The sequence below is a fragment of the Petromyzon marinus genome, chromosome 38 (genome assembly GCF_048934315.1).
Source record: "Petromyzon marinus isolate PM22_M1 ecotype Great Lakes invasive population chromosome 38, UKy_Petmar_22M1.pri1.0, whole genome shotgun sequence".
In the NCBI taxonomy this organism is placed as follows: Eukaryota; Metazoa; Chordata; class Hyperoartia; order Petromyzontiformes; family Petromyzontidae; genus Petromyzon; species Petromyzon marinus.
Genome location: NC_133704.1, coordinates 11,297,804 through 11,368,777, shown reverse-complemented (window position 1 = coordinate 11,368,777; position 70,974 = coordinate 11,297,804). Strand labels below are relative to the sequence as shown.

General features: G+C 47.6%; 4 protein-coding genes across 13 annotated transcripts in view; 1 reads left to right on the top strand and 3 right to left on the bottom strand.

Moving 5' to 3' along the window:
* The window catches only part of TES (testin LIM domain protein), an 18,327-nt gene extending 1,948 nt beyond the window's left edge, over positions 1-16,379 (bottom strand). Inside the window, exons 1-8 of one of the 2 annotated variants that reach the window (XM_076072666.1) lie at positions 16,280-16,379; positions 13,951-14,036; positions 10,484-11,120; positions 5,031-5,152; positions 3,739-4,462; positions 3,227-3,442; positions 2,794-2,952; positions 1-1,526 (exon numbers count right to left, since the gene is read on the bottom strand). The exon at positions 1-1,526 is cut by the window's left edge and continues 1,948 nt beyond it. In XM_076072666.1, the coding sequence (XP_075928781.1) occupies positions 1,335-1,526; positions 2,794-2,952; positions 3,227-3,442; positions 3,739-4,462; positions 5,031-5,152; positions 10,484-11,120; positions 13,951-14,036; positions 16,280-16,300 (2,157 nt within the window). In that variant the 5' untranslated portion in view covers positions 16,301-16,379 and the 3' untranslated portion in view covers positions 1-1,334. Of the gene's footprint in view, positions 1,527-2,793; positions 2,953-3,226; positions 3,443-3,738; positions 4,463-5,030; positions 5,153-10,483; positions 11,121-13,950; positions 14,037-14,563; positions 16,185-16,279 lie in introns of those variants that run through there. The other variant, XM_076072667.1, reaches the window with a different exon arrangement.
* Positions 16,380-19,198: 2,819 nt separating this feature from the next.
* Positions 19,199-43,237, bottom strand: RNF10 (ring finger protein 10). 2 transcript variants are annotated; one of them, XM_032967575.2, is made up of 17 exons: positions 42,861-43,237; positions 39,211-39,401; positions 37,340-37,539; positions 36,824-36,914; positions 34,524-34,708; positions 33,702-33,838; positions 32,147-32,304; positions 31,093-31,233; positions 29,996-30,233; positions 29,292-29,425; positions 28,322-28,439; positions 26,614-26,715; positions 24,825-24,992; positions 22,778-22,878; positions 21,942-21,999; positions 20,709-20,879; positions 19,199-19,522 (listed from the first exon to the last, which is right to left on the bottom strand). In XM_032967575.2, the coding sequence occupies exons 1-17, from the start codon at positions 42,970-42,972 to the stop codon at positions 19,431-19,433; spliced, it is 2,397 nt and encodes a 798-aa protein (XP_032823466.2). In that variant the 5' UTR covers positions 42,973-43,237; the 3' UTR covers positions 19,199-19,430. The 2 variants fall into 2 exon arrangements, with proteins under 2 accessions (XP_032823466.2, XP_032823464.2); XM_032967573.2 differs by having other exon boundaries at positions 39,211-39,410; positions 42,861-43,236.
* A 2,815-nt stretch (positions 43,238-46,052) lies between these two features.
* LOC116950114 (uncharacterized) lies at positions 46,053-59,050 on the top strand. 2 transcript variants are annotated; one of them, XM_032967577.2, is made up of 7 exons: positions 46,053-46,715; positions 49,269-49,491; positions 50,579-50,702; positions 52,099-52,292; positions 53,335-53,399; positions 53,961-54,086; positions 54,652-59,050. In XM_032967577.2, exons 2-7 carry the CDS (start codon positions 49,270-49,272, stop codon positions 54,821-54,823), a joined length of 903 nt encoding a protein of 300 aa, XP_032823468.2. In that variant the 5' UTR covers positions 46,053-46,715; position 49,269; the 3' UTR covers positions 54,824-59,050. The 2 variants fall into 2 exon arrangements, with proteins under 2 accessions (XP_032823468.2, XP_032823467.2); XM_032967576.2 differs by having other exon boundaries at positions 46,175-46,715; positions 53,958-54,086.
* Positions 59,051-61,724: 2,674 nt separating this feature from the next.
* On the bottom strand, positions 61,725-70,631 carry SIRT4 (sirtuin 4). 7 transcript variants are annotated; one of them, XM_076072664.1, is made up of 7 exons: positions 70,526-70,616; positions 69,849-69,958; positions 68,672-68,751; positions 67,709-68,101; positions 66,671-66,784; positions 64,577-64,735; positions 61,725-63,870 (listed from the first exon to the last, which is right to left on the bottom strand). In XM_076072664.1, exons 1-7 carry the CDS (start codon positions 70,585-70,587, stop codon positions 63,712-63,714), a joined length of 1,077 nt encoding a protein of 358 aa, XP_075928779.1. In that variant the 5' UTR covers positions 70,588-70,616; the 3' UTR covers positions 61,725-63,711. The 7 variants fall into 7 exon arrangements, with proteins under 7 accessions (XP_075928779.1, XP_075928780.1, XP_032823469.2 ...); XM_076072665.1 differs by having other exon boundaries at positions 70,451-70,607; XM_032967578.2 differs by lacking the exon at positions 69,849-69,958 and having other exon boundaries at positions 70,526-70,631.
* Positions 70,632-70,974: the final 343 nt, after the last annotated feature.

The window sequence follows — 70,974 nt, the reverse complement described above, 5'->3', positions numbered from 1 at the left end:
TTCGATTTATTTCTTAATGGAAAAAAAGTGTCAGCCTGGCTCCGTGACCATCCGGAACTAAAACGTGAACCCTCAGCGTGTTTTGTAGGCTCCGAAAAAGGGTTACACATCAATAGCCACAGATCCACAGCCAACGCCGCCTCGTTCATGAAAAAAATAAAAACTGATCAGGAACATTCACCCAGAAAACAGAAGAGACTGTTTATCAAATATAACAGTTGCAGCGATGCAATGCCCACACAGAACTTGACTTGGCATTACTTAACATTTTACCCACGAGGGCTAATCCAAAAGCTCACGAAATCATTTTATCACGATAATAGGAAGTTAAATAAATGGCCTGGGGGCTTCTTGCTAATATGTAACCTGGATCATCATCGTTACCACCTCCTCAATTGTGTGAACGCAGTCGTGTGCTTCGGCGGGGCCAGTCGCACTGCAGGTCCCGTCAGTGCGAGTTTGGAATCACGTGATGGGTTAACGCGTGTAGACCGAGCAATGACGTCGACGCAGAATTCCGTGTTCAACTGGGGCAGTCGCTGTGCAGCAAAAGAGACGCCTTTGAAAGGGGAGACCCACATATTAGAAACTATTACGTACAAGACAAAAAAAAGACTGCCTTGTTAGGAAAATATCTACAATAGGTGATGTTACCAGCGAAAGCCCTTCGCCAGAGCACACGAAGAAGATCATTACCCAAAACTTCGCCAATTATATATATTTCATATTAAGCCTACACGGTGTTATTTGACAAATGTTTTTTTTCTGTTAACTCTCCTTGAGCACTACAACTGACATAGTATCACCAATTAATTTGTGATAAAATTATTTTCACAAGCTTTTTGACCACACCTCATACGTAAAAACATCATCCATTTTTTCCCAGCCGCCGCTATGTAATTAGTAATTTACATTGCTGTGATGACTTCAAAGTAATCAACCTACGGTCACCAAGTACTTGAAGTTCTAAAAATTACTATTCAACATATCGTGCATTTTATAACCTTTAACTATTCTTTTTTTTACATTCCCACCACACGGTTAGCGTCATGACAACGCCACGCATGGGGTCACGTCATGCCGCTGCTAAAAGCCTCAAGTACTCGGCAATCGAAAATTGATTACACGTCCCAAAATCGCCAACTTCAGCCACGATTCAAGTGCGGTTTTCTTGGTTGGGCCGCGTGTTGAGCCCCGAAGACGCCCCCAGTCGCGTGCGGCGAAAGCTTGAGCGAAGAAATGCTCAACACGCGGCCCACAGATACGTAAAATCGTCACCCATTATCGATCCAATGCTGAATGAAGGCCTCTCCAAAAAAGCCCTTCCGTGGGGCTCAGCCCACGACCTTGCCACGGCAGTCGGCGGAGCAGAAGATCATGGCCTGGTGCGGCAGGAAGCGCAGTCCGACGAGCGGGATGCCGCAGCAGGAGCACAGGAAGCAGGTGGGATCGGCGTGCCAGCTGAACTCCCCCAGCGTCACGCGCTGAGCCTCCGGCTCGATGCTGCCCTGGCAAGACTGGCATGACTGCCAGGCCGGTGAGAAGTCAGGGGAGAGAAAGAGAGCGAGGATGAGAAATTGACGTTAATGTTGATGCACGAAACTTGCCGGGAAGAGATTCGCACCTTTCCCGAAAACGCATCGCCTCGCTAATCTGTGCCATCGTTGGCGATGGGACAGATCAACGCATTTTCGCCAAAAATCTGGAGAAAAGGAACATTGGCCATCAGTGTCGTGTCGTGAGATAAGGTATCCACCAATTCGTCTCCCTTGCAGAGCAGTGCAACCCTTCATGTTCGAGAACAGCCCATGTAAGTGGATATCGAATAACTCGTGCAGGACTTCAATTGTATGGGTGAGAAAGTGCTGCACCCTAGTCTGTCAGTAGGGGGCAGCCCTTTGCCACACAGCCAAATTGTTCAGAACCAACATTTCACGGGACGCTTTTTCGTGCAGTCATTGGTGACTGAGCCAAGACCAGCAACTAAAAAGACTTAAGAATCAGGTTCAATCACAAGCAGCCGCCTGGATATGAACTCAAGCTCTCAGTGGTGCCAGCCTGGTGATCTGACGTCTGAGCCACCCAGCCACCTCTACGCAAGGGACACAATGTCAGGCAAGGAGTTCAATCCACTGAGCTCGGTTGTCCCCCCTCAAACGGGTTTATAATAATAGCCATGTCAGAGACACTGAAAATTATCAACATTTCATAAACATGCACATCCTATTGTAAACCTATTGACAGATGAAGGCCCTTTTTTCCATTCCACATTGGTCACGGGGAGTTGTTTAACCACATTTCACCACGCTGGTCAACGCGGGTTTTGGTGAAAGGGTCAGACTCGGGACCGCTTCAGATAGCGCTCACCACAGCTTGTTAGCCGTGGCCAGGAATCGCACTGCACTAACCACTACATCGAGTGTGCAGGCGGTGCAACTGCACCAGGGCCCACGGGCCTGAATGGATCAGGCGCAGGGCCACAAAGTGGGGATGAAATGAGGCAGGAGACAGGGATGCCCATTTAATTCCTTGCGCCAGGGGCGCAATGCAAATCGGTCCACATCACAACGGCCAATCACTTGAACCCTCCGATGTGGATTTGTCCAGCTGCACCCCGCGTGTTGTTCGGCACGACGTACCGACGCTTCGCCCCACATGCAAGGGAGCTTTATCCGGCAACTCCGAGCTCACGTGCGGCGAAACGTCGGACATCAAACAACGTGGGCTGAGCCCCCCCCCACCGGCTGCCAGGTGCGGCGGCCGAGCGGCTACGGCGTGCGTGGCGTGGCGTACCCGTGCGTATTTCTTCATGTAGCAGGGCTTGCACACTGGCTTATCTTGCTCCATCACGTAGATCTCTCCGGCAAGAACGCAGTCACACTCGAAGCAGCAGAAGTGCTTGAGGTGCCAGTTCTGCTCCTCCGCCTGCGTGTACTCCTTGGAGAATATCAACTGTGTCCACACAAACAACAAAGACAAAGGTCCCCGCCGTATAGCCTTAAGAGACTGCTGGGGTAAGTGCCGTTAGCGAGCAGCACCTAACGAAGGCCGGCACGGCACACGAGGTGGGGTGGGGTGGCCAGCACTACGCCCGGCCGCCTTTGTCTCCCTCGTGGCGATGTTTACACTGCACCCCTTAGTACCCACGGGATGGGAACTGCTAGGCCACTCTGCGCGCACGCAGTGGGAACACGGCCGCGGAGAGGAACCACGGCGCGGCGGAGACCTCGTCGCAGCCTCCACAGCGGGGCCGCTCCGTGTCGCAGTAGTGGCGGCCGCAGTAGAGCTTCCCGCGCTTCCAGAAGTAGACGAGGTCGACGAGGATCTCATCGCACGCCGAGCAGCAGAAGCAGCCCGGGTGCCACAGGTGTTCCGAGCCTGCGCGCTCCGCAAACACCGCGGGGTCGCCCTGCTGCATCGGCTGCTTGCAGCGGTTGCAGCGCTAGGGAATGGCGGTTGGAGGGGAGGGGAGAGGCAGCAGTGTTCATTTGTCAACACACACACGCAGGGACGACGTCTGGGGAAGCCAAGTCTGTGGGTTTTATCGAGACATTCTCTTCATGCATCTGTGAGGTGTGACATTCACCACAATGGAAAACATAATGAAAATAGTTTTTAACGGAATAATGGATCCTGAACCATGAATCACAAGAATGCAAGGATTGTGGATGGGGTGGGTGAATAATTATTAAATGCCACTCACGGATTATTACATTCGCCAGAGGTGCCACGACTTACATAGTCTCTCTGCGCCTGTGCTGCTCCATCTCCGACTCCTCTTTCACCGGCGGAAGCTTCCCCAGCTGCTTGGGCAAAGGCAGCTGAACCTCCAACCCAACCGGCACCACCGCCGGCACCACCACCAGCACCACCACCAGCACCACCAGCGGCACCAGCACCACCACCACCAGTGGCACTACCAAAACCACCGCTGGCACCAGCACCGCCAGCAACACCAGCACCAGCAATACCACCACCAGTGGCACTACCAAAACCACCGCTGGCACCAGCACCACCAGCACCACCCCTCTGGCTTGACCCTCCACCTGCTGCCTGGTTCCATGAGCCACTCTTCAGGCCTGCGGCTCCCGACTGGCCAGACAAGCCCTCGTTGTTCGCTTGCGATTGGTCAGCAGCGCCGGCTCCGGGCTTCCTCCCCGCGATGAAGAGAGACGCCGTGACCCTCTTGCGGGACGGGCTGTCGGCCGCTCCTCCGGCGAGCTCGCCACCGACCGGCGGTGCAGAGGTATGACCACCGCCGCCGGCGCCACTGCCGTGCGCTGAACTCACAGAGCCTGTGGCCCCTGGGCCCATGCCATGGGTAAAGCCGCCACCGGCACCACCCTGGATGAGCAGCACCTGGTGGGGCAGCATAACATCCCCGACACCCAGCGCCTCCGCCTTGTACTTCTTGACAAACTCCTCCATCTGCTTCACCTCGGCCGCAGAGAGGTCGTGGCACCTGCGCGAGACGCCCGTCGTCAACCTGTTTATTATTTGCCCCAAATGTTATCCTGGCTGTGCTGTCAGCATCACGTCACGTCGAGACGAAGAATCCAACCGGTAGACTCACAGAGCACAGTGCGAACCCGACACATTGAAGAGCGGCCCATGGAGGTGGATACCGCAGAGGTGCCTGCAAGTTCCCTGCAAGTGACCTCTATTGCACACACAATAGGGGGCAGCACTTTCCCATCCGCCCTGCCTCTGAGCGGAACGTCCGTCACATGACCGATATATTTAATTCTCCCAGACGGGAGTGTAGACAAATTAAGTCCAGACAAAACTTAAGCCCGAAGGTTTTGTTGTGCTGTCAACTGTGGCCAAGCTGAGACCGGAGAGATCTATGAAGGAGGTGTGTTGCCGATATTATTTAATTTAGAAACCATCAACTCAATAGACCTGAAAGGCCAGTTTAATCACAGGAGTTTACCCGGATTCGAACCCAGGATCTAAGCGAGTGCAGGCTGTAAACGTGCTTAGCAACATCTGTGGCTGTGATACATCGTCATCGGAAGCGTGAGCCTCACCTGCTGGGGTCCTGGTCGTGCTCTGGGAGCTGCCTGGCCAGCTGCCTGCGCCGATACATGGCGCCCTGGCTGCCCTCGATGGGCTGCTTGTCTCTGGGCAGCAGCTCGATGTAGCGCCGCGCCTGCAGGATGGCAGAAGTGGAGAGGGAGTCGGAGATGTCACGGTGCATATTTGTTCTTTTATTATTTGCGATGTTCACCCAGGAAAGTCTTACTGAGAATCTCAAGATTATAATTATTTTAGGAAAGTCCGACCAGGTTACTAGGAGCCGCTGTTACTAGGAGTATGTATGTTGAACTTCTTTCGCACCGTACGTAGCCAACCGTGCTAATCGGAGGTGCGGTGGGGGGGGGGGGAGTAATCCCAACAGAGTAATTTGCAGGTACATTTGCAGCATTGGGATGTTTTGGCCAATACCAGTTACAATGTGTGTGGGGGGGGGGGGGGGGTTTGGCCATTGGAAGAATCCAGAGCACCCGGAGGAAACCCATGCAGAATAGTTGAGAACATCCAAAACTCCAAACAGAAAAGTGCTCGTGTCGAGCATCGAATCGATGTCCTTCTTGCCGCGAGGCACGAGTTACCACCGCGCCACCCGGCCGTGGCAGCAGCTCGCCTTCACAAGTCCTTGCTCCACCACGCGCCGTGCAAAATGCATCGCACATCTTCCCCTTGTGCGCGTGTCACGAGATGCGATCTCACTCGTATGCTTTGCAGATATGCAGCCCTTTTTGTCGCTCCACTGCCGGTCGAGGAGCCTCCCCATGCCATGCGGGTCGTATGTGTTGAACTTCTTTCCCACCGTACGTAGGCACCCGTGATAACTGGAGGTGCATATGTATGTTGAACTTCTTTCGTACCGTGCGTAGGCAATCGTGCGCATCGAAGGTGCGGAGGAAGGACAACAAACTAAACACAAAAAGCGGCTTATTCTAACATTTTTCAACATTGTTAGTCAGTGGAGAATGGTAAACGTGGGAGCACAGAAAGTACAGCGCAACGGGTTTTGCCGTACTGCCTTCTAATGCCCACCAGGGTGCTGAATTATATATCACAGGTGATGAATTGGGCAATGGCCCTACCCCCTCTCATTTGCTATGGGGAAGGGGCATTGCCAAAAACGTCTCCCCTTACAGTAGACCCTCAGTTAACCTTTTTAATCCGTTCCACGAAAACTACCGTTATCCGAAATAACTGTTAATCAAATGTAGGAATTGCATGTTAAAAGCATTAATCTGTTCCGAGACGATCGGAAGTTGACCTTAATAAGATCCTGCTTTGTTTTGAGGCTACTCCTCTTGCGAATTAACTTTAGGGGCCATTGAAAATAATTCTGCAAGAGAGCCATTTCCACAGCCAAAACATAACGTAAACAGTGGAGGCGAAAATGCTCACAAATGGACGTCGCTGATTGGCTGAGGGCATGGCTCAGCCCTGCTTACGAGCGCTCGGATTGGCCGAAATTGGCGCCCGCGTGCTTAAAGTAAACGTACCGTAAATTAAAATGCGAGTCGAAACCATGGAGTCCTCGGGGGAGGCAAAACGTCAACTGAAAAACCGCGAACCGATGTCTCTGTTAAACCGAGGGACGACTCTATAGATATTTTTCCCTTTCAAGGGGCGTTCTTTACGCAAGGCGCCGAGCCTTTTTTGTTGGTCGCGCTCGTAGGCCACTGTCAACCAAAAACTTTGCGGGCTGAATCCTGCTTTGCCCCCGACGAGGTTGGGCGCATTCCGGGTGACTCTCGTGTGCGCTTTGAAGCGTCAGAGTCCAACCTGAAAACATGGCCGTATTGATCTTTCAGATCACCGCCTCCGGCCATTCCCTTCAGACGGCTCTTTTGAGTTGGTGGTCTCGACAAGGCTGACGGGGGGGGGGGGGGGGGGTTCATGCAACGTGGTGGTCGCATGACGACGTGCATGCAGGGTGCACGGGGGGGGGGGGGGCGGAGTGCCCCTCCTTAACCGGGCGGCGGCGGTGGCGCACGCCCGGAATCCAGCACCGCCGAGGTGAAGGTTGGCGGATCTCACAAATGTTGCGGAACTCCCTCTCCGTGGGCGTCCAGGCGGAGCCATAACCTGGCTTTCCAGGAGAAGGCGGAGCACAGACGAATGTCGTCTGTCCCTTCGGCACGGTTACAGAGGGGCTGTCCCCTCGCACGCGTGGGTTTACTTCGAGTGCTCCGGTTTCCCCCCCCCCCCCCCCACACTTATAAACAATCGTGAATTGCTTGAAAAGCATCTTAATATATAGTACTGCAGAGTTCGGGCAATTTCTGGTGCTGGCTGCCTTCCAGCTCGTCTGTAGTTCCTCAGCGATTGAGAAAGATTTGCATGAACTACGACGCTGTATATAAAACTGAACAATTATTATTATTCCCGCTGGTTGGGAGCAGACACACCTTAGCGTGTATTTGTTCTCAGCCGGCACGTTGCATTCTCGTGTTGTGACGATGGGGGGTTTTGTCGTCATTTTACAGAGACGGGTGGACTCCCAGGTGGGGGGGGGGGGGGGACATCACAGGCCGACAATCACTACGATCTCCATGCTGTTGTTGCTGTGAGGTTAACTTACAATGTGCGGAAGCCTGTACAAGGCCACCCTTAACAAGCGTCAGTGCGGCCATAAATACTGCAGGAGAAATCTTCAGCCGGGCAAATATTTTCAACTGCACGGCCCTTTTTGCCAATTTGCTGGTGGATGAGGGCCTGTTCACAACACAGCGGGGAGCGGTAGTGTAGCAGTTAGCGCGCTGCACTATAAACCTGGCAACCCGGGTTCGATCCCCGCTCACGGCCAACACCACTGACGATTATCTGAACCGGTCCCGGGCCTCCCCTAGGTCGACTCAGCCTCAAATGAGTGCCCAGTGCGGTGTGTAAACATCGCCACTGGGGAGACAAAGGCGGTCGGGCGTGGTGCTGGCCACCTACCCCCTCATGTACCGTTCCGGCCTTCATAGGTGCTCGCTAACAGCACTTGCCCCTACAGTCTGTTAAGGCTATACGGGGGATCTTTGTTCACAACACTGTGCAGGTTGCGGGGGGGGGGGGGGGGGGTTATGTGACCATACTTCACTGTGCTGGTCCGTGCGGGTCAGTGACCGGTGGGGAGCAGATGTGAGACCTCAGAAGTCAAGTCGAATATTGGACGTTGCTGCACCGCCCTCTGCTGCCAACCAAGTAACACATCCAAGCAACTACTCATAGCAATCGTCGCCCCCAACTGCAAAAACTTAGCAGGAACCTTCTGAAAAAGAGTCAAGAGACTCAGGCTATGCGGTGTAAACAAGCGTAGTAGTAATGATATCCATGCTCGGCCACGCTTATCTTCGGAGGTCGTGGGTGATTTGATCGGTTTAAATCCTCTGCTCTCTCTCTTTGCTATGAACAATCGTAGTTTTCTGTAATAATGTGTTAATTTCGATCTGTCTCGATGCGCGTCAGTCATCGCAGTCGAGATTGCTTTCATTTACTCACGGTGAGCACGTACGTCCGGAATGCAGCGCCGTTGTAGAACAGTTCATGCCAGGAGGTGGGAAAAACCTTCTCATTACCGTGGCCCAAATAAGGACTGTTAAATAACCTTTGGCAGGCTACACATTAACGCAGGCCTTGACGTTATCCAGTCATAACAAGGAAAACAGCGGGGGGGGCACACCTTTACTTGGTGCACTAAAATATTACAAACACGGTGTTGCGACGGTGGAAATATTTTCTCCCCAAGTAACCAATTAGTGCGAAAACTGCCGTGGTGCTAACGATTCACACAGCGGACTTGCAATCTGGAGGTCGCCAGTTCGATTTCCATCTGCCGGCTCAGCGGTTGAAACGGTGGAGCAAGTTTCTCAAAACCTTCCCCCGCACCGCTTCTGTCCACCCAGCAGTGTAAATGGCGACACCACAGTTAAAGTCAATCGGCAGGTCGTGGTGTGGTGGTGATATATGTGCATACAGTACTCCTATTCCAAGATGTCTGATCGGCGTGGAAGAGGAGCACCAAATACCCACTCGAGGGGGCTTTCAAGAGACCCTTCTGCCAGCAGTGGCACAAGCAATAAATTACAGGGCTGCACTTTGGCCATCTTTTACCCAATTAGTGCGGCTAAGATGCAGCTTGCAGTGGACGCACAAATATCGTTTGCGAGCCGATCTTAAGTGGTAGGCCTCATGTGGCCGGCGGGCTATGTGAAATAAGGTCCAGCCCATGGGCCATATATGTCCCTCAACTCAACTCCCGGATTACTCGGTGGACCATCATCACCGCTGGATTCGCGAGGCATCGGCGATGTTTTCCCGTTGGGCGTCCCTGTCATCAGCGGGCGGGAATCCGCAGTCGGAAGGTCGTGAGTTAGCATCCCGGTTCAACGGTCAATTCAGCATATCGTGGGGATCACAATTGTACATTTACAGGGCTATTAAATACCCCAGGATCTCAAAGCGCCCTACACCACATCTCATCTCAAACATTCCAATTCTCGGCTGCAGTCAGGACAAGGGGAAAAGCACAAACGGCACGCACCGGCCCGGCAAACAGCACCACCATCACCACCATCACCGCCACCATCACCCGCCTATGGTCATCGTACGGCTAGACTGACCCCGGCCACGAGAATGTGTAATTTCCATCACTGGCTCAAGCCTGCCGACTTAGAGCATCCCGCCCAATCTGTTCTTGCGAGCGATTAAATGATTCGATAATGTAGACGATGGCACGCAGGAGCGGCCCGGAGCAAAGGTTGGCAGCGCTCGGTTCAGCAGAGGAGGGCGTAGCGTTGCCACAGTGAATCTGCCACCTCCGAGCGTAGAGCACTGTATATGACCTCACGAGACCAGAATCACTCGAGGTCCTTTGTTACAGTTTTGCAGTGGCATGTGCCCATATCTGGTTAAAGCAAAACAACCGGATTTCGTGTCATTGGTGATATATTACCCCCACGCTTCAATACACAAACTGCATAAGCAATGGGACTATCCTTAATAATAATAATGATTATTTTATAAGGAAAGTCTTATCGAGTCTCAAGATGATATTTCAAGACAGTTCTTGATCAGTACCATCGGTGTGCTTTGAAAAAGAGGCATTGCCTCCTCTTGTCTAGTTTTGCTTTTCAGGTCGGTGCTCTTGATGAACGTATTGAGTTTCTTGTTGCTATTTGTGCCTGTGCACCACTGCCAATGCAGATCCGCCAAAAAATTCATTAATAAGTGGCTTCATGTGGGAGAAATCCAAGAAAATTCACACATAAGGGGGAGGGGGGGGGTCATACTCACTGCCATCTCCTGGCCACCTCGTTGCCGATTTAATTTTGAAAACGAAATTAGCGACGGAAGAATATTCACCACAAAGTTATTGTTGTTTTTATCTCAAAATCAGACGAAGCCTCGACTAAGACTCCACCCGGTTGTCGTCGACTAAAGACTACACGAGCACCGCCTCCACGATTCTTACCACGGCCCTCTCGAGCCCGGGAGGCGCCCACTCCAGCACCACCGCGCTCCGAACGTCCCCCCCGGCCACCGTGGCGCCCGCCGCGCCGGGGACGCGGCTCGGCACGCCGGCAGCGGGTGGAGCCGTACCCGACCCAGAAAGTTGCACCGAGCCAGGACCTCCAGGAGGGCCACCCACGGAACCGCCAGTTTTAGAATCCCGGCCCGTCGCGGTCTCCGGTGCGGAACCAGGGGCTCGGGGCAATCCAGGTTCTCCACCGGCAGCAGAACCGGAGACCTTTCCATCTCCGGGACCAGCGCCGGCAGACCTGGGCATTCCCGAGCCGGAGCTTGCGAGCGAAGCGGAGTCGAAGCCAGAGTCGAAATTGGAGGAGGAACTGGAGGAAGATCCGATGGAGAGGGAGCTGAAGGAGAGCTGGGCGGAGGGGGAGCGGTCGTCCAAGACGATGCGGTGGTTGTGGCCGCCCACTCTCCGCGGCTGCTGCTCGAGCAGCCGCGTCTCCATGTCAGAGCGGATTCTGTCGGCCACCCCGGCGTAGCGCGAATCCTCAAACAGCCGCCCCACCTTGCGCTGCGCCTCCTCCTCCATCTGGATGTCATGCTCCTCAAGGCCGCACTTGCAGTTGCGGCAGATCTTCCTGCACGACGAAGGGCACAGGACGCTCGGCGTGAGCGGGCGTAAAGCGCGACGATATCAGCGGTGTTGAGGCGTGTGGGCGACGGTTTGGTGGTTTGGTAAGTAATCTCCAGTCTGTGTTTCCGAGGACAGGTAGTCCTCCACGTACGATGGAGATTCGTTACGACGACCCCATCGTAAGTCAAAAATATCGTAAGTCGAAGATGGCCTAGCCTACCCAGGAGTCTTGGTGATAATTTAGCAAAAAGCAATTTACAGTACCGTACTCTATAAACTATACACTGTATGTATTTATTAATTACAATACTGTATTGCAAAGTAAAATGCAAAGTAAAAAAAACAAGGTAAATTCTTAGCCTACCTATATGAACTGAAATTTAATAGAAAGTTTTTCAGGAAACAATCCTATCTGCTATAAAAACTTTTAACATGCATTTTGTCGTATCGCCATCGTAAGATCGAAATATCGTAAGTCGGACCGTCGTAACTCGGGGACTGCCGTAACTCGGGGACTATCTGTATAAATAAAATACGCTGGAGCCCAGCCGCCTATTGGCTTTCCAGATCAATGTTATCCAGCAGCATTTCTTTTGGGCAAACACCTTTAAGTATCTCATCACTTTTTGATTCTCAGCTACTCGAATTTAAAATATCTGATGGTTAATATTTAACAATTGCGGCGGGCACATGCAACTTTTCAGATTGTCAAAACCTTAATGCACTGTCTTGACACATTAATAAAATACACTGTAAGTGCTTCCTTGCTGTGTTTAAAGAAATGCTGCAAGACAAACACTGGCGTGCAAATGGCCCGCTGGTCAATCAAATTAAAGGTTTTATTTTGGCGATAATAGGTGCGTTAACTTTGATCCTTAGATGTGCTTTACAAACATAAAATATATTTCGCAACTTAACTTAATCGTGGACACCCATGCTTTCCTGTTTGAGAAACTGTTATCCAAAACCATAACCAACCACACTAACCACGCAGTAGCGGGAAGCAACAGAATGCTAGTTTCCGATTGGCAACAAATGTTACAATAGAGTTCAAGCGGACGTGTGTGCGTGTCTGCATGCAATTCCATATAGCCTCAATGCGCATCTAGCCTGGCAAAAGCAGTATGGTGACATCGCTGCCACTGGCGATTAAATCGCAGCTGTTGTCGCTCTATGTGCTGAGCGACTTGAACCACAACGCCCGCAGGCTGGAAGGGTCGCAGCGATACAGGAGTTCCCACACAGCGCGATGAACCCAACGCGACCAGCCTTTGATTCCCATCATAGCTGACATCAGCGGTGAGCAATAGCTAAACCGGTCCTGGGCCTCCCCCTAGTCGCACCTCCGATTGGCACGGTTGGCTACGTTCGGTGCGAATGAAGTTCAACGTACACACGCACATCCAGTCCAACTCGGCCTCAAGTGAGTACCCGGTGCCGTACGTAAACACGAGCACTGGGTTGACAAAGGCGGCCAGGCAGGCAGGGGGCTGTCCCAAGCCACCCCCTCGTGTCGTGCTAGCCCTTGTTTGGCACCGGATAAAGGCGCTTACATTTTTTCAAGGTTTAAAGAAGAAATATCTTTACGATTATTTACCGCGTTCCAATGTGGGGAAACCACCGTTGTGTACATAGCTGGGTTGAGTGCGACCCACACCCTCAAGGGGGAGGAGGGGAAGGGGCGGTCGGTGCAGGACCCCGGCGGCGGCGGCGAGCTGAGAGATGGCCTCACAGTTCCGCTCCGCACCAATGTTACGCGTGTCTGCGTTACGTCTCCGACGCCTGCTGATGGACCAGGCCATATAGGGGTCCACGTCCATTGATGGGTACTTGCGCATTCAGGACAGAGCTAATTCAGTCAGCATTGTTGTTATACGAGTCAGTCTTAGTCTGGTCGACGGCAACCGGTGGAGTCTTAGGCAAATCTTAGTCTGTTGATTTCATTGAGTCATTCTCACACATGAGTCAAACTCTCCGAGCTATTAAATGTTGATGTGAGGGGCGGGAAACTCCACCCCCCGCTCCTGCCAATTATATTAAACTAGCTTTACTACCCGGCTTCGCCCGGGACTTGGATTCACGACGCCCGGCCGCCTTTGTCTCCCCAGTTGCGACGTTCACACACCACAGCAGTTACTCGTTTGAGGCTGAGTCGACCTAGGGGAGGCCCAGGACCGGTTAAAATAATCGTCACCGGTGGTGGCCGTGAGCGGGAATCGAACTCGGGTTGCCGGGTTCGTAGCGCAGCGCTCTAGCCACTACACTACAATGCGTTACGCCTCCACGTGCGTGGGTCACATGACAGATTTGACGTCACAGCTCACTTGCCGTGCAAAAACATAAATGCATTATTGAGCTCCCCCCCACCCCCCCAAAAAAGTGTATTTTTATAGTTTTTGCATGGTGTAGTCTGGAAAGTACCCACATGGCAAATTTCAAGTGTATTGCATTGTCCTTGATTGGTCCACACCAAGCCGTCCCTTGGTGTGGACCAATCAGTTTCAAGGACAATGCACTATATATTATCATAGTATGTTATTTGCTTGCATTTTGACTGCAGGTATTGTGGTTAATGCAGACATGAATCCTCGTAAAAAAAGGTTTCAGTTTTGTTGCCAGAAAAAAAGGGGAAAAACCCCTATTATTATGCCGTCTATATTGTTAGGTGAGCCCGTCCGTGAACTCGGGTACATATTTTCAAGAACACATATAGCCGATTAAAATGTTTGGTCATCCTCGGCGAACTGCACTGAAGGAGGCCAAAAGAACAAAGACGGAGGGGGAGTTCGTTGTGCCCCCGTGACGTTGACGATCGTGTGCGGTGAGCACTGCACCTCCAGAAGTGCAGCTCGAAGCCATCACACTTCTCCCGGCACTTGAGGCACGGCGCTCCCGCCCCCAGCTCGTGGGAAATGGTCCCCTGGGCAGAGAGACAGCCCGAGGAATCGGGAGACAAGCGGACAGGTGTGTAAAGGGGAGATGGGGGGGGGAGACAGGGGAAGTGGGGGACAAGGAGACATGGGAAATGGAGAGACAGCGAGATAGGGCATTGAGTCAAGACAGGGAGATAGGAGACAGACAGCACATGGCACCATGAGTCATGTGGGGCGTGGGCGAATAAATCTGTACCGAATCAGCTCGCACACCAGGCCAAACTTCACATCCATATACTTGCTGATAAAAACAGATGTGCAGGCTACACGGGCAATATTACACAGCTACACAAGCTACATCATAGAGATGCACAACATTTCTGTACTCAGCACACCACACCCAATATACCTTCTCGTTATGGCTGTGGCTACTAGTTATGTACCTACTCTAGTCTGCAAGTAATGTGGAGAATAATTGGTGAGAAATTAATACATGGGCTACACTACACACACCCCCATGTTAAGGCTTCCCCACAAACAACTGGCAGACCACCCACCACTCTCCAGCACTCACCAGCACTCTCCTGCAATCACCACAAATCTTCAGCAATCGCCACTCACCACCGCTCACAAATCACCAGAGATTACAGAAGATAAAGTTTAATTGCGCTGCCAGATGGACAAAATACCTTGGTAAAACTGTCAACATCTCTTTGTTTAATCGAGCGATGGAGCAGTGCTCATCTTCGTTGGTGGCCTGAAGTCAGTAGTGGAAATTCCTCATTCCCGTGGCCAGGACCAATTATATCCATAGATGGTCACTGATGACTATGCAAAATGTGTCCTAATTTGAATGACCCTTGGGGAGTTGGAACGGCCAATGTTATTGCATTACGCATGTAAAATAAGTCAACACGATTGTTAATTACACTGCCTTGAAATACAAACATATGATAGGTTAAGTTGCGGGCAAGGCCCTTCTTTACAGCCTGAATTGGAGAATTGCCATTGCCTGAAAAGTTGCCTATTATGTATTTGTCCTTTTAAGGTCACAGTGGTATTGGCAAGTGTGTCGAGTTATTTTTATTTTGTCCTGTGCACCACTACCAACGCAGACGCATCAACAATAATTTATATTACCCATGAATATTGTTCTGAATTTACTAAAAAGTGATTCCGCCTATCATCACTTCGGGATCGATACAATTGGTATCATGTTAGCGAACTCAAATGTGGTTACTCTACTAAGGCACTACATCGCACCCATCACATATCAACATGGTGTTCACCTATCATAACGCATCATTCACCACACAACCACCATCACGCATTAGTCTTCACACAACCACAATCACACATCAACCACCACACAACCACCATCACCCATCATTCACCACACAACCACCATCACCCATTATTCACCACACAACCACCATCAACCCACAATCAAACTTGGACTACACGATGATTCTTCATGTATCAGTGATTTCTTATTCATGCACATTCAATTTAATCTAACAAATGGTACAAATTAGACAAAAATAAGATTGTTTTAAAACTAGATCACTCATCACGTATCACCATAATACAACGTTCAAAATAGCCACAAGTCATCTGTTACCTTCACACAACTTCACGACACTGACCCACCATCCTTCTCACTCATCACCCACATCTTTTTCATACTCCACAAATAACCATCGCACATCGATCACGACACACTACCAACACCATCATCACTAAACACCCATTATGGTCACACATTGTCCATAACCCACCAACACCATCACCTCCGATTAGCACGGCTGGCTACGTACGGTGCGAAAGAAGTTCAACATACATGCAACCATCAACACCACATCGCACATCACAACAATCATCGTCAACCATCATCATCATCACTACCATGCATCGCGACATCACCTTCACGCAACCCACAAAGACAAAGACCCCTCCGGTATAGTCTGAACAGACTGTTGGGACAAGTGCTGTTAAACGAGCGCCTATGACCGGTAACTACACAAGGGTGGCCAACACCACGCCCGGCCGCCTTTGTCTCCACGGTGGTGATGTTCAGAGCCTGAATGGAGAAGTGCCATTGTCCCGGGACGGTTCAAAAAGAGTGGAATTCGGGTCGCTCGTTTTGTATGGCGGCGCGCTAACCACTACACTACAGCTCCCCCCACACAACCCACACCACCACCATCACCACCACCACCACACAACATCCATCACTATCACATCACGCTACACCATAACACACCACCACGATGCACCCATCATAACGCACCTTCTTGTGCTCTCGCTCCATTGTTGGTCGCTCCGTCTCACTTCTGTGGCTCGGGTGGGGCGGGGGCGGGACTATAAGTAATATGGGGCGGGGCCACGAGTAACAGGAGGCGGGGTCACACGTAGTAGGGGCGCGGCTATGAGTAGCAGGGGGCGGGGTCACACGTAGTAGGGGCGCGGCTATGGATAGCAGGGGCGGGTTCATGAATCACAGATGACGTGGCTATTCACGCGGTTGGAAGCGTCTGGGATGGGGGCGGAAACGTTATGGTAATAAAAGGGCGGGGCTTGGTTTGTGCTGGGCGGGGCTTGCTGCGAGGGGCGTGGTCGTGCTATGTAATTAAAACTCAACACACTTCATCAATAAATGTCACAGCATTAACAAGAACAAAAGTATCATAATACTTATTGATACTGGAGGAATCCAGTGAGATATAATGCTCGTTTTTTAGAGTAATAGGCGACGTTTTCGTTGATTGGCGTGGCTCTGCAATCATCCACTTAGTGGGCCCAGTCTTCAGCGTGGGAACAAGACATTATTTTTAAAACTTGTTTTTAAGCGAGAATGTTTTTGCGTGGACTTTTGTAATAAAACAAGATCAATACATGATTTCATGCAAATTTTGTGTTTTATTAGTTAACTCATTTTTCTTCACTTAAACATAATGTATACATATATTAGTGGTTTGTGGCATAAAGATCCACGGAAAATTAATATTTTTGGATTATTCGCGACCGTCTTCCCCGTCATTTCAGAATCACAATATGTATTCATATTGCAGGAGGAATCCGATTAGCTATAAAGCTCTTTTTCACACACGTCCAGTCGGGGCGAGTGATGAGAACTGCAAACAAAAGTGTAAAGTACAAGAGAGAAAAACAAACCACCCAAACAAATACAACACTAAACCTACCCCATCCTACTGGACAATGGCCAACTGAGGTACTGTATTAACTTATTTTTCAAAAGCGATCTGTCCACAAATGATAGCTGAACAAAATGGCTTAGCATTTGGACATTTATAGCAGTAAAATAATCAAAATACTCGAAACGCGGTGGGAAAAACCGGAGGAACCGGAAAAAAACTCCAAATATACAGCACACCAGGCGAGGTAGTTAACATCTCCTATCCACCGTGATGATGATGATGAGAGAGAGACACGCAAACTCCAAATATACAGCAGCAGGCGTCAGAATAAAACCCGCGACCTCCTGCACATCAGGCGTGGTAGTTAACATCTCCGAGCCACCGTGATGATGATGGTGAGAGAGAGACACGCAAACTCCAAATATACAGCAGCAGGCGTCAGGGTCAGAATAAAACCCGCGACCTCCTGCACACTAGGCGAGGTAGTAAACATCTCCTAGCCACCGTGGTGATGATGAGAGAGAGAGAGACACGCAAACTCCAAATATACAGTAGCAGGCGTCAGGGTTGAGATCAAACCTGCGACTTCCTTGCACACCAGGCGAGGTAGTCAACATCTCACCACGACCACCGCCACCGCCGCCGTGCATAAAGCGGCGCACTCGGGCGAGGCGAGGTCACGGCGAGGTCACGGCGCCACCAGCGAGACGGAGCCACGCAGGGCGTGGGCGAGGCGCGAGCGGTGGGTGCGGTCCCCCGCCAGCTCCGTGTCAACGACCGCGGGAATGATCGGGACAACAATGGGGGTGGTGGGGTGGACCTCAAAAAAACTGAGGAAGTTAAAAAATTCGCCGCTCAAAACTGTCGTGGGGTGGTCGGCGGTTGCCATCACTACTGGTGGCGCGCCGAGCCAGGGAGTGTTTGGCGTTTATTACACCGTCCGATAGCGATGAAACAAATCGGTATTTGGCGGATGCCGCCTGCGTTGGCAGTCGGGCACAAGCACAATTAACACTGCCTTAAAACGCATGGATAGGGAACTTCTTACGCCGTACGCGTAGCCGGCCGTGCTAATCGGAGGTGCGGAAAAATATAATAGGCAACGTTTTGGGCAATGGCCCTTTTTCATGGGAGACAATGGCGGTAGGACGATTTATTCATAGGTTAATGTAATTGTGAGCGGTCACAACTTGTTGCAGAGGTTCGCAAGTTTACTTCCAGCGGCCGCCCTAGTTAATATTGCATGTGTAATAACCATTCCAGCGGCCGCCCTAGTTAATATTGCATGTGTAATAACCATTATACGAGGTGCTGTTTGCTTCACAGTGGACGTAAACAAATATACCCCCTGGCGTGATTCGCAAGAGTATGCCACGTCTCACGGTTCTGCGATGCAGCACACCATCTCGCACCTGCCCACGAGACGATTTTCACTGCTTCATGTCCACAGTGGATATTCTCAGCAATGTTGCCTCTTCTGGCTGCCACGTGACTTTATTATTGACCACCGGCCATCATCCCTGCTAGTGACGTGTCTTGCCCAAGCCCGATTCATTTAATATGGATACCACCGGGAGGATTTTTCAAGTTGACCCGTGACTACACATGTGACATGAATGCGAGTCGAATGCTCCGGCCACAGTTGACACCCTGTCTGATAGGGCAGAGTTAAAGAATTTGTGGAGACAAACAGGCAAATTTCGTCACGAGAAGTATAAGCAGGGCCATGTAGTAGCAACGGGGCAGTGCATACAAATCTATTGTACTATATATATACCACCTCCCATCTTGTGCTCCCTCTCTTAGTAAACCCTCACTGACCAGCATGATGGTATCATGGAAGTGCACGCCATGGGGAGGGGTCCTCACCAAGCTGCGGCTTAACAAAAATTGGTGTGCACGTGCACGAACGACAAAAATGCTCGGGAATTTCACAAAGCGAGCGTTTATGCAGCCAGTACCACGATCCATATTTGTTTCTTGGTGTTAGGCCACGACATTTTAACCAACCAACCAACCAACATTTTACAGGTTAAAAAACAGAAAAAACGTTAAGTTGAAATAACACCTTTATTACTTTTGATGATGATTTAAATCGCCATCATTACAAACTCTACAAGCTTTGCAATACATGTCGTAATGCTCTAAACACACCAATGCCAGACCTCTACAACCAGTCTGTAGTCTGGGGCATACCAAGTTATCACATGAGGCCAGTCGCCATGTTTATGTAATATGCAGCAGCAGCACACGTTGACAAACAAGCATTTGTTAAATTCACTTTCAATTAATTTTTCCATGGAACACAGAGCTGCTGAAGAGTAATTTCATCTGCTTTTTCTTCTTTTTCCCACCTTTTCCTTGCGCGGGGCAGTCTGTGAACAAACATCAACGCAGCAAACGGTTGAGTGCAAGCAGACACACCACGAGGACGCACATGTTCTTCACGATATCAGAAGTTTAGTTAAGCAGCTCAGAAGTTTATTTCCCGAGCAAAGCCCCACTGATCATTACAAAACTCTTATTCAAGGGTCACTCCCAGCAGATAACAATAGGACAACAGTGGTTGCGTGTGGTCAACAGTACGCCAACTGATGTCGTTTGTTCGGGGGTGTAATGAAAGAGTTGCATTTCAAGAAATATTAATTTAAATATCTTAACCTCGCCATCTCCATGGTGAACAAGTAAAAGTCCCACGTCAACAACACTGGCTTAAAAAAATTAAAATATATGTAACAGGTGACACTCCGAGCAAATGTTCATAGCACATGAAAGGCCCATTGCCTAAAACGTCGCTTTAATGGATGTTTTCTTTTAGAGCAGCGTTATTGACAACTGTCTGCATGGTTTTTTAATCCGTTGTCCCAGATTTTTCAGGGTCAGCGGGGAAGGGATTGGGGGGGGGTGACGAGTGAGGATGACATCATGTTGCTGGGGTGCTTTCAAAACTTTTGTTTGCGGAAGCTCGCTCTGTTTTGGAAATGTCTTGTTTTAAAGGCTCAAAGTGGACAGTTTCCTTTGCTTCTTGAGCCAATACAGTCACCCAAACTGTATCATTCTAACCTCTTGTTTTTAAGATGACAAATGGTCTCCTTTTGCTTAAATAACAGAACTGAAAGCAAAATTAAAACAAACCTCCACTTAACCTACTTCACCATGTGGTCTCAAACAAGATGTAACATGTCTCGACTTGCGTATACAACTGGTAATAAATTAGCAGGCAAGACATCTGTTTCAATGCCTAAAACAAACCCATTTCATTATCCTTGCTTTAAAGTATGTAATTAATCATTTGCTTCCTCAAAAGGCAGACGGTAGCCAAATTAAGCACAGAATCAAATTGAACGTTATAAGATTTTTCTCTATCTGGGAGCTCTCTTGGTGGCCGGGCTGAGACCCATCAATCCCATACACTTGGGAGCACAGTTTTAATCTGGAATTAAACGCAAGATATATAGCAACAGTGCCCGCTAGTGCTTCGACCTCCGGAGCAAAACCCGGCCAACCTCAGCACGTCATTAAGTTCACGTTACAAGGCGAGAGGTGCCAGCCGCATAACACCTGATGATGCCGCTGCCTTGGTTTCATCAACAGCAGCAGCCTCCAGAGTGAGCAGTGCAGACTCCAGGCTCTGACTGAACGAGTTCTGAAAGCTGGGCACAGGCATGCCCTCCGAGTCGCTCTCGGCATCGCTATCCACACCGGAACCCACCGCCGCTGCGTGTGCTGGCGCTGAGCAGTGGGGGGAGGGGGGGGGGGAAACACACCTTGAGAAATGCACACCACCTCCGTCACGTTGTACGTACACAACCCTTATATTAATTCAATGGCTGCTGGATGAGGGCAAAGTCAAGTTTATTTGTTTAACCAGGTCACAGCTCAAGAGGCCAGTGTAGTTTTGTTTGCAAGTGACCCGGGCCCCCCATGCCATGCAGGTAATGGGGTTCTTTTTTAAAATCGCACCACACCGATTGTTGCACGTTGACGGTGGAGGGCAATAAACTGATTTATTTTTCTGCACCACACTCTGCTGCCCCCACGGCCCTATGACAATCTGTTTTGTGTACGGTGGTCACCCATCAAGGATCCCCACCCCCCCATGTTTCTTGCCGAAGTGCAGAGTTGGCAGAGTTGCCCTGATAACTTTAATCTAAATTGTCTCATGGCTGTTATTGTTTGACTTGCATCACACTGGGATTTGTGCACACGGCGTAATACGTTTTTTTTTTTTCTGGAAGATTTGCTGGTTTATCCAGGATGTTTCTGTTGCGCATCGTCGCTTTAAGATGTCCTCTGTTCATATTTTGTTTGTTGCGGTTGCACCCGACTCAAGAGCCGCATGGCTCACAGGGCTATACCTAATAAATGAAACTTGAAAACTTTAAACTTGAAATGTAGCCTTTACAGACTGTTGGGGCAAGTACTGTTTGCGAGCGCCTATGAAGGCCAACACGGCACACGAGAGGGTGGGTGGCCAACACTACGCCCGGCCGCCTTTGTCTCCCCAGTGGCGATGTTTACACCGCACCAGGTCTCATGAGGCCGAGTCAACGGAGGGGAGGCCCAAGCGGAGTTCAGATAATCGTCACTGGCGGTGACCGTGAGCAGGAATCGAACTCGGGTGGCCGGGTTCCTAGTGCACCGCGCTAACCGCTGCGCCGCCACTCTCCCCAAACCGTATGCGAGCATCTCGCTTTGGAAGTAGCTAAAAGAATGAACATTCATCACGTTGCACGTTTCATAGAGACAGGTATGTAGTCGGTGTTTCTGAATGAAAACACGTAACTCGCGTACCTCTCTTGTCCACATTCCTCTGCCAGGCATCAGATTTAGCTTTTCCATCCTTAAGCATCTGCAAGTCACGAGAGAGAAGCGCATCCAGTATGACAGCTGCCACTGCAACGAATGAGTATGTGGGTGTGTGATTGGATGCGTTTGAAAACGTGTGCATGTTACCAGATTTTCACCCGAGCTGTGCGCGGTTGAATGTACGAAAAGCTGAGCGAACGAGTGTAAACATTGGACGTGCACAAACACACACGTGTGTGTGTGTGTGAACACACGTCTGAATGTGCGTTTTACGAGCAAGTGTGCTTGTGACTGAACGTATTAACTCGTATGCGTGTCCATGTTGTGCAGGAATATGCGTGCGTAAACATGTGTCGATGGAAGGGAATCGCGCTGTTTGAAGGTGGACAAATGGTATCCAATCAACCGAGCAGTACCAACTCGGAGGTGTGGGAAATTAAACTATTTGAGTTGCAATAGCCGAGTGAGGTGAGAGGGAGGCAGGAAGAATTCCGTTGAGTGTCATGACATGATTCCAATTACGACAACTGGAATATAAGCGCCTCCGATTAGCATGGTTGGCTACGTACGGTGCGAAAGGAGTTTCAACACACGTACATACATAAGCAGGAAAATTATAAACGTAAATAATGTATCAGGAAGCCACCCATTGCAACACAAAGCTGGATGATCGAGCACACTAAATTAAGAAATCAGAGGCGGTTAAAATTAGCTCTATATCTCACTCAAAACACGTGCAGTATGGAAACCCCGATAGAGCTGTAGAGTTAAGTAGTACATGTTGCATACCACCCATAGCCCCTTCTCCTTTGAGCTGTTACCTGTGCAAAGGAAGGTAGGTGAGACTCATCCTCAACAATGCTCTCCACGGCAGAAGGACTGCCAGGAACAAAGGCTGGTGCCAACGGGCTCAGGAATGACCCTAGGATTTCACACACAAGTCAGCAAGTCAGTACAATCTCTAAACACCCAACACACACCTCCACATAGACACTTCTCCGTTACTTGACAAGACTTGAGGTCTCTTCTTGATTGGTTAGAAAGCCACCTGTGTAGAATAAAATCACAGGTTTATAAAGTGAGGTTACACTCGTACACTACTGTCAGCACAGTCAACTTCATTTTCTATGACGTTTCTCTCCAAGGTAGACTAAAAATGGGGGCACAACGAATACATTGGGAGAACATTCCAGATTATACAGCGTGTGGAGCTTGCCGATGTCTACGTACGACAGACCTCCTCCATAACGAGACGTCTGGTCACAATGAGCTCTTACTCGGTTATATATTTTTATTAGGTGCAACTGTAAACGTAGGCTACGGTTTACAGGATGAAAAGGCCACTTCGAGGTATTTTTGGGAGAGGTCACGTTACCAATCTCAGCCGAGACCCAGGTGTTGCGACAGTTTTCTCAACACGCGAGTCTGGTCCATATTAATTTTTTTGTCCACGCTGAGAACGCTTCAACTCGTTCAATCCTCTGCATTTACTCTTGGTACCCACGGTGAGAATGTGAAAGTTCAACCGCTGGCTCAAGGCCCAAAACAGAAATGAACAACCACTCCCACCACCCCCTCATTGCTCCCTTGAGCAGGGAGACACTTTGTTACTTTTTTTTACCGTTTTATTTCTTCTTTTGGTAAACGATTACAAACATTTGCTTGGCCAGACCTGGCATGACGGGTATGTTAAGTAAACACCAACTAACCAACTCTGCACGCTACTTAAGAGTTTGTCAGAACCAACACATAGTCGATGTCAATAACAGACTAGCCTTTTTGTTTTAACATCCTAGGTACTAAATGTCAATATTCGTGAAACACTGGCTCCCATTAACCTACAATGAATAACATCCGTTACACAAACATGGAATCTGAACAGCTGCCAATTTGAGAAAAAAAAACAATGCAATACTATTTCCCTTCATGTTTTAATGGAAAAAAGAGACACTTTATACGATTTTAGAAAATAGATTTCTGGCTGGATTCCGTGATGGATTGCCGTCTGCTTGCTTCCATCGTGGGCAAATGCCCGTGCGCGCGTTGGTGAACATCATCGAGCAGCATCTGCGTGATGACGTCACCTGTAACCCACAAGCATTGAGAGCCAGGTTCGCTTGTCGTCTTGACATCACGCCTCCCCCCCCCCCCCCCAACCGTCCATCCCAGCTGAATCTCTCATGAGGCTACCCACATATACAAGCACAGAGACAATTTCAACCGAGAAGATGGATTCTGGCTTAGCAATCATTGGAAGGATTTGATCAACCATTTCAGGTCTTGATTGTTCACGCTTACGGTGGCTTTCAGACAGCATACATTAATTTTTCGTCTCCCCCCTCCTCTTTTCAGAACATAGATGGACTCGTCCTTCTAAATAAACTGCCAAATCGCTGCCCGTGGCGCTAAAGTTTTGTTAAATAAATACACCGTTTTAAAAATAAATCCAAACCGCCACTTCTTTCAAATGTTTCTTACCGTTGCTGTTCACACCTGATGATGACCGTTTGTGTTATGGTCGAAGCATCGTGAGAATTTTTTTATTGTTTTATATATATTTTATTATTGTATTGTTTCCCTTTAACGTGACTTTACCGAAAGAGCTAAGAATATGAATTACTGCAGTCACGAAAGCTTTAAATCAAAATTGTTAACAGTTCTTGTGTTTATATAACTTTTACTTTTAGGGCTACGGTGTTATTGACAAGCGTGTAGAGTTTTTGGTTATTTGTGCTTGCGCACCCACTACCAATCCATCAAGTCCATCATTACACGTGCTTGGCCTAACCAAGGCTCAGCGTTTTTTTCAGGACTCTCAGCCACGTTTGCCATGCGTCGCTCTTAAACAATCGGGGCCGGGGAGGTCACCTGCAGTGGAACTGTTGCTGCTGCTGTCCTGTGGAGAGTGCAGCACGGCGGGCGAGCTCATCTCCATCACCACGGTGTCGTCTGTGGGGCCGCCCGGGCCACACTCGGGACTCGAGCCAAACGATGGAAACTGGCGGAGGTTTTCCAGCGGAACACGCATGCCGGGATCTGCCGCGGGCAAAGGGCGGTGAACGTAAGAGCTCCGTAGGAAAAGCATCATAACAAGGCAGCATTCAAAATAGTGCCTCTGTACTGAGCCTGCCGACAGGCCCAAGTGGATAATAAGGTGTGCAATAGTTTTATCAGCTCGTCGACTTTACAGATTCTTACGGTCACAATGCACGAACCAAATCGTGCGTCCAATAATAAATGATTTGTGATATATGCAAATCTTAAGGACACAATTAATTTAGAATATTCGAGTGGACAACACTGTAACAAGCAAAAGGGAATACATGAGAAATAATACAAACACGATATAACAAATGAGACCACAGAGAATAAAACTCAAGTACATTAAAGTGGATCATGACAAACCATTGATTTGATACAAATCCGAGCCAGCGTGTCATTGGCAGCTGCTGGGCTTAGCTTTGTGATGATCAGGAGAGGGCAGTGCAGCTGTACTTGGTGCCACATCCACACTCCCCTGCCTTCAAAATGCACCGATGAGCAAGGTGAAAAATAAATGTGTACCCCCCCCCCCCCCCCCGATATACGTTAAGTCGATTAAAACGATTCTTCCACTCACAAATTAACTCTTAGGTTTACGTCTCGTTTGTTTTTTTTATTTCTGTTGGTGGAAAATAATCAAAGTGTGTACCAAGAGTAAATGCACGTTATGTTGCATACATATTTTATACGGTTCCAAGTCGTTTGCTTGGCTGTCGCCGTGACTATTCGTCACGGCGTTTGTTTACAAGCCGACGCTCACCGCATCACGTTTTTTTTTTTAGATGCGCTTCTGCGGTCGTAAGCAGCGCTCAATTCTTCCGATATTAGGAAGCCAGTGGAGCTATGTACTTTGAAATCAAGATTGAAAATTCGTTTCTTTAGAACTGCTTTGTGTTTAGTTTGTTGTCCTTCCCCCGCACCGCTGATTCGTGCGGTTGGATAAATACTGTACCTACTCCCCAACAGGGGAGGGCAGATGCTTCTACAGCTCCTCCCTCACCCTCCCGGTAACCTCTCAAAGCTTCACACGATGTGCACTGCAGTTTCTAGTTCGTCAATTAGTGTGCAGTACAGCAATCTATTCCTCTCGACGAGCTCTACGCGATGCGCTAATCAAAGTTTTGTTTCTTCTGCGCATTCGTCCTCGCTGCGCTTTGAGGACGTGACAACAGAACGATCCGCGCCAGGTGGGTCGCGGCATTTATGCGCGCGGTGGGACGGAGTCGCCAAAAATAAATGAATTACGATTTTGACTTCCGTTTATTTGGGACCCAGGGGTCATGCCATAAGGTTCACATGTCCACATGAAAATATCTCGGTTGTTTAGAAAAAGTGCAATTTTACAAAGTTTTGGGTCAGAAAATGTTTCTTCGGAACGCATCTTAGGTTACCTTGGCACCACATGGGAGAAAACGTTTGGATATACAGAACGATTATTCACTCGAAGTTCAGGTTTTTAAGAACATAACCCACACGTATAGAGGATACGCCGTAGTCACATTCCATGACCCAAATAGCGCGGCCGTGGCCATCATCCAGCCGTGGATTGACAAAAAATGCTGTAGACGATGTGTACTAACGACGCAAAAGCAATAAAAGGTGGTGTATCACTTACAAATCCCATGTTTCTTGTTCTCTTCCATTTCGATTTTTCTCTCCCTGCGGCGCTCATCACGCGCTTTCTTCTGCCGCAGGACCCTGCGTCTCTCGATGTCCGCTGTTGGCGGGGCGGAGAGAAGCACCGCAGCAGCGTCAGGCGGCGGGCGTCAAAACCCAGCGTGGCACACGCGAGCACCAACACGCCAAACAGAGAGACGGAGGGTGACGTCAGAAAAAAAATTGTGCCAAATCTTAGCTTGGTGTTGTTTCGATGCTGTATTTAAATTCATAGCACAGTTATACATTAATTAATTGTACAAGGGAGGTGAACTTTCAAAACCATACCAACAGCCGCGCATCTGGAGCAACAATGTTGGTTTAATTATCTTGATTTGAAACTTTCATGACTGCAGGAATCCACGCTTTGGTTCCTTTGGTAAAGTCACGTAGGTATAGGTAATTTATTTTCGTCTAATTATATCGAACAATAGGCTTAGGGATAACAATGACACAATACCCAAAAGATCAGACCAAATGCAATGCATCAGTTAAATTATGATGTAAATTATTTGGTTGTTTAAAGACTATATGTGCATGTATAATTGTATTATATGGAGCAAAACAATTAGAAACATCGAAGACAATACTCAACCAGTCACATTTAAATGTACAAAACAGCGATTGTGAGCAATAAGTCAGATCCTTCAATTGTCTATTCTTATAGCTCAAAAGACGGGAATTCATCGAATCATCAGTAGGTGAATTGTTACACCCACTATACCAAACGATAGAACAGTGCACACAGCCAGAATTCACAATAATAAAAATAACAATGCTGCCGTTTATCCTCTCAAAATGCTATTTTAAGGTGGCGTGCAATGGTATGTTTGGCCAATAAAATAATTAGTTTGGACTCGAGGTGACACCGACACTTATGATGATTTTTTTGTTTAAACAATACACTCATCCAAGCGTTATTGAGACAAACATCACAGCATTCATTCACATCATATAAAATATAAAAATGCATCTGAACATCTGCATTAAAAAGCAGCAGGAAATTTCAAACCGTAATTAAAACAATTTTTATGGGAAATTGTGGCAATTTAGCTTAGTGTTTCACATTTCTGAGATGACAGGCCTGATACCCAAAGGAGGTGTTTTTTGGGTGAGATCATGTAAATATGTCGTTAAACCCGCCACCACCCGACACAGCAAATTAGTAAGGTTTGCCACGTAAACAGAACATGCCAATTCGTTACTAGTACAGCACTACACCGGTGTGTTGGAGAGAAATTCCACAACATTTACAATGTGAATACAATGTTTCGCCAGCAATTACAAGCAGCATCATCAGGCGGCAGACAGATTTGTGGCTGTGTCGGGTGGTGGTGGGTTTAAGATTAATATTCACGCCATCTAACCCCCAAAAAAACCTGAATTATGAATATTGATAATGATATGTCTGATATGTTACCCTTAGGCAGAGATATACCGTGCCCCTCCCTGCTGTCAAGAGGTTAGATCCACACTTCACAACTTGGCTTGGGAGGGAAGTGCTCCGCTTTAAGGACTTTAACAGTTCAGGATTATTGCATGAGGCTCACAAAGACAGTTTCTTTAGTGACATTGCAGTCGAAAACCGGCTAGTGTTACGAAAAATACAGGAGGGTATGATTGACAGAAGCAGTCCTGGAAGGTGCACACAGAGCAGGCTAATCTACCTGTGAAGTATTGGAGAGTGGCTTGGGTGACCAGGGGAGGGTGCAGGACCACCTCGCAGAAGCTGATCTCACAGGTGAGGGGCAAGTGGTCCAGGTAGTTGTAACGTTTACGGTGATACTGCAAACAGCAAGGGAGGAAAGTTAGAAATTCATTAATTACAGGTGTCAACTTCTATTTCGTTCATTCAAGAATCAAAAGTGCCTGAGCTAAAAAAAAGGACGTGGTGGCGCTCATCCCTGAGTCCGTGGTGGAAATGTCACACTCCCTTGGTGGGGGGGGTGTCAGTCTTCCCAAAGGTGAAAGCACTTTTTGACTTTGCACAAAGCAAGAAACTCATTTTATGAGCCCCAAAGACATGACTGGCCAAGCCAATTTGGACGTGCACTTAAATTTGGCTAAATATCAGTTTTACTATCGTTATGCAACAAGTATTACTCTCACACACAGAGCGGGTGGGGCAGTGCCTCCCCTAGGCTGCGTAGACCATAGGTAACTTGAACGAATCGCCTTAGTAGCTCTCCGATATCTGGTTCCGTGGGCCGTTCTCTGGTACGGAGGGTCGCACTGCTCTGCGTGAGATTCTAAATGGATATTTCATCTCATGTCCAGACACCGAAAACCACAATTGGAATACAATTGGGGGGAGGGAAGCATAACTATCAACCCTTACGGTTTACCCTGCATTCTTGTAAAGGGCAATTGAGTTTTCAGGTCCATACGGCGTACAGGCGTTTCAATACGGGCAAAACATACTTTTGTTTATTTGTTTGTGTTTCTGCCTTGTGATGGGACTTTGTAGGATGAAGGTTGAGATTTATAAGGGCACAGGGTGACCAATAAGGTCTGCATTGGTCTTTAATAAGGTCGGCATTGTTTGACAGGTATGGAAAAGGACAAATTAATAAAAACCTGCCAAGCGAGGGATGCTGTCAGATGGAGAGAGTGCGGCTCATGCAAGAAGATGCTCACCTCGGTCATGGAGAAGCTCTCGATGTCCATGATGCGAGCCGTGACGCGGTCTGGGCATCCCTCGGGGCCACCGTGCTCCTGCAGGAGGCAGCGGCGGTTCATGGGCAGCATGTACATGTGCTGCCCGTCCTCCGCTGCACAGGGAGCACCAACACACACACAGCGGACACACAGCAGACAGGGTGAGTAGCTGGGCACATGGAGTATTTGTAGACAACAACAACCGCCATTCGCCACTAAGTGGCGGGTGACGTCACCACGGCGCTTGTGCCAGGCTATGCACTTTACACAAAAACACAAAGATCCCCCGTATAGCGTTAACAGACTGGTGGAGCAAGTGCTGTTAAGCGAGCACCTATGAAGGCCGAAATGGCACACGAGGGGGTGGGTGGCTAACACTATGCTCAGCTGCCTTTGTCTCACTCATGGCAATGTTTGCACACTGCACCAGGTACTCGTTTGAGGCTGAGTCGACCTAGGGAAGGCCCAGGATCAGTTCAGATAACCGTCACTGGTGTTGACCGTGAGCGGGAATCGAACTCGGGTCGCCAGGTTCGTAGCGCAGTGCGCCAACTGCAACACTACCGCTCGCCTCCCTACCATACACACACCCACAGACATACACCCCGCCAGCACATTCAACAAATTCCCCCTCGCCTCTTGTACAAGGACAACACTGCAAATGCATGGCGGGAGGAAATCACCTTGGTAGTAATAGTGGTGTAGGTTGTTCTGGGAGCTGGCCTCCTCTTCTTCTAGCATCTCACACCCGTGCCCCTCTTGCTGCAAGCATTGCTGCTGCTGCTCCTGTTCAGTCGCAGCTAGACCTGCGGCTCCTTCCAGCTGCACCTCCTCCTCTTGTGCGCCGTCTGGCTCGGCGACCTCTTTGGCGACCTCCTCCTCAAACTCTTCGTCGAACGCCGAAGCGTACCTATGCACGGCCTGTCAATAAAAAAAGTCTCAAAATTGTGCAGAGGTGACTAAAAAATATATATAGGGGTACACACCAACCACGACTGGCGATAGCAAACAGGAAAAAAGCTAAAGTCGTTCGGCCGTGTGACTCAAAGAGCAAGGGGTACTACTCTTTCCAGCCATGTCCTACATGGCCCAGTCAGAGGACGGGGAGAGGTTGGCCGAGGACCAGATGGATAAAAAAACCCACCATGGTTTGGATGACAAAGTGGTCAGATGTTGTTCATATAACAAAAGATTATCTGGTACAACCCCCACGGTTAAGGGATTGATTGTGATTATGAATGATTATTCACTAACATCCTATATATTTTAACCACATCAGTTGCCAGCGAGATTTTCTGTCCTAATAGCAATTGACACTCGAGTACCCATATTTGCATGGAGGTAAATACTTGGGTGAGGGCAGGGGGGTTAAATGACAATGTAACAGACTCGTCAATGTCCACTGTGCAGCAGTCTGGGGGGAGCGAGGGCATTGTGTGGTTTGTGCCAGTGGCACAGGAAAGGTCGGCGAGTTCAAACCCCAGATCACGTTTTTGAGTAAATGAGCATCCCCGCTCATACCGGACATCTGTGGGGGAAAAAGAACTTCGAAGCTCATCGGATTCCTCCTGCAGTCAACATAAAGAGTCTGAAGTCAACAGAGCTTGTCCTCGGGAAAGAATAGGTCCCTGCCGTGGGAATGTACACTTTTCACCATTAGCTTCAAGTCTCCAAGAGATAGCAGCACCACCCAATGTGCAATTAAAACAGAGAGATAAATAAAGACAGTTTTTTTTTTTTACAGGATTGTGCGAGATCATTTAATCGAAAATTATTTAACCTGTTTGTTGCAGTTGGTCAAACTTGTTGGTTCTTTCACTTCGTGAGAATCTGGCTCTGAAGCTTCGGCAAGAGACAGGTTTTGCATCTCCAGAGTAGTACCCACATCTGCACCTGCATGTTCAAAGCACTTCAGCTGGTTCTGCACACGCGCACACACGCACACAGCCAAAGAACCCCATTAAGCCTCAGAGATGACAGGCGTTTGTGCATTCAGTGAGCACACAGTAATTAAGGCTGGTATGACGAAAAAAATGGTGCGTGTAGAACTATGGCTGACCACATTGGTTTCCCCAGCGCTGATATTTAAACATTGGACCAGGTACTCATATAAAGCGAGAGACGATCTAGGAGAGGCCCAGGTCAGATAATCATCACTTGTGCACTAGCGGTGTGCTCACCACTATGCTTACCGCTACATAAAAGTGACAAAGATTGCCCGTATAGCCTTAAAATACTTTGGGAGCAAGTACTGTTAGTGAGCACCTACGAATGCTGATACGCATACGAGTGGGTGTGGGTGGACAGCACCACGCTCGGCCGCCTTACTGCTCCACACACATGCACACACATGCACACACATGCACACACATGCAAACACATGCACACACATGCACACACATGCACACACATGCACACACATGCACACAACAAAGACAGAGCCCTGCATAGCTTTACAGACTGTTGGGCTAAGTGTTGCTTTTGAAAAGCACATACGAAGGCTAAATACCGTATTTCTGAGGCACACGTATTTCTGAGGCACCACCCTATGCAGGACAAAGACCCCCGTATAGCCTGTAAGACTGTTGGGGCAAGAGATGTTAGCGAGCACCTACACCCTATACACACACCCACACACGCAAGCAAGCACAGGGTCACACACATTATTACACAAACTCGTGCAGACAGAATACACATTCACACACGTGCAAACAGACACACAGGGCTTGCATCATGTGAGATATCATGCAACACCAAAGTGCCATGGCGATGCTCGGTCAACCACCACCAGGGCCCACTATGTCTGTCTGCAAGCAGCAACAAACAGCGCTTACCTGCAGCTCGCTGAGCGCCGCCTGTATGAAGCAGGCCTCGGCGGTGTCGCTCTCCTCGAGGAGCTGCTGCAGAAGTTGCTCCTGCTCGAGGGAGAGGCTCGTCTGCACGTCGGCCCGGCTCGCCAGCAGCAGCTTGCAGTGGTGCGAGTTCTGCGCGTCTGTGACACAACCGGCCGACCCCGCGACCAGAGGCCCGCCCGCCCGCACGCCCGTCACAATGCGCTCGTTTCAAAACTATACCTTCGTCGTAGTCGTCATCATTAGCCACAATCACAAAGGGACAAAAGCCTCCCAATGCCATGTATGTATGTATGTTGATATTCTTCTGCGCCGCATGTTGCGAACCGTGCTAATCGGGGGTAGGGGGGGGGACAACTAAATAAAATAATGATTTAAATTCATGAAGCGCCCTTAAACAATCGTTCTCCAATGGTATAACTGTAGGTGTCAAAGATGCAGGACAAGTTGTTGGAACACAATTCGCAGCGCGATTTACCCAAGGAAACGATATTAATAGGAACAATAGTAATGTAATTTGTTTGTCCAGGAAAGCCTCACAGAGTCCCAAGACTTTTTTCAGGAGGTTTCTGCATCACAATGTTTAGCCTCTTCCATGTTAAAAACTAATATTGTTTACACAAAAGAATACAAATATCAAAACAGTTCTGACTAAATGTTTCAACGCGATAAACTACGTCTTTGCGGTGGGTAATAATATGCAACATTTTGAGAGGTATAGTCATAATCTTATTTTACAGAAAAGGTAAATAGTTGCACTTCATGAGTTTTATTTTCCTTCACATGAAAAGGACTGCTCTTTGGGACTGGCCACAGGAAACCCACACACGAGGAAATAAGTCTACAAAGTCCATGCAGATGAGATGCATCGTAACCAATTTGCTGTGCCAACAATGTATGGGCACTGCAAGCACGTGGGGTTCACGAGTCTCAGGCTTGACGTATCTTTTCTCCATTAACTCTGCCCGCACAAAATAAAGAAGCAGGCAACGTCTCCTTCCCATATCAGTCTCTCAACATAACAAAATTAATTCTTACACAACCCATTAGCCACGCGGCCTCCTGAGAGTGCATCATTTCGGCTGCATTGATTCACTACCAAGCAAACCATGGGCCAGTTTCTACATGAAAGGCCTCTTAAAACCAATGCCATCCCCCTACTTGCACAGGGCTGGATTACAGGCATGCCCCAACACGCCTGAGGAGCTGCCTTGCTGAGCATTAGGTGGGCGTGTCAAGATTGTTTCACGATTGGTTCAGAAATCCTGCCATCTTAAACCATCTGGAACACCCTTTGTGATGCACCCACCTAACGCTTAGCGAGCCGTACAATTTAATTCACCATGTTAAAAAGCGCTCTCCTCACAGCGTTCAATATCAGCTAACGCCCGCCCCATAGCACCACGACACAGCACTCTGCCCATTCAATGCACCCCCTGCATGGGCACAACGCACACACGCAACGCAAAAGTCCACGATAAAAAAAACTGTCTTAATGACAGTGCGAGACAACCGACTTATAGTTAAGATATCTCACCGATAACTGACAGAGGCTTGTCCACCTGGAACCACTGGCTACGAGGCAGAGCGATAGCGCTGCCCTTCTCTCTCTTCATCAGCTGCAGGGTGACGGTGTCTCCCACTGCGAACTGGTGGGTCTCTTTCGTAACCACGCTGCACAGAAACACACAGCAACACTTGGAAGTCAGTGCCACCGGTCAAAAAGAAACAGCACGAGCACTACACTCATAGCAAACAAAGTGGAATTAACAAAACTTCACATATCAGAGTTAATTCTGATACAGGGCAAGGCATGGCATTAAAGCACTCATGATAAAATCACTCATTTTAAACAAGGGGTGTCATGTTAGTCCCAATTATGGTAAATTTAACTTGGCACTGTTAGACATCAGATGTTTATTTAGTTACAACTCTCTGATTATAGTTTTGGCTGACGTTGCAAATTTCAATGTCCCCATCATCAACTTCAAGCCATCACCACCCTACATGGTCCTGTGATGAATGATCGCAGCAATCTCGGTCGTGGTCGTCTTAGATCGTTCTAATTTAGCTTGGCTGAGCGGCAGGTTCTCGATATTACTAATTCCACTCCACCTTGCCATTACTTTCTTCCTTCGACTAGTTCCTCCAGCAGTTGTCCAGTTGACACCCGAACTCCAAAAGTCTGCTCGCAGTGTTCCACTTTGGGGGTTCCTGCTCATTAGGATGGTAATTGCAAGTATTCCTCATTTACCGTGTCCAACAATTGCGACCGGTGACATAGGGGATGGACACGTCACCGACTGCATCGATGCAAGAGATTCAAATGAACAAATACGCCGCGTGGTGCCATCTTCACCTGCGCAGGTGCTTCTTGTGCACGGCCTCAAAGCAGATGGGGCATTTCCTCCAGGGCTCGTCACTCAGAGCGAGGTAGTGCAGGATGCAGGGCCAGCAAAAGACATGGCCGCAGCGCGTGATCCTGGCGGCCGTGGGTGGGTACAAGCAGATGGGGCAGGACAGCACCCCGTGGCTCAGCAGCCGCTGTTCACAAAAGGCAACCGCCACCACAAAAGCCAAACAGTGTTATGGGGTTACTTTACCACCACCACCGCCACACACAAACACCAAACAAAGTAAACGTTATTCTTACATCTTCTGTAAAAAAAAAAAAAGATGAGAAACTCCTCCACCAGAAACGTGCATGCATGCTAGAATAACTGCAATACCACATGTATAACGTGATTTATAAATGGCAAAAGGTGCAATGGAAACTGAGCTCGGTTCTCCCATTATTCTTTACCACTGTATACAAATAGCAAAGTTACGAACAAAATTACCACCGTTGGATACAAACACCAACCAGAGTTCCACATACTTCACAACCATGATCACAGACAAATGTCCACTAATGTTACACATCCATCAGCACATTGGCCCTTAGGGCCAATGATTTCCAGGAGCATCTATTGAGGAAGGAATAACTCTGGAATAGTTTCGACTTCGCGAATCTCTTCAGCAGAGTTTGCAGTGTTGAATAAACAACGGGTTGCCAAATGTCAGGAGTTGAGCACTCCATCAACACTGAGGCAGATTCAGCGTTAAAGCAGCATAGATACACAAAACTCAATACGCACCGTCAATCGTTGAATATTACAGTCACTCACTATGCAACAAGCTTTTATCAAATATTTCAATAATCTACTACATGTAATTCTACTCTATAATCCTGGTCACTATCTGGGATAGTTGGGAGCATGCTGTTGCTATGTACAAGTCCCTAACCTGGCTAAAACATCGAGATTCCACACAGCAACTGGCACAACCAAGAGGGAGGGGAGGGCACAACTCTGTATCAGAGGGCGCCTGCATTGCAAAACTCTTTCCACAATTTTGCAACTACAGAAGGCTGCAATCTTATTCATGTGGATCTTGCAGTTCCGTTCTTGTTGCACAGCAAGACAACTTTGCGATATAAATACCCAAAATAAACTTGAACCAACATTGTTTGCTGTACATAACCACCACATTTAAATTATGCTTGTATTTATTGGAAATTGCGATATTTTTTGCAGGAAAAAAAAAACTCTTTACAGCATGGTCATCGCCACAGCATGTCACCGAGTGGCTTTATCGCTGCTTTAGCATTAAAGCCAAATGGACAACATTGCCATTTCAACCGACGTGTCCCTTTACTTCTTAACAGCGAAGCAATGATGATGAAATGCTGTCGCGTGCTCAAAAGTGGTCAAAATACTTCTTGAGCAGGGATGGATGGATTTTTGTGGGGGGGATGGCCTCTTCCCTTGTCAACTCATTGCACTGCAAGGCCTTGTGATAGACTTATATCGGTGGGGTGATATGACTGTGGGTCGGTAATAATGAACAGCGAGTGGTCTGTGTACCTCGAGCAGCGTGTGCCTCATTTCAGCAAACACTACTTGACGGTAATATGCCTCGATCTGGTAAATATTATAAGAATCAAGTTAAAGATTTGTGTTTTTCATTTAAAAGATTGCATTTAGAATGTATCGTGTATTTATTATTCGTGCTTGGTACACCACTGTCAATGCAGCATCATAAAACAATGTTATGGTAAACCCTTGCTAATTCGACACATATGGGGCTCTGGCCTTACCGAATTATCAGCATTTATGAAGGATCAAATACCGAAATAATCAGGTTTTACTGTACATAGGGGCGGAGCCACAGGGGGGGGGGGCTGGGGTGGGCTCAGCCCCCCCTGAAATTTTGGGAAAGTCGGTAATCGGGATAACCGGATATCCAGCTGCTGCAAAATGCTGGCTGCCACCTTGTGCTGCCCTGCAGGCTGCTTGAGCGGCAGCCTTTCAAACTTATCGAACTTATTAGCCACATCAGAAATGTATGTTTTATACACATAAAATGTGTTTTATACATTTGTGGCACCCATTGGAAAACATAGACTGGATATCACAGAATATTGAAGTCAGCCCCCCCAAAGTCAAAATCCTGGCTCCGCCCCTGACTGTACGTGACGTATTATGGAGGGAGTGGCCCTCACCGTAGGAATGTGGACATTTGCACTAACTGCATAAGTCATAATTGGAGAAAAGCATCACCCCATCACCCCAAGCAGGCAAGACGCTTTGGCTTCTGATACAGCACAAAGATACTCACCACTTGCTGCACTAAATCCCAGTCGACCAGTGTGTCGGGGTCCGCCAGATACACGCTATAATCACACTGATCCAGTACCACAAATTGGCAGCTGCAACAAAAACAAAATGTGCCATAATGTTATTCCAAATGCTATACGATTGTTCTTATCATGTTAAAAAGGCAATGGAATTCCACTGGAGCACAAATTCCACTGACAGTCGTACAGTGAGGGAAAAAAGTATTTGATCCCCTGCTGATTTTGTACGTTTGCCCACTGACAAAGAAATGATCAGTCTATAATTTTAATGGTAGGTTTATTTGAACAGTGAGAGACAGAATAAAAACAAAAAAATCCAGAAAAACGCATGTCAAAAATGTTATGAATTGATTTGCATTTTAATAAGGGAAATAAGTATTTGACCCCTCTGCAAAACATGACTTAGTACTTGGTGGCAAAACCCTTGTTGGCAATCACAGATTGACACGGATTGTGAACCCGCTTGTGTCACTCTGGGATGATGCGAGGGGTCGTACTTGGCCTGCAGGAACAGCTCCTTGTTGAACGGCTTCTGCTTCTGCCCCCACCAGGCGCCCCCCTTCCGGCTCCACGTACTGGGATGGTACGGAGAGAATCGCTCGCGCGGCTCCAGCGTGAAGTTGAACAGGTGATTCACGTTCACCTTCTTACGTCCACGTGCCAGGTCGGCTAACTCCGTCTGCTGATCATACATCACCTGAAAAGGCAGACAATATCACAGTAAAATGGGTCACTACCTCAAACATTCGCCGATTATACTCTTCAGTTGTCATAAAAGGCTGTGACTTGCAACAACTACCAGTCATTAAGATATACAAACAGAACTGTTCTGTTTCCATATACGACTTACGAACTTAATTAGTTCCTGATATCCGTTTGTAAGTCGAACGGTTGGTAAGTCAGAACACAATAACGTACCTATTTAAATAACCGCCATTCATCACTTAGTGGCGGTGATGTCACCACGGTGCGTGTGCCAGGCTATGTGCATGTTAAAGCCACGTGAAGTTGGCACAGGTGGTGCATCGGCCAGTCATCTCAGTCAACCCATGGCACTTGGGTCTGTCCTATGACCTCCTGCCAGTGGGCGTTCGACGCTTCACGTGGCCTTATTTAAATGCTCACACACACACACTCCCAGCATGAGGCTGACTCGTTACATCTCGGAGGATCGCTCAACTGACGAAAATATTTCTGCGGTTCAATTTGCAAGTACGAGTTCGTGTTTTAAGTTCATGTTAAAACATATTTCAAAGAAGCTGGTACGTGAGTGTCTGTAAACATATTTCTGTGGCCTATTGGATTTCCATACCAACACTGTCAAGTAACATTTATTTCGGAAAACTCTGGACAGGTTTCTACCTTCTGATGTCACCAGCAGAGACGGGCTTGGTAAACGTGTTACTGGATTACCAGAAGTCATTGGCAAGAGCACTCCATATAAACTATGGGACCTTGTTCCGAATATCGCCGATGTTTTCAACGGAAACCTAAAGCATCCCGTCAAAAGGAGACTTTGCATCATTGGGCTTTTGCCTATTTATAAATTAAGGACTACACTGTCTAATAATATAATTAATGTGTTTTACTTTGAATGGTTGTAATGTAGAGTTTAGATCTTCATCAGGGGTCAATTAATCATCACCACCATTGTGCTGTTATCAAAGAGCACCACTCTCGGTGAAGGCAACAGTGGCCATGGCATGGAGACAGGTCCCCACTGTAAGAATGTGAACTTTCCAGTGCTGAACTCAAGTGACCGCTAGCAGAGACGAGCACTGGCCAAAACTAATGTTTGAGTAGGGATACACTTTGCGAAGTAGAAACAGATAACATCAACTGTGGTTATTCTACTGAATGATTTAGTACTTAATTGTTCAGATTCAAAACATTGCAATATTACAATATCCAGGAAATAATACTAATTCAGGGGCAGGGTGCCCCTGAATTCTTCACAAAACCCCATCATTTCCATTTTTGCCTAATCAACTGTTATGTTATTTATATTGTTTTTAAGATTATTCAAATTAAATAACCGTGTAAATAAACGGCACTTAACACCACCAAAAAATCCCCAGTAATGGTGGACCACATAATCTAATGCTAGAGTCGGTACTGTATAGTAAATACTTTATAATTAGATTATAACTTTCATTTTAAAGGTTCCCACCACCCCCCCCCTCCCGTTATATGCAGAACGTGTATTATCTGCCCACGTTATTTTAAAGACGCAACAATAACAGGTTTGTTTTGTGTTTTTACTGTTAATTACTAGAGAGGAAAGACCTGTCTTTGGCAACTTGATGACCAATGCAAACTTCGCAAACCAATGAGTGTCCGCAAATCCTCCCATGGGGCATGGCCTCACCTCCTCTCGTCCTCCACCAACAGTAAAAGTGCCAGCGGGTTTCCCAGCGCCGCGAGTCGGGGGTCTCTTATCAAACGTCTTGTTCTTCTGGGGTGCGGCGCGGCGGTTCGCGCCCGCCACCACCTCGGGCTTGGGGAAGGGCTGCGGCACCTCTCGCTTGCGCCCATGCCGGAGCCTCCCTCCACCGCCAGCTTTAGCATCTGGTGCAATGCGCACCGTGACACGCACGGGTCAGCAGAGCAAGCATGTCAATAAGTCAATGTCACAGGGTAGAGTTGTAGCAATAAGCACTACAATTATAAAAATCACACTAAAATAAAAAATCAATAAAGAAATTTACTTTTTTCACCTTAATGATAAATCAGGTCCCTTTAAAAATGGTGGACACGCCCACATTCTATTGTCGTCAACCCGCACCTTCCGATACATCGGGACAAACCCAGCGTCGCCTGTTCGCCTAAAACCACGCCACCCCTTCTGGATCGCAGCAGCAGCACACTCCACGCCACAAATGAAGGTGAAAGGTGAAAGCAAGTCTGGACTGCACCGACGTCAAAAATCAACATCTCGTACAAGACCCGACCATCGATCCTCCCCGGTTTCAACTATCCACGCTGCCAATGATCGACTATCAACCGAATCAAGACCGGCCATGTGGCCGATGCGGCCACCCGATGCCACAAATGGCACGTCAAAGATTCGGCGGTCTGCGAGTGTGACCAGGAATCCCAAACCATCGACCGCATCACAAACACTACACTGCTGCTGCTGTCTTCACTCCTTTAAAAGAGGAACGGACGAGATCCACTCTGCTTCTCAACAGACAATTGAGTGGATAACAACATCTAAAATGATATCTTTAATCTGCTGCCATTAATCCATACGAAAGAAGATGGCATATGGCTGATGATGCCAATGACATCACCCAGCCACGCCCATCACCTCTCGTCCAACAGCACATGTGGGAAAAGGTAACGTTTTAAAATTGAAATGATTGTCATTAAAAAGCAGGAAGAGTAATTTATTACTGAAATAACTGGTTAGCCCAGCCTAATGTTAAATGCTCCAGGAAAGTTTGTAAAAGTGGATGTCCTGGGAAAATATCTTAGTGACCATTTCAATGCCATTTGGCAGGACATTTCACATTGGTGTGTACAGCTTCCTCAAAAATTGAAATGGAGAGCAACATGAATGGGATTTGTTTTGCACGTGGAAGGAAACTAGAGGAAAAACTACCATGTGTTTTCTTCTTTCGTATGGCCTATGAAGAGTAACTAGCTATTAGAGATTCGCTTGTGAGTTATACTAAGATGCGTACCAAGGGGATAGCAAACCCCGTTTTCTGTACTGCCAACCTCGTAGCCCACCCTGTTTGTTGTTACACCAACATGCGCGATTCACAAAACCCTTGCCACCAACGTGACGAATAACAAGTACTGGATAAAATTCCTCAAAAACAGGACTTTGTAAAGTGCGTCCATGGTCTTCATACACAATGGTGACACAAATTCATGCAGTTAAAAGGGCATCCTGCTCTCCAATCGCAGAGGACAAATCACGAAGGGCTTTGTCGACAGAGTACATAAGGGGCCAGAATTAAGTGCCTACCTCTAATTGTCAGAGACACTCCGGAGATGGGAAGACACACAAAGCAACACTATGGCGCGCATTATTTGCCATGGAGAAAGACCTTAAATGATGCCTGGAAACAACGCATGGTATGAGGATATACATTAAAATGTGACAACAAAATTCAGACAGGACGACAAAGATAGTGTGTGGGGTGTGTAATGGGCACTCAACTGAAATGCACACTGTGACGCAGTGCTTTGGAAACCAGGGTTAGTGGACCAGGCAGATTAACGTGGCCAAATTATAGTTGCACAGCAATAGGAATTCGTGACCATGAAACCACTTATGATTATGAAATGGAGAAACATATAAACGCAAAACCCTCTTTCAAGATTGTTTTTTTCTGAATTGAGTATTCAAAAATGTTTTATTAATGTGTAGTCTACATTATTTAAGTTTATCTCGAGACGGGGGGGGGGGGGGTTGCTAAAAAAGGCTACCCCGTATTTAAATGTTGACACATAGCGTAATCTTATTTAAACATTTTTGTTTAATGTCCCGGCTTTCAATAAATATGCTGTGGTTAAATTTTGATTTAAAGCTTTCGTGACTGCAGTAATTCATATTCTTAGTTTTTTCGGTAAAGTCACGTTGAAGAGAAACAACAAACCGACACACCTGATGATGACCGTTTGAGTTATGGTCGAAACGTCGTGAGAATTTTTTATTGTTTTTATATATATTTTTTGTTATTTTGTTGTTTCTCTTCAACGTGACTTTACCGAAAAAACTAAGAATATATGCTGTGGTTGTTAAATAAGGTGGACTTGTTAAACAATTACTGCACTGCACAGACACACACACACACACCCCAGTGGGCACGTCGTCACCACGCGAGGCCCTCTGCAATACGATACAGCCCAAGCACGCGGTCGGCAATCTGCGGGCTCTGGAGCAGCATGTGGCGGCTCTTTAACGAACCGACCTGCATTGCGGCTCTAGAAATACCGCATGGATTTGTTTTTGTTGTTTGACCAAATTCGAAAAAAAAAAAGACTCGTTATTTTGGCTTGTAGACCCCTGCTTGGTATTGACGTTTCGCCCAACCAGCCAGCACCTCCACCACCTCCACCACCACCCATGCAGCCACGATCCACGCGGAGGCTCGCCCCGCACTGCTGCATTCCAGGTACAGTAGCGGACGTGGTAGTTTCCACACGGGCTAGGCGTGCTACGCAGCACTTAGCTCTGCCACCAAAACCACACCCCGCCCCCCCGCTTTAACTGGGGTACCAATTCTCAAAGCAAGTGAATGACTGAATACGTTATAACTAAATTCGAATTTATATTTAAAAAATAAGCACATGTGCACTGAGTAAAGGGCCATTGGCCGAAACGTCGCCTATTTAGTTTTAATGTCAGGCATGGACTTGGGTGAGGGGGCCACCCCCAAGGGCCCGCGCTGCCTTCAGCCCCCCAACTTGCACCTCCACCCCCCATGCCATCCCGGTCATGCCCCCCCTCACGCCATCCATGTCATGGCCCCTCCACGGCATTGGGGTCATGCCCCCACGCCATCCGGGTCCTGCCCCCCGACAACATCCGGGTCCTGCCCTGCCCCCCCCAACGCCATCCGGGATATGCCCCCCCCCCCCCACAACGCCATCCGGGTCATACCCCCCCTCCCACAACGCCAACCGGATCATGCCCACCCCCCCACGTCATCCGGGTCATACCCCCCCCCCCTTACCACGCCATCCGGGTCATGCCCCCCCCTTACCACGCCATCCGGGTCATACCCCCCCCCTTACCACGCCATCCGGGTCATGTCCCCCCCCCCCCTTACCACGCCATCCGGGTCATGCCCCCCCCTTACCACGCCATCCGGGTCATACCCCCCCCCTTACCACGCCATCCGGGTCATGCCCCCCCCCTTACCACGCCATCCGGGTCATGTCCCCCCCCCCCTTACCACGCCATCCGGGTCATGCCCCCCCCTTACCACGCCATCCGGGTCATGCCCCCCCCCCCTTACCACGCCATCCGGGTCACGCCCACCCCCCCACACATCCTCTCACCGGGCTTCGCATCTCTAATGGCGTCGCGCGACGGCGGGGCCGGAGTCACGTGGCCCGCGCGCGCGCTCGCTCTCCGCTCCATCACGTGACTCCCGTCGGGGCTCTCCGTCATAAGCGGGGCCGCTCCGTCTCCCTGTCTTCTCGATCGCGACCATTATAGCGACCTCGACATGGCGACAACACAAGGAGAAAAAAATTAAAACCTCGAGTAAACAATATACAACGGCCAGCGGATCCGCTTCGGGTTAAGCCGAACAGTCGCAGGAGAATAAGCGGAGAGAAGGGGTCGCGAGACCCCCTGCTCCACTCTGCCTCTACCCCAGCGCAGGCCACCGCGCATGCGCGATACTGGAAGCCCGGATGCGCGCCAACTGCGCACGCGCAGGGCGGGGATAGCGGCTCACTTGCCGCGCGACCCGGATGTTGGGGCGCGTGCGCATGCGTGGATGGGTGGGAGGGGTGTGCGAGCCCAAGCCCCGCCCACAACAAGCCCCTCCCACACATGCATTGAACTTGGGACGGCTGTTGTGAAAAGAGCTTTATAGCTCATCGGATTCAACCAGTATAGAGATTATGATTTATTTGGTGAAGCTGCTTCGTTGGCAGTGGTGCACCAGCACTGTTAACGACGAAACAATAACGTGTGTTTGGCCTTCAAAGAGAAATGTAACGTTTGGGGGTTATGGCCCTTCGCAGCATACAGGATGCCTTCTACCTCTGGTAGTCTCTAAATGCTCTTTGGTAATCTCTACGTGCTGTGAAGAAAGGCCATTGTCCAAAACGGCATCTATATATTTTTTTCCTTGATTATGTTACGGATATTAAGCTACTACAGTAGAAAGTAAAAGCAATTGGTAAAAAAAAATTATCATCAGGCCCATGGTGTAAAATACTACAGTCTACAAATATTATCCACTTGGTTGAACACGGAGGCTTTCGCGACCAATATCCAAACAAATGTGTTTTTGAGTTCTATGTGCTACGAAGGGCCATTGCCAGAAACGTTGACGATTATATTGTTTCCTTTGAGGCCCACAGGAATTAAAGTGCCGTACTGTATTGTAACAATTAACGTGTTGGAGGTGGGGGCCGGGGTGCAGTGTGTAAAAAAACATCGCCACTGGGGAGACAAAGACGGCCGGGCGTGGTGGTGGCCACTCATCCCCCCTCATGTGCCACAGTGCCGGCCTTCATAGCTACTCGCTAACAGCACTTGCCCCAACAAGTCTGTTCGTTATAAGGGGCCGTCCATAAATGACGTCACGCGATTTTGGACGATTTCCCCCCCCCCCTTCGTTACACGTTGTCACAAAAAGTCAGACCCCCCCCCTCAAATATGACGTCACAAAGCTCTGCCCCCCCCCCCCCCAAAAATAAAACATGCTTCAAATCGCTTTAAACTATTGTCATTGTAGTGCGTATTTAATGTGGCGCTGCACTCTGATGTTATAGGAGAAAAAATTATTTAAAAAGTCTTTAATTAAGTAGAACGTGTTTATATTTATTAAAAGTTGCGCATTTTTATGTGACATCACATTTCTCACCCCCCCCCCCTCCTCGTCACACATCGTCACAAATGTCTGACACCCCCCCCCCCCAGGTGCGTGACGTCATTTATGGACGGCCCTAAGGCTACACCGGGGGGCATCTTTGTTTGTGTCTTTGTTGGGTGTCTGTGGTGGAAGTTCGTGAAGGAAACTCGCTGCGGAATTGTGGAGGCAGTCGCCCTCCAGCAACAACAAACGGGGCCGCCAGAGGAGTGACGCTCACAACAACGAGCGGAGCGCCGGGCAGCTAAAACGCAGCGAGTTGGCACAGTGGGCAGCACAGCTGGTGCATCTGCCAGTCATCCTCAGTCAGTCAACCCCGTGCACGGCAGCTGCCTGGCTCTGTGACCGTAACCTTGATGCCCCCTGAGTCTGGAATGCTGTTGCCAATAAACTGCAACTTGAATCGCTACCAATGAGATTTTCTCTCAAAAGTGCCCTAGAGGAGTTGTACACCTCTAGCTGCCACTGCTATTCATTGGCGTAAAATAAAATAAAATGTTTCGCTCCGGATGACGCTGCAAAGTATTATCCGTATTTTGATTTAGCGTGCTGATCTTAAAGGTGCATTGAAAAATTTGATACTCCGACTGATGCCTCTATTGTTGTGGAGTAACTCATGCAGCCAGCTATGACTCTAGGATTTGGTGTTACATGTTATTTATGTAGTTTATTGTAAAAATTCGGTCACAGTCCCTGTGATCACTGTTACGTTGCAATTATGGCTTTATTTTTTGGTGATTTCCAAAAGTTTTTTTGGTTTGGACATGTTTGTTTTGTTGTAGTACAGAGTTAGACTGATGGCCTTAATCTAAGTTTTCTTGTGGTTGTTGTTTGACTTGTATCCCACTGGGATTTTTTGCACACAGCGTTGGTGTACGGTGCTTTTTTCAGGAATATTTTTTGCTGTTTTTTTTCCTTGGATTTTGTGTGTGCACAGTCACATAGTCACTTTAAGATGTTTTTCTTGTTCGTGTTTTTTGTTTGTTGTGGTTGCACCCGATTCAAGAGCCGAATGGCTCACAGGGCTATACCAAAATAAATAAACTGAACTAAAACTGAACTAAAACCTCTTGCCAGTGGGCTTTTCGAAACTCCACGTGGACCTCAAATGTGTACCTAGCATGGCTCAAGCGTCGTGGTAAACGTGACCGCCGCCGAGTGGCTAGGAGATGTTAACTACCTCGCCTGGTGTGCAGGAGGTCGTGGCTTCGATCCCGACCCTGACGCCTGCTACTGTATATTTGGAGTTTGTGTGTCTCTCTCATCATCATCACTGTGCCTAGGAGATGTTAACTACCTCGCCTGGTGTGCAGGAGGTCGTGGGGTTGATCCCGACCCTGGTAATATCTGCATTGTCTTTGAAACTTGATTGGTCTACACCAGAGACAGCTTTCTTTAGGGCTGAGTCTCAGCCAGTGTGTTAGACCAGAGAACGCCAAAACGCGAACAGCCAAAAGGCCCTAAAGAATGCTGTCTCTGGTGTAGACCACCAATCAGTATCAAAGTCAATGCCTATAAGACAATGCCAGAGCAGTTTTTGTTTGCATGTTCAAGTATATGTGGTTTTGCAGACTTCATTCCTTGCAAAAGGGTTTCTGTTTGGTGTTTGAACATCTTAACACCTCCTGTTTTATTCAGAAAGTGTAACACCTACTCTTATACTTTGATACTGCCAAGAAAGATCCCATGTTGTTGTTGTTGTTGGGGTGTTTACGTTGTTGACGCGTGACGTCACACCCAGCCGGGCCCCGCCCCCTCTCGGTGGTCCCGCGCGCTGATTGGCCGTCGACCTTCAAACTGGAGGCGCGTGCTCAACGGTTACCGCGCGCGCGCTCTCCACAAACTTCCTCCACTCACGGCCAAGTGCACAGTAACCTCTAACAACTACTACTAACAACTGCCACTAACAACTACTACACAGTACCACTGACAACTACGACTACTACACACACGTTTCACCTCCACAGTACCACGACTACTACACACACGTGGACTAACACACAGTCACCTCCACAGTACCACCTGTTACAGTACTACACACACGTGGACTAACACACGTTTCACCTCCACAGTACCACCTGTTACAGTACTACACACACGTGGACTAACACGTTTCACCTCCACAGTACCACCTGTTACACAGTACTACACACGCGGCTTTGCACTTCAAGGAGAGATCACTCACATCGCCATTCTCCGTCTCACCACCACCACCTCAGAGCGACGTGGAAGTGAAAGTGTGAAGAGAGTGGGAACCCCTACAAAGATCCACGACTTCTCTACGACTGCTACTACTCGACACAAGGCGCGTACACGCAGAGATTTGTGTGTGTTTGTGTGTGCATAGCTGTATGTCCGTAAGCTTTACTCAGTATTCCTTGCACAGGGGAATTGAGTTTTGCAGGCAAGAAAAAAACCCTTTTCTTTGGCTATTTCTGTTTATCCCTTGTGACTAAACAGGTCCCTGCAGGGTGGGCTGGTAGGAACATTGGAATTTTGCGCAATTTTATGACATTGTTACGTAAAATTGTGCAAATTGAGAGCGTCTTCCCACCTTTTTGCCCTCAAAATCGTTGAGGGTTCTTCGGACAAATTAACCTCTTACACCCAACAGCACGAGATTTCACTTCGTTAAAAAAAGTATTGAAAGGGGACGGACGGACGGACACATTAATCTATTGCAGGCTGGTACACTCAGTTTACAACTTCGTTCCTACCAGTATAAAGTCTGAATTGGTCTGTAATAAGGTAGAGGAGCACTGATAAGGGGTCGACAGGTTTGTGAGTGTGTGGCGGGGTCGGTTCAATAAGAGTTGAGCCTTCTGACGTCGATGTCGTCTAATCGCGATTGTTAAGTTGGTGTGATTATTATTATCGTTATTGTTATTATTATATCAGTGCAGGAACGCAAAGTAGTAAGAGCTAAAGGGCAGGGGGGTAACGACGTTCCGTGCTTTTGTCAAGTTGGCAATCGCGCACAAGAACAACGCTGCAAGGAGTACAAGAGGCGACGTTTCGGGAAATTGCCCTTGAGAGCAATTTGACCCCTGACCTCTGGTATAGGTATGCCGAACTTCTTTTGCGCCGTACGTAGTCAACCGTGCGAACGCCTGCTGTAAAGGAGGGTCGTCGCCCGAAACGTCGCCTGTTTTTACACTTTGGGCAATGTTATTGACGAATGTGTTGAGATTAGAAGCACGCTACAAGTCTCGTGAGACTATTGAGAGTGGCTCCAGTTTGTTTAGTGGCAAGTGACTTACACATTATATATATTTTTTAAAAATGCGTTTAGATCTTTAGATTATTTGGGCTGTTGTACATCTCCACGTGATAAGCCACTTACTTGGTCGAGCTATCATTTGTGATAGGTCGCTTCTGCAAAAAAGAATACAATTTTGATTTAAAGCTTTCGTGACTGCAGGGATTCATATTCTTGATTCTTTTGGTAAAGTCACCATGTAGAAGGGAAACAATAAAATAAAAATATAAAACAATAAAATTCTCACGTTTCGACTGCAACACAAGCAGTCATCATCAGGTGTGAAAACCACAGCAAGAAAATTTGATATTTTATATTTTTATTATTTTATTGTTTCCCTTCTACGTGTAGAACCAAGAATATAAGAATAAAATAGCTTAGTGGTGCCTTACCTGGTAAAATATAAGATTGCTTCGTTTATTTTTTGTGCGATTAGCAGTCGCATCGTGTGTTGGTATTGTTTGTTGGAAGGTTCTGACCCGCACCTATTGAGAGGTCTGTGAGTTAAGAGCTTTGCAGCTCATTGGGATTCCTCCACTATGAATTAATAAAATATTCTGATTCCAATTATTCTGCCCTAATCAGAGGCGTGTGCGCCAACTCGCTATCTCGTCCGAGCGCAACATAAACTCCTGAATAAACAATACACAAACATACTCTTTACGTCCTGTATTTGACTTTAATTAACCACCCATAACCAATATCACCCGTAAATCTACGTGCAATACGTAGTTGTTGGTTTTTTTTTACTTCATTCGGCACCGTTGCGTGCGTAGCCAACTGTGCTAATCGGAGGTGCCCGGGGGAGTGCGGAATACAAAAAGCAACCAAACGTCACCAAATCTGGAGAGCTGAAGGCATCGTTGAGTGTAGACGGCTGCTTGGATCGGCTTCCACCATGCATGCCCGGTTGTCACAGAGCTGCTGTACAGCTGGCTATTTAGGGGACATCCATTTGGGGTTAACCCAAATGCGGAGCTTGCGTATGGGGGGGGGGGTCTACTGACAATGTACGCATAGGAAACGGGGGGGGGGGTGAAGCCTCGCTAATAATTTGTCTACATTGGCCTTCAAATGAGTTAGATAGTCCGGCGATGGACTATCTGTTTGCTTAAACACGTTAATTTTATTAATCCTTGATCATTTCTGCGTGGATTAAACATCGTCCGTTCTATAGGATTCGGGGGGGGGGGTTGTAAAAAGTACGCGTGCGTACAGGGAGAAGTCAAGTTTTGACAGATTTTTTTCGTACCTACCCAACTGGACATGCAATCCAGTTTTTCGTTTTGTTCTCCCGGTGTGGTCGTTGAAATAATGGATTTTTTTTTCTTCTAAAAACCCCTTCGCCCTCTGTCTACCCAGCAGTCTAAAATGTGTGCACCAGAGTCAAATGGCAAGTCGCGTGTGGTGGGGTAAACGGCGGGCGCTCCCACCTCTTGCAAGACATCTGGCCAGCGTGGAAGATTAGACCAAACACACCCCCTACAGTGGGGCTGTTCAGAACTCCCTCTAGCGGCAGTCGTGCTACCGGCAGTGGCACGAGCAAATTGCAGGGCCGCACGTTTACCCTTTCTGCAACCCTCCGCTCCGTCCCCACAGCATGGAGTGCATGGATGAGTTTGACCCCGAGGTGCCGCTGCGCGTCACCTACTGCCACACGCTGAGCCAGGAGGAGTTTGAGGAGCAAGGCTCGGCGCACACGAGCGCCGCGCTCGCTGAGCTGATCCGCACGCTGGCGCAGCATCCGCAGCTACACGCTCGCACGCTCAGGCGCCGACGGCAGGAGCAGGCCGAGGAGGCGGGCGTCTTTTCGTTCATCAAGGTGGTGGCACGGCCCGGACGGAGTGCATTCACCCGCTCGTGGCGGAGGGGGTCGAGTACACCGCGGTTCTAATTCCAGCGGGCGCCCTGGTCGTTACTGCGGTAGCGTTAACCATGAAAACACTACGCGCCGTCTGCTTCCCTCGCAGTGGACGTTAGAGAACCCGTGACGCAATTCGGAAGAGTCGGCCATTGTGTGCCGGCGTCACAGTCCACATTTGCCAGAGTTGAAAAATGACACCGAAAATTACAAAAATTAGGATTACGCGTAACGATCATCGCAACATACTGCAAAACCTTGGTATTTTAAAGCCACGCAGTGTTCATCTTCTTTGGTTCTTTCGGTAAAGTCACGTAGAATGAGAATAAAATAATAAATTGATAAAATAAAATAACACAATAATATTCTCACGACGTTTCGGCCACAGCGCTGTCCTACCAGACAGTCTCGTCCCTTCACCTGATGAAGGCCGCTTGTGTTGTGGCCGAAACGTCGTGAGAATATTACTGTGTTATTTTATTTTATCAATTTATTATTTTATTCTCATTCTACGTGACTTTACCGAAAGAACCAAAGAAGATGAATCCTTGCAGTCACGAAAGCTTTAAATCGAAATCCACGCAGTGTTATTTATGAACGTGTTGAGTTTTTATATTATTTGTGCTTTTGCACGACTGCCAATGCAGTATCAACAAATAACTCGTGTTGGACAGAAATCACTTCAAGAGGGATCGCAGAGGTAGCTCTGTGATCTGTAATATCTACTTCTGTGGGCCACTTTCTAACACGAAGGGCAGCACTGCTCTGTGCGAGTTCCGAATGGAATCTTTGTTTTCATGATGCGCCATCAACAGCAAAATCACGGGGAAAATGTGGTGCAACAACTCAAAAAAACGAATTATTTTATTAATTTAAACACCAGACGAAAGTAACATTTTCTTTATCTTAAATGGTGTGCGGGCAACCCTTTGCAAATTATCGTATCCTCTCACCCCGTGCGACCAAATCATCGGGGATTTTAAAAAAATGGGGGGAATTTGTACAGCGTTAACCTTTGCGCTTGTTTTTTTAATCTTTAAATTCTCAGGCCAAGTTCTGCTTGCTGGTTCAAGGGGAGAACAACGAATGCAGTACCGTGGGCGACGAGGAGCTGCAGAGAGAGATCGAGGCCCTTCGCGAGCAGATGAATCAAGCCTTCGAGTACGCGCAAGGTGGGCCCTCGCGCACAGTGGGCATGTCAGTCCACTGCTGGGGGGTTATTTGACCATACCTCACTACGCGTCGGTTGATGAAGGTGGGCAGAATATGTACTGGAACGTACAAGTGCAGTACAACAATGTTTTTTTGTTTGCTGCTGTACTGTTCACTAAGCAGACCCAGCAGCAAACTAGAACGTTTCACGCACGGTGGTCGCTCCATCCATGCACTGTCCAGGCTTATGGCCTGCTTAGCTTCTGAGATCGGTCGAGCGCAATCCGGGTAATGTGGTCATAGGCGGGATGGGGACTCTGTGATGCTGATAAATGTCACAAAAGCAGGTGGCAAGTATGTAGAGTATCTAGAGTATGCATCGACATTCTTGGGCTGCTATGAATTTCCACACGATACGCCACTTCATTGAGCTATGAATCGTGTCCAGGTCACTTCTTTACAGCGCAGTGGGCCTTACTTGGTAAAATAAAAAAAAGTTGAGTCACTGCTGGCCGTGTTTACTGCCAGCATCATAACCTTGTGGCTATGTGGTTGGGTCACTTGACTTGCAATCAGAAAGTTGCCAGTTCACATCCTGGTAGGAGATTGCAAACAGTGGCAGCAGCATCCTTCTGTGCTCGATGAAATACAGTCACTTCTCAATTATCCAGGGTAATAGGAGGGAGGGAAGTAGTGGGGTCCTGTATGAAACAAATATAAGGCTAATACACGTATCGAGGTGAGGCTCTAAAACCGCGTTTCTTGTCTACCTATGTGGAATGGCAGTGAAGGCGTAGAATTTGTCTTCTGTCTTCGTTGTTTTCTTAAAGTAAAGAGTTCACTTGGCGACGTGTGTGCGGTCACACGAGCGCCGAGCCACTGAACCCCAACGAGTGAGGAGCTGCTCGTAGAACTAGTGCGTCCGTGAGAGGTGTGAAAGAGCTTGGTTAATCCACAATGTCATTAAACTGCCCAAGACAACCGAGGAGTTATCTGCGAGTAGAAGCAGCGTTTGTGAGACGTGTCCGTCCTTTTAACTAGCATCGAACGTATTTTGCATCGGCTCTGTCTTTCCATGATTAATATGAACCAAAATTGAGTATAACGTATTGCTATGAGGAACTTTCCCGATAGCAACTGACCAAATGCATCAAAGTTTATAATAAAAGGGGACGTTTCGGGCAATGGACATTCTGTGCTGTGTAAGGGCCAATGCCTGAAACGGTCACCTCTTATATACTTTTCCTTTTTAAGATAGTGTTACTAACGAACGTGTCGATTTTTGTTCTTGTTGCACCACTGCTAGTCCAACAGCATCACCAAGCAATTTGTCAAAATATGACCAAAAGGTTTGCCCACTGCCAGCGCCCGACAGCGCATTACATTTGGCATTCCTCTCCCCGTGCCCTTTGGCAGAGGCCAAGGACGGCAGACGAAGATTCTCCAAGCGGCTCGCAGAAAAGCAGAGGAACTGCATGCCCCCTCCCCCCACAACCCCTCCCCCCACAGCCCTTCCCCCCTTAGCCCCTCCCCCCACAGCCCCACCGCCTCCAGCCCCTCCCCTGCCCAAGGCTCAAGTACCTCTGAAGGAGAGGACCAATCCCATGGCGGTAAGACCACTCAGTCCACTGTGCCCACTGCCTAAAAACAATAATAGATTGCAGTACTTTATCATTCCACTTTTTAGATGGTCTCTCCCACACCGTGTTGACTGTGGGGGTTGGTGACTCGACTTAACCACAATATTCAATGCGGGTTGGTGAAGCGGCAGCGATAAAACCAGTTAAAATATCACCCACCACTGGTGGCCTGGAATCGAACACGTTTTGCCAGTTTCCTAGCAGAGTGCGCTAACCACTATGCCACCACTATCTTTATTAAATGCACACCATTTACCTTCATTTCCGATAAGACAGCGAGTCTGCCAATTGGTGTGTGGTGAAATCCAAGTACCAGGCATTTAGCAGTAGCTTCATGAATCGTCTAAAATAGATTCTTGCGCTCGTGATGCGTGCCGTAAAATTGTGTGGGTAAGAAGAAATTATTTAAGAATTTAGAAAATTATGCGTTGGTTTGCAGGATAGTAAGGGTAATACATTTGGAAGTTTGGAAAGGCACACAGCGTTGGTGTACGGTGCTTTTTTCAGGAATATTTTTGCTGTTTTTTTTCCCATGGATTTTCTGTTTGTACAGTCACATAGTCACTTTAAGATGTTTTTCTTGTTCGTGTTTTTGTTTTTTTGTTTGTTGTGGTTGCACCCGATTCAAGAGCCGAATGGCTCACAGGGCTATACCAAAATAAACTGAACTGAACTGATGTAATTATGAAGAGGAGGTTGCGATGGGTCGGGCAACCTGTGCAGGGTGGAGGAGGGCAGGTTACTACCGAGACTGGCAATGGAGTGGCATCCAGAGGCGTTGGGGTGGCAATGAGCAAGGGGAAGACCGGAGGCCAGACGTGATGGTGATTAGCCTGTAAAAGAGGGGTCCTTGTAGGTCAGGTGTTGATTGTGCAAACAGCTGCAAGATCTGGTTGAAGGAAGCTTTGGAGAGATTTTGTGGCATTGGTCGTGATTGTCCTCTTGACGTTGTGAGTCGCGACGTTGTGTATTCAATCGTGACATTGGTGTGTGTGTTTTCCTGCCTTTGCAGAATGCAGTTGCTCAGACCCCAGAGCTGCTGAAGAGCTACGGTCTGACGAGCCTCAACAAAAAACGGTAGATGCTTCATTTTAAACGCATTTAAACTAAGGTCGAAAGTGGTTAATGAATTCATACCCCGGCGAGTGAGGAGCAGCTAATAGTGCATGCCGAAAGATGTTTAATTTCTTCACAAACGCGGTTAACCTGTGACCCGGATAATCCGTCGACGATCAAGCTTTAATGGTATTGCTTTTCCCTCTAGCGGCAGCAGTCGGGATGTTGCCGTGGTGTTATGATTAGCACAACAGGATTTGGAATCCAGAGGTCGCCAATTCAATTCCATATCCCGAGGGCGTCAGTTGAAACAATGGTGCAGGTTTGTTAAATCTTCCCCCCGCGCCTCTGTCCAACCAGCAGTAACAATTGGGTACGCCACAGATCGGCACGTCCCGTGTGGAGAGGTTAAGTGTGGGTACTGACACCTCTGGGCCAGTGCAGAAAATTAGACCATATACCTTCTCTCTGGGCTCTCTTTCGGGCTACCTCGAGGCGGGAGACCCTTCCGCCGGCAGTAGTGTGAGCTAGTAATCGTACGGGGCCGCACCTTTATCTCTCACTTTCTGCTTTCGGCAGCAGTGTAGGGGATGCAAAGACGTCGCGCAACGCCGGTGAAAGTCTGGCTGTGTGCGCCGCATCAAACTGGCAAGACGAGCTGGTGTCGTCTTTAAGGAGCAAGAGGTTGAAGACAACCGGTGCAGTCAGGTAAGTACCGTAATCGTAACAATAATAATAATTTACTATTTATCTAGAAAAGTCACACTAGAGCTGGGCTGCAATCAAATTATTCAAGTAATAGATTACTCTACCCATTAGCAGTGTTATCGCCCGACTAATAGAATAACACAAGCATTTGAGAAATATAAAAAGTGTTGCCTCTGTTCCCAAGTGTACTGCTGGACGAGAGGTGGTGGGTAGAGCGTGGCGAAGTCATCGGCATCATCAGCCTTGTTGCGTTGGGCTTGGCTTGTTGGGGGTTCCCTGACTTCAGGAGCCAGGATGTAGGAGTGCCCACCATTTTTAAAGGGGCCCAAATAATCCAGCACGAGATATAATTTTGATCAATATACTTAACTGGCTAATCGTCCCAGCTCTACATGAAACTTAACTCTACATGAAACTTAACTTTTGCTAAGCTAGTAATATGGGATTCCACTGTTGGCTGAATCCCACCAATGGAGATATGAACAGTTCCCAGCACATGTGTGTGCAAGGGCACATGTGCCCATCAACGCTGACTCAAATCCCCCTTTGTAATTTTTCCCCCCAGGTCTCCAGGTGGCACTCCGGTGAATGCAGCGGTGAAGGGGAGAGACTCCATTAACAATCATATGTCTCCTGCCTCCACGATCAAGGCTGCGCTGATTACCAAGTTCCAAAAAGTGTCGTCTCCTGCCAGCTCAGATCGGTCCTGGTACAGTCTCAACGGCAGCTTCCTGTGAGCCAACACCACCACGGGCAGCGTCAGGGCTTAGGGCCTTGGGCTCCCACATATTTTTACACTGCGAGTTGCGTTGAACGGCGTGGATATTGCAAAACGAAAAGAGTGCAGCATCCTCATGTGTGTTCTACGAGATGTGGCTCCGATCAGCTCCGTATTCTTGATTTTACTGTAATGCTGTGCATCTTCTTAAGGATGAATTGAACATCTGAACGGATTTTTGTTAGTTTTTTGGGAATTGTCAAATTCTGCCATTAGTCTGTATGTGTCTTTGTTACGTAAATGTCAAGAAAGAATTAAAGCTTTCGTGACTGCATAAATTACTCATTGGTTTTTTAGGTAAAGTCACGTATGTAGAAATACCACAAAATTATATTAAAACAAATCAATCACGACGTTTCGACCGCAACACAAGCGATCTTCATCAGGTGTAAAAAACAAATAGCGAGAGAGCATATAGGGTGACATCAACGCAACACATAGAGAGCGTTAAACTGCACGGAGGTAAATACAACAAGAAGATGAGAGACGAGAATTCAACAAACCTAAGAAAAAATTACGTGATGCAAAACCAGTCGGCCAACGACACAGTTAGACACTTGCCTGGCGGACCACGAATTCCAGAAGAGTGCTAAATTTCGTGTTCATCCTCTGGGTAACATACCAGCATAGACAAGAGTGAACAAATACGAGGTATAAGTTAAGCCTCTGTCTGTTCATCCCTCCGTCCCTTTTTCTTGCTTCTCTGTCCGTATTTCTTCTTCTTGCCTCTTGGTGTCCCTGTATATGTATTTCTGCTATCTTGTACCTCAGTGAGAGACAGAATAACAACGAAAAAATCCAGAAAAACGCATGTCAAAAATGTTATAAATTGATTTCCATAAGTATTTGACCCCTCGGCAAAACATGACTTAGTACTTGGTGGCAAAACCCTTATTGGCAATCACTGAGGTCAGACGTTTCTTGTAGTTGGCCACCAGGTTTGCACACATCTCAGGAGGGATTTTGTCCCACTCCTCTTTGCAGATCTCCTCCAAATCATTAAGGTTTCGAGGATGACGTTTGCCAACTCGAACCTTCAGCTCCGTCCACAGATTTTCTATTTGATTAAGGTCTGGAGACTGGCTAGGCCACTCCAGGACCATAATGGGCTTCTTCTTGAGCCACTCCTTTGTTGCCTTGGCCGTGTGTTTTGGGTCATTGTCATGCTGTAATATCCATCCACGACCCATTTTCAATGCCGTGGCTGAGGAAAGGATGTTCTCACCCAAGATTTGACGGTACATGGCCCCGTCCATCATCCCTTTGATGCGGTGAAGTTGTCCTGTCCCCTTTGCAGAAAAACACCCCCAAAGCATAATGTTTCCACCTCCATGTTTGACGGTGGGGATGGTGTTCTTGGGGTCATAGGCAGCATTCCTCCTCCTCCAAACACGGCGAGTTGAGTTGATGCCAAAGAGCTCCATTTTGGTCTCATCTGACCACAACACTTTCAACCAGTTGTCCTCTGAATCATTCAGATGTTCATTGGCAAACTTTAGACGGACATGTATATGTGCTTTCTTGAGCCGGGGGTCCTTGCGGGCGCTGCAGGATTTCAGTCCTTCACGGCGTAGTTTGTTACCAATTGTTTTCTTGGTGACTATGGTCCCAGCTGCCTTGAGATCATTGACAAGATCCTCCCGTGTAGTTCTGGGCTGATTCCTCACCGTTCTCATGATCATTGCAACTCCACGAGGTGAGATCTTGCATGGAGCCCCAGGCCGAGGGAGATTGACAGTTGTTTTGTGTTTCTTTCATTTGCGAATAATCGAACCAACTGTTGTCACCTTCTCACCAAGCTGCTTGGCAATGGTCTTGTAGCCCTTTCCAGCCTTGTGTATGTCTACAATCTTGTCCCTGACATCCTTGGAGAGCTCTTTGGTCTTGGCCATGGTGGAGAGTTTGGAATCTGATTGATTGCTTCTGTGGACAGGTTTCTTTTATACAGGTAACAAGCTGAGATTAGGAGCACTCCCTTTAAGAGTGTGCTCCTAATATCAGCTCGTTACCTGTATAAAAGACACCTGGGAGCCAGAAATCTTTCTGATTGAGAGGGGGTCAAATACTTATTTCCCTCATAAAAATGCAAATCAATTTATAACATTTTTGACATGCGTTTTTCTGGATTTTTGTTGTTGTTATTCTGTCTCTCACTGTTCAAATAAACCTATCATTAAAATTATAGACTCATCATTTCTTTGTCAGTGGGCAAACGTACAAAATCAGCAGGGGATCAAATACTTTTTTCCCTCACTGTATATGTTTAACTGAGTGCTTCAACTGGCCATATGGCACTGTGGTTCGTGTCCAATACACGATGGTGAGGTTGCGAGTTCAGTGTTTCTCTCGGTCCATTATCATAAAACGTATACCATTTTGTAGTTGTCCTTCGGAGGAGAGGCTGGACCCAGCAATAGGAATGTGGAATTTCCACCGCCGGCTGATGGCTACCAGCAGATGTGATCACTGTCCTGTGCTCAACTTGCACATGGGTACACTATGGATTTTAATACACCCATGTTTACTAACCAGCTTCTGCTTAGCTCGAGTGTGATTGACATGGCCTCGCATTTTATGCGTTGCGAGGGCATAGTTTCCATATAATGAATTCTTACACTTTAAAATGTGTGTAGGAAATAGCGCTGCTTTGTAGCCATCTAATTATGCACCACGTATTGCAACTAGTGTACCGTTTAGTCTATCAAGCCGCGTGAGACAACGCAGCATTACTTTGTGTAGGAAAAAGTAAAAGATTTTCGAGTCGAAGTGTGTGTGCGACTCTACATCGGCGGTTGGTGATGATGTAAAATACCCTCGTTTCGTGGTTGTGGTTCTGTCACTGCATAACTCAGGGGTTCTTCAGGCTCCTACCAAATTAGCCTGGTATCAGATGCTTTGGTTTTTTTTGGAAGTTAAATGTGAAATGATCAGCTGGGGGTGGGGAACAGGACTGGATAACCGGACAAAAGTACCTTTTTGTATAAAGCTTGTCTGGGTCACATTCGACGATTGACAAGGATTTGTGGTCTTAGAATGGCTCGGTGTAACTGGAATATATAAACCCCGTGTCGCTACGGACACAATCTGGCTAGTGTACCTAGTCTGTCACAGGTTATATATTGCCGTGACTGTTCGTGTGTATTGTGTGTGCTCTTCCTGAGAGCCACGTGCTTATTTAGGGTGTACACTACGGTGGTGACGGTGTCTTCGCGCGTTATATTTTTACACTGTCCATTTTGGCATTTTAAACAGCAACGAATAACACGTGGAGAGAGTTAAGAGTGTATGTTGAAATTCTTTGGCACCATGCTAATCGGAGGTGCAAGGTTAATTACTTTGTGGACAGACTGTGCTTTTCCACCATAGAAATGTTGAGATTTCCACCACTGGCTCGGGACTATCAATTTACACAAAACACCACCTCCGTACTCGATTGAACTGGGAGACACTTTAAAATGTTTAATGCACAAGGCCAAATGCACAAGGCATGAGTTTGTGAAAAAAATTTCGTGTGTGGCCAGTGTCATTATTTAGACCAGGGAAGCCCATGTAGCCAAAGCACGTCACATTCATCGCCGTCACCTTCAACAGACTTAATGCACTGTTGTCCTCGATGTAACATTTGCGGATATACCGTGTTCTGCATTTAACGGGGTTTTTTGGGGGGTACCACCAAAAACAGAAAAAAATATAAATTAAAAAATCTCACCCCTGAACCTCATCAAATTAACAGAATCCTCCACGCAGCGGTAAATTGGCCACCTTTTGGTCTTCATGGAAATAACGGGATTGCTAAGAAATCAGGATATACCAGATCCACCACGCCCCTGAATTTTCCCGGTGTAAAGAACAATATCTTCTTCCCACACTAAGGAGACTTCCCTAACACGAGTAGCACACACACACGCACAAACATTATCTGGAAACTGGATTTTTAAAATGTGTAAAGTAGGTATGTAAAGCTCAACGTAATGCTTTGAATCACGTGTAAAATAGTATTTACACACGATTGAACATGCAATTCATTTAAAATTATGTGAATCCATGCATGTCTAGTGTTGATTCAGGTGCATCTTAAAATAATCACAAAATGAAAGTTATGGTGCCCTACATTCTATACATTCCATGCATCTGTTGTGTCGAAGTTTTAAAATGTCTGTCACGTGAAATTAAATCTTTGAAGGCACCTTTCTTCTTGCGTGAACTTCTTTCACCAAATGTTTAGCATTTTACAGTTCGGTCCGGTATGATGTACTTTTAGTTTCTCCCACGATGGAAAACTTAACTCATGTTGGTGTCGGAAAGAAGTGTGTGTGTAAGTCTTCCACGCTGGACAGACGTCGCAGAAGATGTGGGAGTCCCCCTCCCCAACACTTCACCTTACCACACGCAACTGGCCAGTTGAATGGTGAACCCAATTTATACTACCAATGAGATCTTCACTCAAAACTGCTCTAGAGGAGTTGTACACCCCTAGCTGCCACTGCTATTCAGTGGCCTAAAATGTGGCTCTAGGGTTTGGTGTTACATGTTATTTATATAGTTTATTGTTAAAAATTCGGTCACAGTCCCTATGATCACTGTTACATTGCATTTATGGCTTTTATTTTGGTGATTTCGAAAAGTTTTTTTGGTTTGGCCATGTTTTTGTTTATTGTAGTACGGAGTTAGACTGATGGCCTTAATCTTAGTTGTATTGTGGTTGTTTTTGTTTGACTTGCATCCCACTGGATTTTTTCACACAGCGTTGGTGTATGGTGCTATTTCAGGAATATTTTGGGTTTTTTTTCCTGGATTTTCTGTTTGCACAGTCACATAATCACTTTAAGATGTTTTCTTGTTCATGTTTTTTGTTTGTTGCGGTTGCACCCGATTCAAGAGCCAAATGGCTCACAGGGCTATACCAAATAAATGGAACTATGAACTACTGCTGGATGGATAGAGGGTTAACTGGCGTGAAAGCAGATGGCATCCAACTCTTATGTCGCTAACAACCATTAACACTGCAACAGCTCCCTTCGTTTCTCAGCAAAGTAATAAGTGATTTTTATTGCTAGACATTTCTACAGTGAGGGAAAAAAGTATTTGATCCCCTGCTGATTTTGTACATTTGCCCACTGACAAAGAAATTATCAGTATAATTTTAATGGTAGGTTTATTTGAACAGTGAGAGATAGAATAACAAGAAATCCAGAAAAACGCATGTCAAAAATGTTATAAATTGATTTGCATTTTAATGAGGGAAATAAGTATTTGACCCCCTCTCAATCAGAAAGATTTCTGGCTCCCAGGTGTCTTTTATACAGGTAACGAGCTGAGATTAGGAGCACCCTCTTAAAGGGAGTGCTCCTAATCTCAGCTTGTTACCTGTATAAAAGACACCTGTCCACAGAAGCAATCAATCAGATTCCAACTCTCCACCATGGCCAAGACCAAAGAGCTCTCCAAGGATGTCAGAGACAAGATTGTAGACCTACACAAGGCTGGAATGGGCTACAAGACCATTGCCAAGCAGCTTGGTGAGAAGGTGACAACAGTTGGTGCGATTATTCGAAAATGGAAGAAACACAAAAGAACTGTCAATCTCCCTCAGCCTGGGGCTCCATGCAAGATCTCACCTCGTGGAGTTGCAATGATCATGAGAACGGTGAGGTATCAGCCCAGAACTACACGGGAGGATCTTGTCAATGATCTCAAGGCAGCTGGGACCATAGTCACCAAGAAAACAACTGGTAACACACTACGCTGTGAAGGACTGAAATCCTGCAGCGCCCGCAAGGTCCCCCTGCTCAAGAAAGCACATATACATGCCCGTCTGAAGTTTGCCAATGAACATCTGAATGATTCAGAGGACAACTGGGTGAAAGTGTTGTGGTCAGATGAGACCAAAATGGAGCTCTTTGGCATCAACTCAACTCGCCGTGTTTGGAGGAGGAGGAATGCAGCCTATGACCCCAAGAACACCATCCCTACCGTCAAACAGGGAGGTGGAAACATTATGCTTTGAGGGTGTTTTTCTGCTAAGGGGACAGGACAACTTCACCGCATCAAAGGGACAATGGATGGAGCCATGTACCGTCAAATCTTGGGTGAGAACCTCCTTCCCTCAGCCAGGGCATTGAAAATGGGTCGTGAATGGGTATTCCAGCATGACAATGACCCAAAACACACGGCCAAGGCAACAAAGGAGTGGCTCAAGAAGAAGCACATTAAGGTCCTGGAGTGGCCTAGCCAGTCTCCAGACCTTAATCCCATAGACAATCTGTGGAGGGAGCTGAAGGTTCGAGTTGCCAAACGTCAGCCTCGAAACCTTAATGACTTGGAGAAGATCTGCAAAGAGGAGTGGGACAAAATCCCTCCTGAGATGTGTGCAAACCTGGTGGCCAACTACAAGAAACGTCTGACCTCTGTGATTGCCAACAAGGGTTTTGCCACCAAGTACTAGGTCATGTTTTGCAGAAGGATCAAATACTTTTTTTCCCTCACTGTATGTGTGTGTGGCAAACTAGTAACCAGTTGTGTTTTTTACAAGTTAACCAAATGTTTTATTATCGGAGCATGTGTGTTTGCATGTTTTGTCACGAGTACGTGTGGTTAATGCAGGCTTGATGCCTTGCAAAAGGTATCAATTCGGTGTTTGAACATCTTAAAACCTGTTTTATTGCCAGAAAGGATAAAGCCTATTGCGATATTTTTCATCATTTTGATAGTGGCAAAAACGTCTCATAGATATAACCAAATGTTTTCTTGATGCTGCTGCTTGAATTTGGCAGTGGTGCACAGGTAACATTCATAATTAACACTGCCTTAAAAGCAATATATACATGTTGTGCTATGAAGAGGAGTAATTGCCCGAAATGTCGTCTATTATATATATCTTTTTTTATTTTAAGGTCACACTGCTCTTGACATGCATCGAAGTAATGCAAAACACGAAAATAACAACCCTGCTCAGTACACACCGTTATAAACCATTCCCCTCATTGCTCGTACCGTCAATACAATTTCACAAGCGTCGCTTTCATTTAACAAAACATGTCTTAATACGATAAAGTGTATTTTCCTGTTTTAAATATAATAATGTTAACATACCCATTAGTGTACAGAATATGTGTGTACAGAAGCCCTCCTAGGAAGGCGAAGTGCTTAATGAATTCCACACTGCTACAAACATCAGGACTTGTTTTACCACTATAAGAATACAAGTCATGTGTAGGTAGAAAGTAAGTTAAAATGTTATTCAAGGCATTTTAAAAGGTCTGCAGATTTTTGCTAATTCAGAACTTTTCCTGCAAAAACTCGACAGAAAACCATTTTCCACCCTGTTTAACACGTTGGCTTTCACGACCAGTATTATCCACAATAGAGGTTTTTGGGTTAGATCACCTAAATAAAAAAGTGTCGTTAAACCCGCCACCCCCTGACACGGCCAATTTGTAAGGTTTGTCAAGTAAACAGATCGTGCCACTTCGTTACTAGCGCAGCATTTTAATTTCGAGTACGACGTTTCGCCAGTAATTACAAACAGCATCATCAGGCGGCATACCTTATAAGAATCAGGCCGTCTATCTCAGTGATCATATTGTCATCTGGGTAAAAACATATATTAGCAAAACTGTCATACCGTCTCTCCACAGATAAATATATATAAGTTATAGTCCATTAGTTTTGGGTTTGCACACCGATATTATGTAGTGACATTTGTTTTGGCAAGCAACTTCTCGTTTCAACTTTCTGGGTCTCATCGGCAGTCACGCTTATGAAACCAATTTTGGTGGATCACCAGATATTACTGGCAAAAGAACGCCATCGAAACTCAAAAAGCAATACCATACACAAACCATTACGCGTTACCACAATATGTAAATCGCATACAGCGAACCCTCTCTCTATCCGCGAGGGTTTACGTTCTTGAAAAACGCTCGCGAGTGCAGAAAACTTGTTGCTCCAAAAACAGGGTTACATTCCTGGTACGAGTGAACATAGGGGGAAATGGTAAATATTTAATAACAATGACTGCTATAAATAAATAATAAATTGGGAATAACTAACAATGTATTACCTCCAAATATACAGCAGGCGCCAGGGTCGGGATCAAACCCACGACCTCCTGCATACCAGGCGAGGGAATTAACATCTCACCACCGCAGCGCCCCTCATGGCGTCGTTTTTCAGGAGACGTTATAAACTACTCTGTGAGAGTTTCAAATGTAAATTTGTTTTGTGACAAGACGGTGAGTGGGGAAGTCTTCATCCAGCAGTGGATAGACCATGGGGTGATGTCAGATAAAATCAAACCAAGACAATGCCCCATTCACAGCGGAAATACTCAGCCGCTTTCTCTGCCATCACGACGCAGTGTCGCTGGGTTTGTAATCCAGCTTCCGCTTAATATTAATAAAGGTGCTATTGAAGGATCCGCAGAATTTGCTGATGGGGTAAGTAACTTGGAAGTTCAGAACAAAACATAGCAGGAACGTACTGCAGATAGAGAAAGCCTTCTCGTTGCAATTAGGATGCCGAAGCGGGTGGCACGTGTGCACGGCGGACGAGAGTAGATTGGCGAGCCAGCCACTGGAGTGGCACCCACAGGTCCCGTGGCCAAGGTGAAGACCTAAACCCAGTTAGTGGTGGCGATGATGAGACTCGAGAAGCAACTCTTGAAGCACACGACAACTGCATCAACAACAAGCAAAGTTGATGCTGGGACACCGCACGTGGCTGGGCATGGATTTCGCCCTCGTGCAGGATCTCGCGAGAGAACGCGATGGCGGGGCCGTGGTGACCTCTTGACCAAATGCCTCTTAAGTTTATACCCATGTGCAGCTCAGCTCCGGCCCAGGTGGCTCAGTGGGAGCCCGGCAGCATGAGCGGCAGGATGTCCCCACAGCGCGAGCTCACCTTCAGCTGCGCCAGCGCATCGGCGCGCGTCGGCCCAATGTTCAAGATGGCGATGGGAATCTTCTCTTCATAGGCGGCGCGGATGAACCTGTATCCGGAGTAAACCTGCAGCGGTAGCAGCAGCAGCAGCACGGCCACCAGGCACGGGTCAGGGTGACGATAAGAGCAGCTTGGTACCGGGAAGAGTGGCATCAATTTTAAAAGGTAAAAAGGTAAAGATGTGACCCTGCAAATGCATGCTAAGGCCACTGCTGGCAGAAACGCGTCAACCAGGGCCAACTGTGGAGGTTATTTAGTCTCCCCTTGTTGACCAGACGTCATGGAAGAGGTGGGAGTACCCACACTTTGTCCCACCGCACATGACCTGATAATCGATTAACTGTGGTTACCTCTGGGTGGACAGATGTGGGGGTCTTTTTAACCCTTTCCCATTCAGAGACGTGTGCAAGTCGCAGGGTGTGGGTGTCCCGTTCGCCGCTGAATCTCGGAATGCGCAAGCGGTTCAGCGTTAATTTTATTTAGAGAAGCATAGCACCGCTGGTTTTTAAAGACATTGTACTCACGGCGGAGAGCTGTAGCAACGCGACCGCACTAACTGGCGTCAAACCGTGCCATGCGCCCTCCCGCATTGGCCTTTTGCTTCCGATTTCTTTCCGATGACGTTGCACGTACGTCATCGGAACACGTACGTCTTCGGAATGGGAAACGGTTAAAAAAAACCTGCCCCATTAATTTCGTCTAACATTACAGAGCGGCGGTACGTGGACCGATCGCGAATGAAAACGACCCTGCAGGGAGGAGACGAACTGACCTGCAGGGAGGAGCCAGCCACCAGCACGGTGTCCGACTCCCACAGCCTCTGGTAGACGTCGTCCACCGTCCTCCGATCTACGTTGTCCCCGAAGAAGGTGACCTCGGGCTTGAGGGGCCCACCACAGGAGCGGCACGGGGGCACACGGAAACTCTCCACCTGCGGGGCCAGAGCGGTGGCAACGCAGGTGCCAAACCCACGGTCGGTTTACCATTGAGTGGCATGGCCCATATTGCATAACTGGTCACGTGGAGACTGGAAAGTGAAGAGACTGGAACAGCCATGTCGGGAAGATGCAAGGAGTCTTTTCTGTTTAGTTTGTTGTCCTTCCCCCGCACCTCCGATTAGCACAGTTGAATATATATGGTGTGAAAGATGTTCAATATATACACATTCAAGGAAGAATCCTTTTGATATTTGGGCCGAAGGACAGGCATAAGTAGTTTTAATTACTACAGTGCCTATAATAATGAGAGTATTACTGTATAATAAAATGGCGAAAATTGATTTAATCTTAAAGTGAACACCAGTACAGATCTCACTGTACATGTACTGTATTGGTATAGATATGTGCTATATGTTGTATAAACCAACAAAATGTTGACTGCTTTAAAATATTACACTCAATTTTTTTTCATTTTGGGCGAATATCGTGACTGAGAAGTCATTTTCATGTGTTAAGATGTTCAGAAAGTAATGCCCATCAGATACTATGAGGATATATCATTGACGAAACTCATAGACTTAATATCACCGTGAGGGAGAAATATTGGTGGGTGTAATGGGTCACTGGACAAAGGATTTTTTCGTGATGGTGAACTATAAGTGACGAAGTGGTGTGACCTTTGTCACAGCCGCGCTACGTGGAGCAGTAGCCAATGACAGGCTGAAGAAGAGGTGGATGAGGTGGTGACTCTGCTTAGAGCATCATCAAGGAGAGGGCCATCGGACCTCCTGCTCGTCTTCAGGACGCCCAAAGACGCGCGTCCACGCCTGCTAATATGGCTGTCATAGCAGCTACGTCCCAGTCGCAGAGACAGTGGTCCGAGAATTGAAGCTCCAAGGAAGTTGTGTCACTGCTGCCCTTCTGTGTGGACTTCAGAATCAGGATAAATATGTATATACTGCAGGTAAGAACGCTACAACAACAAATACAAAAACACGATAGGAGTGCAAAGTACAGTAAAACCTTGGATTGCGAGTAACTTGGTCTGCGAGTGATTTGCAAGACGAGCAAATTTTTTAAATAAATATTAATTTTATAAGCGAGCGAGGTCTTGCAATACGAGTAGTACGTATATGCTTTGTCTGCCGAGCGTCACATGATCACAACTGATATACGAGTGCTTTGGATTACAAACACGTTTTCGGAACAAATTATGCTCGCAATCCAAGGTTTTACTGTACAAGAAAGGTAAACAAATTACCCAAACACAAACAAATAAAACTAAACCATCCCCATCCTAGCAGGTTAAAGCTCACCGAGGTATTAACTTATTTTTCATGAGCGATCTGGCCACAAATGATAGCTCAACAAAGTGGCCCCATCATTTGGACATTTATAGCACCCAAAATAATCTAAATAATCTCAATGCAGCAGGGCAGCCGAGTGTGCCTATCATCACTGTCTAGCAAAGACAGGCTTCACGTTAAATTGTCGTCTCACGGTGTTCTTGATGCATATTGTTCACGCTTGCATTCTAAATACGAGGTACAGTAAATGGCTCTCTGTCTTTGTGTCCACCCTCCTCACCAATCAACCCTCGCGCAGTCCGAGCCGCAATTAGTTCCACTCGGTAACAAGTGCGCAAAGGAAGTGTGGAGAGATGCAAGCTTGAAATTACGTTGAGAGAAAGATAGAGTAACACATGCATTAGAGAACATATGGAGGTTAATGAAATGTTGAGAAAAGTACGTGGGTCTTAGGCATGGCACATCGCAAGAGGGGATGAATGCTGGAGAACGAGCGATAAAATCAGCTTGTGCTAGACAGATTAATTACATCACGTGACCGCAAGCAATTTCGACAGCTTGGAAAGGCCTTCAGCCAGCAGTGGATCAATCATGGCTGATGATGAAACGAAGTATCAGTACCTGGCTGTCGGACAATAAGACGTCTCCGTCGGGAGCGATGGCCTGCTCATGCTGCTGCTGCCAGCCCGGGTTCATGTCGAGCATCCGCTGCTGCAGTTCCGTTCGTTGCGTAACCTGGGCGGAAGGGACGCGCCGTTATTCTCGCTCACAATGTAAGCCACCCCTTCCGAGGGCCCGGAGCATTTCATGGTTTGGCACTAAAAGAACGATGGCGGGAGCTTTGGACAAACAAACTATAAAAAAATGTCTCATCACTGACCCAACTATTGAACCACCCGGCATTAGAACCACCTCCAAAACAATGATGTAAGCTGAGCTGAATAAACATTTTTGAACCTGAATCAATATCCAGATTTTCCCAAATGCTTTAGGACACCCCTGAAAATGGGTCTGTCCCAATCAAACCAGGAGAATTATCTTAAAATATGTAAAAGTGTATCTCCACATATAGTGTGTCTCAATAATGAGTTGCTGGATCAACACAATCAGTATCATCCCATAATGTAAAAGCCATAACAGAAAAAAATTGTATCCACTTGAGGAATCTGATTAAGTTATTTTTCACAGATGTCCAGTTGAGGTGGGTCAGAAAGTTACAACAAACAATACAACAACAAAATAGGAGTGCAAAGTATAGGAAACATAAGCCACTAAAAATATCAATGGCCAATCAATGGGGAATTGTAAATCATAATCAGGTGACTCAGTGGTAGAGTGAGCAGCACGCGATCATTTAAATCCTGGTTGGGTGTTGACTCGGCCCATCTTCCCTCCCGGGTCGTTAAAACGGGTACCACTTTGTGGGGAAGTAAACAGTGGTTGACTCGCCCCCTCCACATGAATGTGGAATGTTTACCACTGGCTCGGAGCTGCAAATAGAAGACAAGCACCGCCTAAATGCTAATATTTTGCGCAGGAAATCACTTTCACTTTTTAACCATAACAACGTCGCATAGCCCACATGGCCCAAGGGCGGACAGACCACCAACCTCGCCCCCCCCCCCCCCACCGCTTCACCACAATTCGCACCCAACGCACCTCCTTGCAGTCCAAGCAAACCACGCGATGGGAGCACCCGTGGAGCTCCGTGATTCGCCGGCTGCCGGCCTTGGCGTGCAGCGCGTCCACGTTCTGCGTGACGAGCCAGTGCAGCCGGCCCTGCTGCTCCCAGCGACCGAGGGCGAGGTGCGCCGCGTTGGGGCGCCGGCTGCTGAACCGCGGCCAGCCGGTGAAGTTTCGCGCCCAGTAACGCCGGCGGGCGACGGCGCTGCGCGCAAACTCGGCGTGCTGCATGGGTCGACGCGACGTGCGCGCGTAGAGCCCCACACCCTCCGAGCGGTAGTCGGGGATGCCCGACTCGGTCGACAGGCCGGCGCCCGCCAGCACGAAGAGGCGCCGGGAGTTGGCGAGGAAGTCCTGCAGCTGCCCGCGCTGCTGCGTCCCCGCGGGGGCGCACGCGGGCACGAAGGCGAGGTCAGGGGACGCGGCCGGCGAGGAGCACCATCTCGGGCGGAGGTCGGGCCGCTTAACGGCTCGGGCCAGCGACAGCACCAACCACACCATGCCTAATAGAGGGGTTTTTTGTTGGGTTAGATTGCGTAAATATGAATGTGTCCTTAAACCCAGCCAATTATTAAGGTTTGTCACGTAAACGGAATGTGCCAATTCGTTACTAGTACAGCACACCGGTGTGTTGGAGAGCAAATTCACAACATTTACAATCTGAGTACGACGTTTCACCAGTAATTACAACTACCATCATCAGGCGGACAGCCAAATTTATGGTTGTCCGCCTGATGATGCCAGTTGCAATTACTGGCGAAACAAATCTGGCGGGTAATAGAAAATATTGCGCAATAAAAAACAATGTTAAATAATACATTTCCCGTTACGTAACGCTGATTTTGTTTGTAGACGGGTCATAGTACAATCGAGTTACAGAAATAATGAGATGTAGATGTAAAAAGACAAGGATATGTAGCAAATCGGTGTCTGTCGAACCTGTCTTGAGTTGAGTCTGAATGTGGTGGGGGTCTTGACAGCGCGGACGGGTGTACAAGATCGGAGTTCAATCAGACGGCCTGCTCACACCGCCAGACGACAGCACTGAGACAAAACGATCCCCACGTATGGCACTTAACAGGCTTTCGGTAAAGTCACGTAGATAGAAAAAATAATAACAATCAAATAATCGCAACACAAGCAATCGACAATCGAAACGTCGTGATATTTTTTATTATTTTTTATTCACTTAATTTTTTATTATTTTGTTATTTTTTCTATCTACGTGACATAACCGAAAGACCCAAAGAATATGAATTCCTGCAGTCACGAAAGCTTTAAGCCAAGACTTAACAGGCTGTTTGGGGGCAAGTGGTGTTTGCGAGGGCCTATTAAGGAGGGCAAGGCACACGAGTGGGTGGGTGGCCAGCAGCATGCCCCATGTGTTTCTCGGGTGGCGACGTTTACACACCGCACCAGGTACTCATTTGAGGCTAAGTCGACCCAGGGGAGGCCCAGGACCGGTTCAGATAATCGTCACCGGTGGTGGCCGTGAACGGGAATTGAACTCGGGTGGCCGGGTTCATAGCGAAGTGCGCTAACCGCTACACCACCGCTGCCCACACACAGAAAACATTCACGCAGAGACAAGCACACATGGTAGATGACCCCAAATGGAATTAACAATTGCAGCAACGCATGTATATACTGTACATGTTTTAGACACGCACACAGTACTGTAGATACAATGACACACAATGGCAAACGCAAGCAATGATACGCATACAGTATTAAGTTGCCATATAAAGTGACACAGAAGAAAAAGATCCCCCGTGTAGCCGTACCAGACTGTGGGGGCAAGTGCTGTTAGCGAGCACCTATAAAAGACCGGGTACTCATTTTAGGCTGAGTCGATCTATAAAGTGATACACGGTCACACAGACACGTGCATAGAGTGACGGAGAGAAACACACACACCCGGAAATACATTTTTTTAGAAAAATATATCTTGTATAGCGATGTTGGGGCAAGGAGTGTGAAACACGGACACACTTTGACACATACCGAGACACAATGGCAGACACTCATCGATACACCTTGAAACAACAACCACCACCACCATTCGCCACTAAGTGTCGGTGACGTAACCGCGACGCTTGTGCCAGGCCATGTGCACCTTGAGGCCACGTGAAGTGTCGAACGCCCGCTGGCAGGAGGTCACAGGGCAGACCCAGGTGCCACGGGTCGACTGACTGAGATGACTGGCTGATGCACCACCTGTGCCCTCTACACTGACACACGTTGTGACACAGGTTTAGACACGCTGTGACACCCTGTGACACAGGTTGTGACACACACTGCGACACACGTTGTGACACGCTGTGACACATTGTGACACACACTGTGACACACTGTGACACACGCTGTGACACACACAGTGACACATTGTGACACACACTGTAACACGCTGTGACGCACGTTGTGACACACACTGTGACACACACAGTGACACGCTGTGACAGACGCTGTGACACGCTGTGACACACGCTGTGACACACTGTGACACACGTTGTGACACACGCTGTGACACACGCTGTGACACACTGTAACACGTTGTGACACACGTTGTGACACGCTGTGACACACGCTGTGATACAAGCTGTGACACACTTTGACACACGCTGTGACACACGCTGTGACACACTGTGACACACGCTGTGACACACTGTCTACAAGCACCGTGACATCAGCAGACTGAGTTGACGCCTTCCCCCGTACCGTCGACGCAGGGCTGCTCTGTGAGCGAGCGCCCTCATCAACGACGCCGCGCGCGGACGACCAACACCAACTCACTGTCCACGACGCACGTGACCCCGCACTGTAAGAGCACGTGACCCCGCGCCGGGCGGCGCCATGTTGCTACGCCCGTTAGGGGGCCGTCCATAAATGACGTCACGCACCTAGGGGGGGGTCAGATATTTGTGACGATGTGTGACGAGCGGGGAGGGTTTGAGAAATGTGACGTCACATCAAAATACGCAACTTTAAATAATTATAGAATTAAATTTTGATTTAAAGCTTTCGTGACTGCAGTAATTCATATTCTTAGTTTTTTCGGTAAAGTCACGTTGAAGAGAAACAACAAAATAACAAAATATATATAAAACAATAAAAAATTCTCACGACGTTTCGACCATAACTCAAACGGTCATCATCAGGTGTGTCGGTCATGCAAACCGACACACCTGATGATGACCGTTTGAGTTATGGTCGAAACGTCGTGAGAATTTTTTATTGTTTTA

Coding starts and splice junctions, on each gene's coding strand:
- SIRT4 (XM_076072663.1), bottom strand. CDS start 70,062: ATGTGTCACAGCGTGTCACAACGTGTGTCGCAGTGTGTGTCACAACCT. Junction 68,102..68,671: donor TCAGACTCAACTCAAGACAG/GTTCGACAGACA, acceptor GGGACGCAGCAG/CGCGGGCAGCTGCAGGACTT. Junction 66,785..67,708: donor TTTGCTTGGACTGCAAGGAG/GTGCGTTGGGTG, acceptor CCTTCCGCCCAG/GTTACGCAACGAACGGAACT.
- LOC116950114 (XM_032967576.2), top strand. CDS start 49,270: ATGGAGTGCATGGATGAGTTTGACCCCGAGGTGCCGCTGCGCGTCACC. Junction 52,293..53,334: donor AGAGGACCAATCCCATGGCG/GTAAGACCACTC, acceptor CTGCCTTTGCAG/AATGCAGTTGCTCAGACCCC. Junction 53,400..53,957: donor ACGAGCCTCAACAAAAAACG/GTAGATGCTTCA, acceptor TGCTTTCGGCAG/CAGTGTAGGGGATGCAAAGA.
- RNF10 (XM_032967573.2), bottom strand. CDS start 42,972: ATGACGGAGAGCCCCGACGGGAGTCACGTGATGGAGCGGAGAGCGAGC. Junction 28,440..29,291: donor AGAGCTTCTCCATGACCGAG/GTGAGCATCTTC, acceptor TGCTGTTTGCAG/TATCACCGTAAACGTTACAA. Junction 22,000..22,777: donor ACCTACCTTCCTTTGCACAG/GTAACAGCTCAA, acceptor CGTGACTTGCAG/ATGCTTAAGGATGGAAAAGC.